Below are 69146 nucleotides of genomic sequence, written 5' to 3'. Positions count from 1 at the left end.
CTGTCTTGCTCTTCTAGATGGCATACTCCCCTTTCTTTTCAAGCAGTCACAGTCTCTTCTCCAATGCTCATTTTCAGCTCATGGCTTTGTTTCCTTTTTTCACCAAGAAACTTGTAGCAATCAGAAGAGCTCTTATTACTATCCATTTCCTTCTACTTCTCTTTGTGCCTATAATTTTCTAAATTATCTCCTGTTTCTGTGGAGGAATCACTTATCTAAACCCAACCTTTCTGTGTGTCCATTAGATCTGTTTCTCTCTTTCTTATTTTTGTTTTCTATTGACATGATTTGGATCTGTGTCCCCACCGAATCTCATGTTGAAATGTAATCCTCAATGTTGGAGGTGGGGCATGGTGAGAGGTGATTGGATCATAGGGGCAGATTTCTCTCTTGGTATTGTTGCCACAATAGTGAGTGAGTTCTCATGAGATCTGGTTGCTTAAAAGTGTGTGGCACCTCTCCCCAACCCCTCTTCCTCCTGCTCTGGCCATGTGAAACATCTTTCCTCCTTCGCCTTCTGCCATGATTGAAAGTTTCCTGAGGCCTCCACAGAAGTAGAAGTTACCATGTTTCCTGTACAGTCTACAGAACTGTGAGCCAATTAAACCTCTTGTCTTTATAAATTACCCAGTCTCAAGTATTTCTTTATAACAGTGTGAGAATGAACTAATTCATCTATCTTTGATGGCATGACTGTTTACTACTCTACTGAATCATTCCCATGAAGATACAAAGATGCAGTTAGTTCTCCCATCTTAAAACAAACAAAAATCTTGTTCCAAATTCCTTTCCCCATCCTGCTACCTCCCCATTTCTCACTTTTTCTTTATAGCAAAATTTCTGGATAGAGTTTCTTATAGTTGGTATCCCCAATTCCTCACCTTCTGTTGCCTCCTGAACCCATGCCAGTTAGGTTTGACCCTCTACCAATCCACAAAAAGTATTGTTATCAAGTCACCAGTAATCTCCATGTTCCTAAATTCAGCTCTCAGTCATCATTATCCTTGACCCATCCTAGCATATGGCACAGTGAGTATTTCTCTACCTGGAAATGCTTTCTTCCCTTGACTTCCAGGACATCGTACTCTCTCAGTATTCTACCTACCTCTCTGGCTGTTCCTTCTCCTGCTCCTTTGCCAACTCCTCTTCATTCCTCCAAACTTAGAATTTGGGAGTCCTTCTAAACTCAGTCATTGAACCATTTTCATTTCCATTTATTCATCCCCCATACTCATCTACTCACATAGCTTTGAATACCATCTTTATGGTGATTACTGTCAAATGTATATCTCCAAACTTGACCTGAAGTCCAGACCCATTTATCTGACTTCCTACTCTATCTTTCCACTAGGGTGTTTAATAAATACCTGAAGCTTCACATTTCCACAGTTGGGTTCTAATATTCCCCCCAAAGCTTCCCTTATCTGCAGTCTTCCTTCTCTCAACTAATTACAATGCAATACTTCTAGTTGTTCAGGTCAGTAACCTCGCAGTCATCCTTCTCTCAACTAATTACAATGCAATACTTCTAGTTGTTCAGGTCAGTAACCTCGCAGTCATCCTTAACTCCTCTCCCTCCACCTCATATGTAATAAGCAAATCCTGCTGGCTCCACAAGAAAAATAATTCCAGAGTTTACTATTTATAACAATTTCTGCTACTACCCTTGTGGTCCAGTACACATTCCACTTTACCTGGATTATTATAAAAGCCTCTTAAATCTCTCTGCTTCCACCCTTGCAGCCCTTTAATCTTTATTCAGCCTATAATTCAGCAGACAGTTATCCTTCCTATATATAAAACAAACCATGCCACTCCTCTGCTCAAAATCTACTAATTTCTTCCCATCTCATTTATATAAAATCCGAAGCCCTTGTTCTGACCTACTTGCCAGCATGAACTCATCCCACTTTCTTCCCTTCCTACTACTGTGTCTCCCCGCTTCACCCTCTTGAGTCATCTGGCCTCCTGGCTTTACTCAAACATGCCAGTGATGCTCCCACTTCAGGGCCTTTGCACTGTTTGTCTCTGCTTCTATTCCCCCAGATGGCTGAACAACTCATTCCCTCACTTCCTTCACCTATGTAGTAAAACATCACTTTTTCAATGAAGAGTTTCATGGACGCTTAACATTTCAGCCCCTTAACATTTATATTCACTATTTCTTGCTTTATCTTTTCCTGTTGCATTTCTACTATATATCCGTATAAATTTGGGATGGCGGAAAGATGAATAGGAACAAAGGGAAAATGAGAACAAGGAAGGAGGCAAGGGTCAAGGAATAAAGGGATTTGTATGCCTTGTGATATTATCTTGATTATATCCTGAAGCCAAGAAGGAACTATAAAGGATTTTAATCAAAGAAGTGGCCTGAGCTGTGTTTTAGAACAAAATCATGAGCAGCAATGTGGAAGATAGAATGGGAAAAGTGAGGAGCTAGTGGAATGGGGTCAAAACTGAGTGTAGGGAGTACATTAGACAGGAAATGAGTGCCTAAGGAGGATGTCAGTGTGAGCCAGAGACAAGAGGCCTGAGATGAGCTGTGTGCAGTATGCAGAATTGCACAAACACCCAATAAGATAAAATAAAAAAAACAAAATCACCCAGCGTAAGTTAAAAGCATCATAATAGTTAACTTTGGAGCAGTAGCTTATGAAACGTTTAGAAGATTAAAAATCTATTCAAAGAAAAAAATTAAGGCTTATATAAAAAATAAGAAGAATTCTGCTAAAGCATTACAATTACAATTGTAAGATATACCAGGAAATCTGAATTGTAATAATTTTTATAGTACTAAAAAGGGGAGGTAGCAAATCTTATATTTGCCTCTAAGTCATAGCTATAAATGTACAGAGAAAACTGAGAAACTAATTTGGAATCCTTACTGCTCATGCTCAAATGTTGATGTAAATGGATAGATCAGGAACTCTAGAGAACATGGGTAAAATTTCTCATGGAAAATCTTGTACAGCCAGGGGGTGGTATGAGATGAGGCACTTCTGAAAGAATAGAGATTTGAGAAGATTGAAACATGCTGAGAAAGGAATGCTTGATAGAGAATGCAAGGAGAGAGAGGAAAGATAAGCCCTGAGCCTTAAAACTGAAGTTTTCTATCAAGTCATGCCAATAAAAACTATGATGTTTTTGACCACCTACTCAGAAACAGATATTTCATATTTCATCCTCAAACAATGTCCTGAATTAAGTTAAACTGATCCTCTGTTATTCATGAGAACCAAAACTTGAGATCAGAGAGCTAATGAGTGGTAGAGCAGGGATTGAACCCCAGTAGTCAGAACTTCCTTCACCAAGCTGTGCCAGTGAGATTTCTGAATCAATTCAGATAATATACTCTAATGGAGATAGTGATGTCAAAGAGAAGCAAAGATTTCTAGCTGTCTTTCAGTTTTCTTATGTAAGCAGCAAATACCCACAAATATACATCTGTCCCTAAACTCTTCCTAAAGCTCCAAACTGGTATACCAACTACCGTCTTGAAATCATTACTTGCATGTTCCAAGGTTATCTCAGAATCAACACATGCAAAATGAACGTTTTATGTTCCCCCTTAAATCTGCTCCTGTTTCTGGCCTACAAGAGATTATCATTGAGGATATAAATAAGGCACGTTTGAGTTTATATACTGTCTCATGTCTTCCATCCTTCTCTCCAATCCTGTCCCCTGTTCAGTGTTCCCTCTTCAATGAATTCAAACTGTGCACGACAGAAACCTGGGAATCATTCTTGGATCTTGCCCAGCTCCTCACCATTCCTATATCCCATTCCCCATCAGTACAGCAGCCAGAATGATCTTTTCAGAATACAAGTGTATCAGATCACAAGCTCTTCAGTGATTTTCTAGTGCTTTCAGTATAAAGAGCCATATTCCTAAAGTGGTCCCATGCACTGGCTGTATCTGGTTCCTCAGCTCATTTCAAACCATGCTCCCACTTGTACTCTGCACTGTTCACACTGGCTTTCTCTCAAGACAAGTCAAGGTATCTTCCCATACAGAATATTTGCATACATGTGTATTAGTCAGCTTAGACTGCCATAACAAAATACCACAGACTGGGTGGCTTACACAGCAGAATATAATTTCCTAAAAAATCTGGAGGTTAAAAGTCCAAGATGAGGGTGCTAGCATGGTTGGTTTCTGGTGAAGACTCTCTGACTTATAAGTGACTGCATGTCACTGTATGTTCTCACTTAAATGATCTGTTCTTTGTGTGTGCACAGAGACAGAAAGAGAGAGACAGAAAGAGAGAGAGAACTGTAAGGTATCTTTCCTTATTTCTTATTAGGGCGCTGATCTCACCGTGACAGCTCCTCCTGACCTCATCTAAACTTAAGTATCTCCCAAAGGCTAATCTCCAAATACCATTACATTGGGGGTTAGGGCTTCAAAATATGATTTTTAGGGGGACACAATTCAATTCATAGCAGTGCCTTTGCCTTGAACACCCTCCAAACTCCTTCTCATTGCTGCCTTTTTTTTTTTTTGAGACGGAGTCTTGCTCTGTCACCCAGGCTGCAGTGCAGTGGCACGATCTCAGCTCACTGCAAGCTCCGCCTCCTGGGTTCATGCCATTCTCCTGCCTCAGCCTCCCGAGTAGCTGGGACCACAGGCACCCGCCACCACACCTGGCTAATTTTTTTGTATTTTTAGTAGAGACGGGGTTTCACCGTGTTAGCCAGGATGGTCTTGATCTCCTGACCTCGTGATCCACCCGCCTCGGCCCCCCAAAGTTCTGGGATTACAGGCGTGAGCCACCGCACCTGGCCTCATTGCTGCCTTTAAAGAGCCTCTTCCTGGACAGCCTTCTGTGATTTCTCTCTAGGAATGCCTCTAATCCTCCTAAAACACAATTATGTTCCTTTCTTCCTAACACATATTACAGAGGAAATTTTACATTTACTCATATGATGACCTGAATAATGCCCCCACCCCCATATTCTGTTGTAACCTCTGAAGGGACAATATCTTTTTCTACTCACCCTTGTATCTCCAATGTATAAAAATGTGCCTATCATATATTACGTTCTCAATAAATAGATGCCACATGAAATAATAAATGGGAAAATGGTTCCTAATTTCGTATTTTTACTTTCCATCTAAATGACCTCAGATGGATCACTTAACTTCTCTAAGCCTTAGTATTCCCATCTTTAACATAAGAACCACCTGTAGTGCACCTAAAACAATATAGGTGTAGTGTACCTTTAACAATTACCTTCTGTAGTGCACCTAAGACATAGTGTATTGTGTGGCAGTTAGTAAGTGTTCAAAAATACAAGTTATTTTCAGGGATGGGATGATGAAAGATTTTTATTATCCATCTCAATAACCTCATGAATGTTCAAAAATATTCAAAACAAAATAGGTTCATTGTTTGTATTATCTAGATTCATGTGAGACGTTTAAGTCACTGAGAGACAATAAGAATAGGCGATCTCTTTAAGAGAAGTATTGTAAAATCTAGCAAAAGTCCAGATGTAATGATTCTAGTAAGTTTGAAAGCCACAGATTAAAAAGCTATCCCTTTTATGTCTACACTTACAAATAAGTTACTGGGAGACAAAAGTATCATATTTGAAAATATAAAAGTAACCAGACTCTAATTCCCATAACCAAAGTGGCCTGTCTGAGCTGAACTTTGATGCCCTTCAGACTCTAGGGATACAGAATTCCAAAGGGTTTATCATGAGAGAAGTGCTGCCATTTCTCCACATGAGAGGGACTATTATCAGAAAATCATAATTGAAGAGATGGAAGTGATTGCATGCCACTTGAATCTGCACTAGTGGATGGCTGCAGAAGGTGGAGAAGAAACTGTAAGACAGGCCACCTCTCCTTTAAGGGCATAATAATTGTTTTAAAGTGGGAATAGGTAGCAAAAAGCCAAAAGAACAAGACATAAAACGCTTGCCTATTATCTCAGAAAAGAACAAGAAAATATAAAAAAAATTGTTTTTTAAGAAAGAAAAGTGCAGAGGCCTTTATTCTGTATAATATCTCAAAGAGCTAGGATCTTAGTCACTAAAATTTAAAAGTTAATTATATATCATGCACATTTCAGGTTAATTATATTCAAAGTCTGTTAATCAAGATTTTGGTAGTTACTTATTAGAAATATATAAACTAGATATAACTTCAATAATAGAAATAATTTTAGGCATGACTGTGCTTGGAAATACTATTTTTCCCCAAGGGAGCACTTTTCTTGAGTTTTCCCGTTGTATGTTTAGCATTCTCATACTTGTTTATAGTTTTTTAATATCTCCTTCTCCCTAACTAGACTGTGAATTCTTATCTTATTTTGGTAACCCCCAAAGCACCTGAATATGGCAGAAGCACAGCTTTTGTATACATTGACAGATGAGAAATCTTGACATTTTCAATAATATCAGTCACCATAAGTAACATTTGGAAAATTTATTAAATTTAACTTAACAAATGTTGATAGAGGGTTACCTATGTGCACATCTCTGAATTTGTTACTACAGAGGATTAAAAAAAAAATAAACAGATACAGAAAAAGGCATATCTTTTTTTTTTTTTTTTTTTTTTTTGAGACGGAGTCTCGCTCTGTCACCTAGGCTGGAGTGCAGTGGTGTGATCTAGGCTCACTGCAACCTCCTCCTCCCGGGTTCAAGCAATTCTCCTGCCTCAGCCTCCTGTGTAGCTGGGATTATAGACGTGCGCCACCACGCCTGGCTAATTTTTGTATTTTTAGTAGAGATGGGGTTTCACCATGTTGACCAAGATGCTCTTGATCTCTTGACTGATCTCTTGACATTGTGATACATCCGCCTCGGCCATCCAAGGTGCTGGGATTACAGGCATGAGCCACCGCGCCCAGCCAAGGCATGCCTTTTTCTTTCAGTCAACCCACAGTCTAATAGATGAGAACAAATATGACATACACAATTTTTTAAATAAGGTTAGTGCCATTAGAAAAATATCAACAAATTTGTGGATTCAAATTAGGAAACTCTTATAAAGTAGTCTGAATAATGGCCACCCAAAGATAGCAGGCACTAATCCCTGGAATCTGTAAATCGTGCCTTATAAGGGAAAAGGCCCTTTGCAGGTGTGATTAAATTAAATTGGGGAGTTTTTTTTTGGAATAAGTGAGTTCTCAATTCAATCACAAGTGTTATAAGAAAAAAGGTAGAAGGAGATTACACAGGTAGAAGAGAAGGTGATGTGAAGACTAGCAGAGAGAGATTTAAAGATTCTGGTCTTGAAGATGGGGGTAATGCTACCTGCCTGAGACATGGAATGCCAGGAGCCAACAGAAGTTGGAAAAAGCAAAGGAAATTTTTCCACTACAGCCCCCAGAAGACAGGCAGACCAGCCCATAATTTAACTTCTGGCCTCTAGAAACATGAAAGGATAAATTTCTTTTGTTTAAGCCACCAAATGTGTGTTAACTTATTATAGTAGCCACAGGAAACTAACATAACCTTTTAAGAAGCAAGTGAGGGAAATAGTGAACACTTTGCAGAGAGGCACCTTTGAAATGGTATTTGAAAGGGTGATACAGAATCTTCATATGGAAACGGAGGATGAGCGGGGAGAACTGGGAATAGAGGAGAGTGCTGAAGGGGAGTCAGTAATGAACACAACTGAGCCAGTGCTGTTGCATATACATTGTTACAATGAATTCTTGCAAAGTGGTGCTGACAGAGAAGCGGAAATCAAAGACAAATTCTGAACAGCTCTCAATGAAAGAAAGCCATGAGCTATAAGTCTCACATTTAGTGGAACATTTTCTATGTACTGATAGCGTTCAGGGCACTCTACCCTGAAAGATGGCACCGTGGCATACTGAATATTTTAAGCTAAAGGAATTTGAAAAAATGGCAGAAGCAAGAAGGTCTCTCTGACCTTTCCCTGCACTTCTCCCTTGAAGCAGGTCATGAAATTTAGGAAGGATTTTCTGACCTTTCCCTGAAGCAAGTCAGAAGACCCTCTCACATGAGGATGCAAGAGGTGCCCTTCTTATACTGGAAGGGAAAAAACATCCTTATCTCCAAAGATGAAGGGATGCAGAGAGGAATCTGAAGAAACCAGCCTTGCTAACTGACCCTCAGTTTGTTACATTTAGTTCATACCCACGTTGTCCTATCATATTTCTCCATGACTTTCCATTTTACATCAAACCTACGGTTTAAAAAAAGTCTGTTTTAACTGTTTCTTCAGGTCTTTATTTTCTTAGGAAACCTCCCTACAACATAAAATATACATTAAATATATTTATGTGCATTTCTCTTGTTAATCTTTTGTTATAGCAGCCTCAGCCATGAATTTAGAAGGGTAGAGAAGGTAAAAAAATATATTTTAGCAGTTCCCTACAGTGCCAAGCACTAGTCTAAACACATTGCAAGTACTAATTTATAGGAAAATCATAAGAGTCTTGGCTACTAACAGATAAGAAAACTGAGGCATAGAGATGTTAAAAGAAACTCAGCTGGGCGGGTGCGGTGGCTCACGTCTGTAATTCCAGCACTTTGGGAGGCTGAGGCGGGCAGATCACCTGAGGTCGGGAGTTTGATACCAGCCTGACCAACCAGGAGAAACCCCATCTGTACTAAAAATACAAAAAAAAATTAGCCGGGCTTGGTGGTGGATGCCTGTAATCCCAGCTACTCGGGAGGCTGAGGCAGGAGAATCGCTTGAACCCTGGAGGCAGAGGTTGCGGTGAGCCGAGATTGCCCTATTGCACTGCAGCCTGGACAACAAGAGTGAAACTCCATCTCAAAGAAAAAAAAAAAAAAGAAATTCAGTTAAGGTGATGCAGTTATTACATAAGGGAGCTTTTGGTCTCTTCACCACAATCTATCATTGCCTACCCCTGCCAAGAAGCTTAATTTGGTTTTAATTGTGTGGAGGGAAAATGAGGATTACGGTTAAAATTAGTCTGTTTAGAGATGATAATTCTAATTATTTATTGTACTTTCAATCTAACATGTTCTCTATCTATTAGGTCAATTGAAATAAAAATAGCCCAGGATGTGTAACTAAATTATTTTTCTTTACTGTTTTCTTTCCAATAACAGAGGTGGAGGGAGGAGTAGGTGCAAATCATTTATAATTTATTTATAATTGGAGAATGTAAAGTAAATCCATATCAAACATCCTTAACCTCATTTAAGAAAAATTCTCTTCGATGTCATCTTGAACTTTATTTTCTTTGGAGAGTTTATTTTTCCAGCAAATAAACTTGACAAGCAAGTGTGTAATATTTTCTATGGAATTTGCCAACTTCAGAAATTAAATGATCAGTTTTAAAGGGGGCTTTGTTCCTATAATAACATTTTTAGGTATGTTATCAGCAAAGAACTTCCCACAGTGTCGTGGGAAATTCCAGTTTGGAGAGCAGATGATTAAAATAATTGAATCTAAATAAGGCTTGTAAGTTTTGGTTCTTGCTTTTCTGACTCCAAGTATAATTCTACGTATTCTTTCTTTCTCACACATCTGTGATTTGATTTTTTGACTAACAACCATGAATGACGGTCTCAGGCTAATTTTCAGAATTATTTGTGCGATGTATTAAGATAAGAAGATAAGTTAAATGTGGCAGTTCGATGCAGGCCAACATTCACAGGTGTTTAGGCTTCATAATGATCATGGTGGTTCAGAAGCTGGCTCTTACCTTTTCAGGTATAAAAACATTGTCATGCAACATAGAGGTGATAAGTTAATGGAAAACTGACATACGTTACCCAAATGTATAAAACACTGTTGCATAAAGACAATCCCAAATTTTACTCATATAGCTGATTTATGTATTCTTCACCTAATAAGAAACATATATAGTGAAAATGAAGTTATCATCTAAAGATTGCTTTGCAAATCTGGAATCAGGGGATACAAAAGGGCAATTGCATCAAGCTGATAAAAATCAATGCATGAGTCTTTAGTGTGGCAGGCACAGGTGACTGCTAAGCAAACTAGAATACTTCTCATAGACAGGGCCGAAGACACAATAACGAATTCTTACCAAGAAATGCTTCTTTTATATAATCCTTGGAAGATGGCATGACATAGGGTCAAGAACACAGACTTTAGAGTCAAATTCTGCTACTACGGTACGATCTTGACTATAATCTCTAAATTTCAACTTCCTCACCTAAAATGGGTACAATAATACCTTCTTCACAGAGTTTTGAGAATATTAAATTCAACAACAAAACCAGAAATGCTTAGTCTAGTGCCAACATAACAAAGTGGTTTTCTTCCTTTTTTTGCAGAACATTGTTTGTGACAGTGGAATCTGATTGATTCCATTCAGAAGGTAGAGACCCTATTCCCTTATTTTTTCTATTTCCACATCTAAATCAGCCATAGAGTTAAAAATCAGAGTTCACTGTGGAATATTCCATTGATTAGCCTCATATAATAAGTATTATTTCTTAGTAGCTTTTCTTGTAGAAAGCAATTGTCTCTTGGAGATCTTAGAATTCCATACAATAACCTTCAACATAAGGTTATTGTTAAATTGATTAGATAATACTTACCTCTTACTGACTTTTGATTCCCATCTACAATTTCCTCATCTTTGTTCATGTACATAAAGGGCAAACATAAATGACATATATAAACTAAGTATTAAATAATCTATAAAACAATAGGAAAACAAAGAATATAGTTTTAAGCATGCTTACAATTACAGCTATTTTTCCTAAGGAACAGTTAATGGAATCATTTAGTACAGACAAGTGTTAACAAAGCTTTGCCATTTGATGCCATAAATTATGAAATTCAAATATACACCATTTGGAAGTGGAAATACATTTTCTTTGCTTAATTAACTACACTCACTCTTACAAGCTTTTTGAGAAAACGTTAAGAAGAGTAGTTGAGTGTGTGTTTGAAATCTGGACTTTAGGGTCATCTGTGGATCATCTACTTAATGGTATATGTCCTTGACAAGTTACAATACCTCAGAGTCTTAGCTTCTGCGTCAATAAAGTTGAACTATTGGGCTTATTTTGAGGGTGAAATTCTATCATATATAATTTACATAGCATAGCAACTGCCACAGAAATGCTCAATAACCACTCAGTTATTTTTATCAATTGTAGTAATTTGTTAATGTTACGATGTTAGCCCCAAAGCATACACACCTACCTACATATGTACAGATATATGTTCATAAATATACTTTTCAACACAAAAAATATTAAGCCACCACATCACAAATGTGAAAAGACTCTCACATAAATCACTAAGTAAGTACGTAATATTTAGTTTGGCACATAGCTAAAACTACAAAAAATATCCCACCCCACACTCTACCAATGAAGGGGAGGGGGTCAAGAGAATTCATGTCAACATAATTACCAATATGTGTCACCATCCATCAGGATCAACATACAACCCTGTGGCTATTGGCAAGAAAAGCAACACACAAAAGTCAGCTAGTGGCAAAGACATGTCACTTTCTATTATTACTAAGATAACAAAATAGAATATTTCTCTGAGAGTAAAGTACTTTCCCAGTTTAAACTTAGCACCATGTTTCTTATGATTATGAGGCTTTGCACTCTAACAATTTTAAATCAGATACAGTGATTTTGCATCATAAGCAGTAGGTTAACTAAGAAAGCCAAGAGGAAAATTTTCAAATATATGTGTGTATTCCCTCTGGTGCTTTGTCCCCTTCTAAGAGCAAAGTGGAGCCAAATAAAACCCATAAGATGTGAAAAGTGAAAATATGTTATCACCATTTCAAGTTCAAGAACTTAGGCTGTTTTCATAAGAAGACAAACCAGCACGTCAGGATGGAATTCACTGCTGTCTTCTGGAAGATCTGTTAAGCAGATAAACGTTAGTCTAGGACAGCTCTTAAAGACTGTAAAGAGAGTAGTAAAATACACTGGTAACACCATTATATCTTAAATCAAGTTTCACACACTGGAAGTCAATCATTAAGGCAGGCTTTTCTTTTTTGCCTCTTTGATACTGAATTTCCATACTATGTGCCAAAGCATTATTTCCACACTGCATATAACACAATCCAATGAGGCTTACAGGCCAAAATTATTAGCGACATTCACACATGACATTTTAGCAAAGATCTCGCTCATTATGACTTACATATTTTGCTACCTTATTCATTCATCTACAAAGCTCTGTGAGCCTCAACCCTGGATTGAAGCAGTCAGATGACTGTTCTGCCAATGGATCCCAACTATCCTGCCAAGGGTAGAAAAAAATCACACAGGAGAGGAGGTAGTTGCCCCTGCAAAGGCTTGGTATCCAACTCCACCTGGGTCCTTGGTGCAACCTAGCAATTCCCTTTAGGTCCTAGTCAGTGTGCTTTCCCACTACTCTCAGGGGATTTCTCCAAACTTTGTCCTTAAGGTCAAAATCCATTACTACGTTGCCTTCCCTCTCATAGCAAATGGTTTCATTTTCTATATAACAGAAAAGATAAACCATCAAAGGGGGGCTTGCTCCATAGTCTGCATAAACTTACAATTCTTTCTTTCTTCTCTCTCAGCAGAGGAAGAGGCAGCACTACCTGCCCAAGTTTAATCTATTCACCTTTCTTCTCCCATGAGTTTAGGGATTCACTCCATCATGTGTCATCTCTCCCCCCATATCTTTAAAATTTTCTCTTATTTTTATAGTATTATCATGATAATGGGTTCTCAATCGAAAGCCAAAAAAAAAGTCCATCATCTTTCTTGATGCAAAGTTCCTCTGTAGTTATTGCCCAATTATTAGCTGCTTAAAAGGGGTATCTGTACTTTTGGATTCCATTTCCACCCATTCATTGCTCAATACATTGCAATCAGGCTTTGTCACCAGCATTTCTTTCCAATTGCCCTTTATAAAGTCAACAATAACCTCCTTGATGTATTATCTAATGCATTATTCTTAGTCCTTATCTTAATTTCGCTGTGGAATTTTGGATCTTGAACTCTCTTCAGCTTTGGTGATCACTACCATGCTATTTTGCTCTCCTTCTAACCTCCTTGTTCACTTCTTCTCACTCTCTGATGTTATCTCTTTTTATTCTGTTTATCTTTAAATTTTTATTTCCCGTCACCAGTCTGAGGACCTGTACCATCTCATCATCTAGTTTTTATTGCTTTATACAGAAATGACAGTGCAAAATTGTCAACATCCCAGACCTCCTGCCTGAACTCCAAATAGAATGATCTTTTAGACATATCCTCCTTGGTTCCTCAGTGATTTACAGCCAAATCAAAGTCAACATGCTTAACATAGAACATTTTTACTGTTCCTCCTAACAATGCCTTTTCTCTAAATTGCCTACACTGTATCTAACCAATTACTGAAGCCAGAGGCTTGTAAGTCATTCTAGATTTCTCCTTATTCATCCACCACACCCAATCAATCACCAGATCTTACAGATTTACCTACTAAAGGTCTTGGGTTTGTGAATTTCCCACTTATCCCAATTGCCATTGCCTTTTTACTTGGCATATATATGCAACCTTACCTCGGAATTAAAAAGAAGTCCAGGAAAAAAATTAGGAAAGAAAGAAGGGAAGGAAGGAAGGAAGGAAGGAAGGAAGGAAGGAAGGAAGGAAGGAAGGAAGGAAGGAAGGAAAGAAAGAAAGAAAGGCAGGCTAGATATAACTCTCTAATCATCTTCCTTGGTCTGAGTCCTCACCATCTCAAATATGGATTATCTACAGTAGCCTCCTAAATGATTCCTTCCATCCTTATCCTTCCTGTCAAAGATATAGCTCCCAAATATAAATCGGATTATAATACAACCCAGATTACAATCCTTCAATTTATTCCCAATTTAGGATTGTTCAAACTGCTTTAACAATTAGACCCAGCTGTCATGACCCAAGCACTGGTAATGTCATCTTTTACATCTAGTGTTACACTGGCAGCAGTCAGGCTGATCGAGGCTCTGGCATCTTCAACACATGACAGCCAAGCTTATTCAGAATATCGCCATCCAAATGAGACAGAAGATGACCCCCATAGGAGAGGCACCTATCACTGCCACTTTTCATTCCTGGAACTCAGTCGTATGGCTACATCCTGTTCTGAGTGAGGCTGAAATACAGTCAAGCTATGACCCAAGAAGAAAAAAGATTCGGGTTGTGTACTATCAACTTCTGCCTTATTTCCCCATAGATGCAATATAAATTCAAATTTCTTTTGCTAACACACTACATCTGTCTACTCTCTGTCATCTAGCCTCAACTCCTCCACACTAGTCCATGCAACCTGTGTTTTAGATATAACTGGCTTGCTTTCCTTAGCCTTGTCATGTTCCATCGTACCTTCATGGCATCACCTGGGATGTTTCCCTCTGCTTGAGTCACGATTTTCTCTACTCCCCCTTTCTTTCTTTCTTTAGCTAAATCCTTCACTTTCATATTACTTCAGGCCACACTCTACAACACCCAGTTGGATATAGGTGGCCTTCACTTGTGTTCTCACAGCACCCTGCACTAGCACTGAACAAAATGATATAAAGACATAGACATATATGTCCATTTTCTCCATTAACTGTATATCAGTCAATTGTATTCCAATGAATACAATGGAATGTATTTATCAGGGTGATTATGTAAGATAATATTTCTATCAGTACATTCAAAATTATCCCCATGTTTATTCTAAAACTAATTAAATTAGGGCCGTTTTTATAGCAAAAAAAGAATTCAATATTAAAGACAAATTTTCCCTTACTAAACATTTTAGATATTTGTATTTATCAATTAGGTATTTTGGAAATTATGCGCTGACAGTCTCTGTGAAAATGCAGATTCTTGAACTTTACTTTTTACCAGTTTTATAGAAATTAATGACTGAGAGCTCATGTGCTATTGACTGATCAAGTGTATCATAGGCAGCACAAATATATACACATACATACATGCAAGTGTATAGACACTTGTGATCATGAGTATTTTATTTTTATGTCTGCATAAACAAATGAGACAAATCACAAGTTATTTTGGGGAAATGCAATTTGATAGTCCTCATGTATGTACAAAGAAAGCTTGGATTAGAATTTAAATAAAATTTGCTATGTAGACGTTCTTTAGTTTAATTAGATCCCATTTGTCAATTTTAGTTTTTGTTGCAATTACTTTTGGCATTTTTGTCATGAAGTCTTTACTCATGCCTATGTCCTGAATGGTATTACCTAGGTTTTCTTCTAGGGTTTTTATGGTTTTGGGTTTTACATTAAAATCTTTAGTCCATCTCGAGTTAATTTTTGTATAAGGTGTAAGGAGGGGTACAGTTTTAGTTTTCTGCATATGACTAGCTAGTTTTCCCAGCACCATTTACTGAATAGGAGATCCTTTCCCCATTGCTTGTTTTTGTCATGTTTCTCAAAGATCAGATGGTTGTACATGTGTGGTGTTATTTTGGAGGTCTCTGTTCTGCTCCATTGGTCTATATATCTGTTTTGGTACCAGTACCATGCTGCTTTGGTTACTGTAGCCTTGTAGTATAGTTTGAAGTCAGGTAGTGTAATGCTACAGCTTTGTTCTTTCTGCTTAGGATTGTCTTGGCTATACAGGGCCTTCTTTGATTCCATATGAAATTTAAAATCGTTTTTTCTATTTCTGTGAAGAATATCAATGGTAGTTTGATAGGAATAGTATTGAATCTATAAATTACTTTGGGCAGTATGGCCATTTTCACAATATTGATTCTTCTATCCATAAAGATGGGTCAATAGGTGCAGCAAACCACCATGGCACACATATACCTATGTAACAAGCCTGCACGTTCTGCACATGTATCCCATTTTTTTAGAGGAAATTTTTAAAAAAGAATTTAAATAAAATTAATTTAAACATAGTTTTTTTCGTGATTCAATATAAGTCAAAGAAATCTAGGTGAATTTTAAACACCTACCTTTATTAATTTAAGAGTTAATAAGATTTAAATAAAAAGAAATCATTTACTGAGTTTGGGAAAACAAAACACTTTGTTGAAATAATCATATTTTATTAGAAGCATAGTAAAGTATTAAATTCAGATGACCTGAATTCAATTTCCTTCCTTATCATTTACTAAATGTGTGACACTGGGAAAATTAGTTTGCATCCATGATCCTGCACGATTTCAAATACTAAATGGAGATTTAGCTCATGGTTAAGATATCAATGCTATAAACTTTCTTTAAAAAAAATCATTTTAAAAAAGTTAGCTTTTCAATGACATAACAAGCTTTTGTGGCAAGCTAGTGTTGAGTCCTGGACCAGGTTATACTTGAACTTTAGAGGGTCATTCTAGCATTTTACGTGTGAATAAGCTCCCTCTTAACAAAATGAGATCTCTACGTGGGTCATTATATGTGAGTGTGCCTGCAGATTTTCATTTATAGAAATATGCACGCACCCACACACACAAACACATACACACATCCCCTGGCGTGAGGAAGTCAGTGGAGGGAGGGGTTCAGTCTGGCCAGGAAGAGTATTTTATTACTGTTAATGTTTATGATTACCAGCACATAGTGGTAATAAAAGTCACCCTGGCTTTTATTTGTTTTATTATTGTTTTTAATTCTCTAATGACAGCATATCCTGAAATAGCCTGCATCCAGGGTGTACAGATCTCACTGCCCCGACCATTGATTACTCCACTGTAAATATGTGTATTTATTCACCAATAAGCAGCATTATCAAAACACATTTAGAACACTTTTTTCTTTATTTTCTCACACCAAAGCACCACTATAAAAAAAGGTCTCAGTGAGGCAAGGCAGCTATTTACATCAAGCTATCCAAAACTCGACAATATACATCTTATATACCTTCTTTTTTTTTTTTTTTTTTTTTTTTTTTTTTTTTTTTTTAAGACTAGAGTCTTGCTCTTTCACCTAGGCTGGAGTGCAGTGGCGTGATCTTGGCTCACTACAACCTCCGCCTCCCGGATTCAAGCGATTCTCCTGCCTCAGCCTCCCGAGTAACTGGGATTACAGGTGTGTGCCACCATACCCGGCTAATTTTTTGTATTTTTAGTAGAGACGGGGTTTCACTGTGTTAGCCAGGATGGTCTCGATCTCCTGACGTCGTGATCCGCCTGCCTTGTCTGACCAAAGTGCTGGGATTACAGGCGTGAGCCACCGTGCCCAGCCTTATGTACCTTCTAATACTTATCAAAGAAAGTTGTCTGCTGATTAAGGGCTCAGTTTAAAAAATTTAAAAAGAAAAATACACTTGGCAAATAGTACATTCCTGTTAGCTCCCTCCAGCAACACAGGTAGACCCCTGGTATTCTTAATATCATTCTCCCTCTCCATAAAAACTGTGGAAGGCTCTACATGAGAAATGTCTGTTTTTCATTTCTTTTCAGAATTTTGTTTAATGTTTGGATGACAACAAATACTAGTTCTGTTTTCATTGGTCAATTTTGTGTTCTGGCCCGGAAGTGTTGCATGCTTCTCATCATCATAGGCAGTATTTCCTGAGGACCTACTAAGTCTGCTTTCAATGGAAGCAATCAAGAGAGGGCTGAGCTTTCCTGTCTGTTTTGCACATATGCTTCTCTCTCTCTCCTGGGGAGAGGTTAAGGCCCTTGATCTCTATCCTTCCTCAGCAGGATCACCTTTTATCTACTCTGCTTCCCCAGGAGGACAGGGCACTAGAGTGGCTGCCTCCTCTGTTACTGATAAATTAATTAACAACCTGGGAGACTTCAATGATTTGGAAGGATCCTAAAATCCTCTCACTTGATGCTTTCACAAAATAGAATATGTTTATTCATTTTACAAGACCTATATTTTTAGATCAATGACCTTTGGATGTATGATTCATCCTGATTTCATTTTTTCCCAGCGGGTGGAGTTTCACATAAGCCTATTTAAAAACAATAAAGCAAGCAATGTTTTAAATGGAATATAATCTATTCTACACCTGTTTCCTCAGACTATTTTGATAGAAGTGAGTGGTTTCTATGATAAATTATACTTTTACTATGCAATATACGACTAAAATATTTATATATTTCCCATGATTTTTTAATGTCATTTTCAGGGAAATAGCCATACATAAAAAACAAGATATTTTTAGTTGAAATGACAGGATATTTTCTAAGCATAATTTAGCTGAGCAAGAATTTATTTTTTAGAGTTTTTCTCGGTTTTCTTGTCTTCTTATGTAATGAAAAATGCATCTGGATAGAAATAACTCCTCTGGATAAAAATTGTGTAACACAATCTGCTTACATGTTTTTGTCCATTTTGGTCACCAGAATCTTGATTGTAATGATCAAGAGTTTCCAATAGATCTTGATATCTCTATGTAACCATAGAAAATAATATTTACCTAGAGATAAGATCAAGATATAAAGACTGTCTCTTGAGGAGGACTGCATTTGCAATCTAGAAAGATAATTATAAAGTTTACTATAAATATTTTCTAATGATACACTATGACCATATTTCCCCCTTTGTTCTCATTCAGTGTCCTCTTACATTACTTTATGTATAAAAAGGAAACAATCCTTTCCTACCATCTCCACTTTGTAACTGGAATATTCGCTTGTTTCTCCCATCAGTGGATGAAATTTCCAATCAGGTACCATAAATTTCAGAATCGCTCTGGGATTGAGTGACCGTATAAATTATCATCCAAATCATCTCATTGTTGAAAGTGAAAGGATGGCTATTTATTATCTACACAAGGGCATCAGGTGAAATCAAAGATGGCCTATGCAAATCAGGGTATATAGTCACATTATTTTTAGATTATCTAAAAGTCCAATCTAGTTTTATCCACCACAATAACAAGCCTTCAGCTCTTGTCCAATTACTCTTCTCTCCAGCACCAATTCAAACCTGCTGCAAGACTGAAAGCCTACACAAAAAAAGGGGGCAAAGTGGGCTTTTTCTTCCTTGCCTTACCTCCTTCCCTACTTATGTGACAGTGCTTTGGTATATTCCCACATGGTATGTAGAAAATAAGAAAGATAAGAGAGAAACATGTCTCACCTGATGGATACAGTTGTCAAGTGGTATTGGCCATTAGACATGTTGTCCAAAGCAGACTCTCAGATTCCACACCGAGGACATAAGAATGCACTTCTAGTGTGGCAGGCCACGCCTCTCCTCTATAAGGGCATTTATGTTTCTCCATTCAACACTTGAACTTCTGGGGATTCTTTCCTCTGTGATATTTATCACATCTCCAGATAGTCCTCTCAGGTAGAGTCCCTGTCCAAACAACCCCAGGCTACCTCTCTTCCATAAAGCCCACAACTGGTCCATGGCAAAGACCCATGCCATGAATACAAGTGTGGCTTGCTCTCCGTACCACATCCCCTTGATCTTTCTGCTACAGACAGCCTCCTACCTTAGATTTCTCCTAGCAAGAATAGCCTCAGCCTGGAACTCCCCAGCCTTACGGAACACATGCTAAACCCTCTAAGGAATGTTCCTGAAGCCTCTCTTTTTCACTTGGTACAGGTGAGAGTGAAGCTCTCCACCATCTTCCTCTATGGGGAAGGGTGGTGGTGAGTCAGGGAATGTCAAAGGCACATCAGCACCTCACTCCGAAATGATCCCCACCAAAATCACTGGCCTTTTTAGCTCTCTCATGAAGGTTGGAGGTGAGTGATTGGCTAATGAAGATTTGCTTTTACTGTTTTGTAGTCTGTCTTGTATCAGTGAACCAGAACCTTGCTTTGTGCTGTGGAAGTGCTTGCCATTGATTGTTTACTTATTCTTGGCTTTTAGGGTCTCTGGAAAAACACCCAAGAATCAGGAACAAGCTTATTAAACATTGTGTTACCCATGAAAATGAAATGTGTAAATTAATGTACATATAGTGTCCAGTTCAATTACTGGCATATGGTAGGTGCCCAACAAATGATACCTTAAAACACAAAAATGGCCAGGCATGGTCACTCACACCTGTAATCCCAGCACTTTGGGAGGCTGAGGTGGGTGGATCACCTGAGGTCAGGAGTTCAAGACAAGCCTGCCCAACATGGTGAAACCCTGTTACTACTAAAAATACAAAAATTAGTCGGGCATGTTGGTGGATGCCTTTAATCCCAGCTACTCGGGAGGCTGAGGTGGGAGAATCACTTGACCCCAGGAGGAGGGGGTTGCAGTGAGCCGAGATCAAGCCATTGCACTCCAGCCAGGGCGACTGAGTGAAACTCTGTCTCAAAAAAGAAAAAAAAAACGACACCACAAAAATGAAGAGCCACTAAGGGACTCAGTGATCTGGCAACTTTAAATCTAATTTTCTAGGCTCCAAATTGCTCATCTCATGACCACTGCTCTAAGGTAACTACTTCCAGCTTCAGAACTCTTAGTATGGAGTTTAAGGAGTTGTTTATGTTTTGTGCAAAGGGCAGTCTCTAAGTAATTTCTCTTTATCCAGTGATTTATGTGGAAATTATATTCTGAAAATATCAGGTTAGGTAATATTGTACTACTCCTGATCCCTACTGAATCCTTTTTATATGTGTGTTCTCTGAAAGCAATGTTTTATCAATAGCAGTAGTTTTGAACTTTGAGACTCAGAGTGTTTTGTGAGAAGTTAATGAAAGTTATAAACCTTTTCAGTGGAAAATGCACATTCACACACACATATTTTGACTATAATTTCAAGAGGTCCTGTGTTTCTTGAAGCCCAATATTTGGAGAGCCTGGGTTGCAGGCTTCCCAGGTTCCCAAGAACAGAGTCTCTGCATTGAGATGGTGTGAGAGGAGAGGATGGAGGTGTTTATGATTATTCCACAGCCTTTTGGAGGGAAGATAATTTTTTTGCCTGGAATCCAAACCTAACAATAATTCCCCCTTGAGTAAGCATATGCTCTCTTTGAAACTGTTGCTTGTCTTGTTAAAACCATTGTCTGATCTTTCCTTCTTCCCTTCTTCCTGGCCACTACTACTGCCATTATTATCACCCTGCTTCATTTTATGCAAAGTCTAGAAGCATAAAGGGAGTCCTGGTGTTTATTCACTTCTTGCCTAATGATTTCACTTCAGCAAGACATCAACATATATGTACACATGATTGATTTCCCCTCAGTAACTTACCGTTTTCTTCAATATCATCAACGTCCATCCAAGCAGAGATATTGCAATGTCCATAGATATTTATCCTATTGGCTCATAAAGAGCTGTAAACACCAACATGTGGAGCTGCAAAGCAGCTCATTTTACCTAAATGATTGCATTAAGGAAGATTGATAGCCACAAAGAAGAGGTGGACATGGGCGGGGCTAGAGAGGGAAGAAACACATGCCATGGTTTTTTAGGCTAAATACTGCGAGTGGTATTCATATGTGTCTCTGCTGTAGCAATGGTGATACTTAAGTCGTTGTTCCCCCTCCTTTTGGGACCTGTTTGGGACTGCTATAATAGCTTTCAAACAGTGAATAAAAATATTACAGACCATCAAACTTTCCTTAGAGGACTTCTTTTTTATGTCAAAGACCTTCAGTGAATGTGTTGTCTTGCTTTTCTGAAGAAAATAGTTTTACAGATGGAATGATATCCTCTTACAATTGTGTCCTGAGTAGAGTACAGCTCTATACATGTATATGTATATATTTCTATCCTCTGGCTTTTAATATCTTCTGACCAACTTTAGGGCAAAGACAGTAGTGAGAATATTGGTAGGGCTAGACCTTGGTAAATTATAAAATAAATGCACTGAATTCAGTCTTGTTTACTTTTCCTGCTCCAAGATACCTCTTCTAACTAAGCCTTGATATAGCCAAAGTATTAAGATAATTCCCCAAAACACGAACTAAAAAGCTAACCAAGCAGTCTGACAAGCTTGATTCCTAGCCATGGGGGCCTCTGAATTTTATTAGACTGTCAGCTCCTTGAGAGCAGAGACCATGTCTTTAAAAAAAAATCTATATTTGATCTGTAGTGCCTATGACAGTAATTATCCCAAAGTAAGTAGACAATAAGTACTTGAATGAATGAAAAAGGATAAAAATTTTATAATTCATTTTAATGTTGTATTTATCTTCAAGTTTATTGACGTGTTTAAGAGTTCTGAAGACCCTAAACAATAATTCCACTGATTGAAATAGCATAGTCTTGGATACAACCACCCAATAGGCTGGATGCATCATTTTCTGGTCCTTGTAGAAATTACACACCTTCAGGCTGGGCGTGGTGGCTCACACCTGTAATTCCAGCACTTTGGGAGGCCGAGGCAGGTGGATTGCTTGAGCTCAGGAGTTCGAGCCCAGCCTGGGCAACATGGTGAAACCCCATCTCTACCAAAAATACAAAAAATTGGCCAGGCATGGTGCCATGTGCCTGTAGTCCCAGCTACTCAGGAGGCTGAGGTAGGAGGATCACTTGAGCCTGGGAGGTGGAGGTTGTAGTGAGCCAGGGTTGAGCCACTACTGCACTCCAGCCTGGGTGACAAAGTAAGACTTTTTCTCCAAAAAAAAGGGAAATGAAACTATACACCTTCATTAATATTAAATATAGACATACATAATTATTGATGAAGAAAGACAGAGAAGCATAAATAACTGGTACTCAAAGCATCTCTATAACTCTAACTTTAGTGAAAACTCTGAGGGAGACTGCCTTATAAAACGGTACATTTGTCATCTGGATAACTGATCCTTCTGCAATGGGGTCCAGATGCAATAGCCTTATACTGAACTCCACTAATGGGAAAAAGTGTTACTGCCCCATTTCAATGTATGAGAAACCCACCAGAGATATCTGAGCTCTGAAGAGAGAATTTCTGTAGAGAACAGAGTGAGCCTCTTGATCACTAAAAATAACCAAGGATATTTATCAAAAAAAAATTTTTGGCCATATAAGTAGTATAAATAATCTCAGAGAAAATGTGTTGGTCTTCATCCTAAGATAATATTGAGTTTCTATGGGTATTTATGTGTTGGCAAAGGAAGGTAGGAGGAGTGCCAGTTTTTTTTATATACTTGTGCCCACAATAGCACCAAGTGATTTATCAGATGCAGTATAATAATAAGATCACTTGACTACCTGAAGGTGCAGGGATGCTTTTTTTCAGCTATTCAAAATAACTGGTTTTTGAGAACATACGGTGAAACACTGGCAATTTTCCAGTATACACACTGCATACTCACACATGCACACACATGCCCACAAGACATTGGGATTTTTAATTTTCAAAGTAAACTTATCTTCTGAGTTAAATTATTTGATAGTCAATACCAATAAAACCAAAAGTTTGAATGTCAAATGTGCACATCATTTAGTGTTGCATCCTCAACATTTGCCTAATGGTTACACTCAGTCACATGTGTACAGAGCTTTTACTATGGTCATATAAACACTGGGAGATAAATTTCTGAGTTTGTTTCTAGTCATAGCATTAGATGCATTCTAATTTTTCTCACTTTTCGAATTTACTTTATGATCAATTACATGACTGTGAGAATTTGCTCCAGGTTAGAAATCCAATTTGTGACCATAAGACAACAAAATTGGTTTGTATAGAAAGAAATCTTTAGCTGAAGTGATTATCCCTATTTTAACTAAATGAGTTTATTTTCAACATACTATTCTCAATGATAAAAATTGCATAATTTTTCAAGAATAATGCATATGCTTTATGTGATATAGCTTCTGCAGAGGATTTGTATTTTAGTCTTTATTGTGTCATGGAAGAAAAATAAGAAAGGAAATGGAAAACTTAAGAGTCAAGGTATCCTAGCACTTTGGGAGGCCAAGGCGGGAAGCTCACAAGGTCAGGAGATCGAGACCATCCTGGCTGACATGGTGAAACCCCATCTCTACTAAAAATACAAAAAATTAGCCAGGTGTGGTGGCACGTATCTGTACTACCCCAGCTACTCGGGAGGCTGAAGCAGGAGAATCATTTGAACCCAGGAGGCGGAGGTTGCAGTGAGCCAAGATTGCACCACTGCATTCTGGCCTGGGTGACAGAGCGAGACTCTGTCTCAAAAAAAAAAAAAAAAAAGAGTCAAGGTAAAAGTTGTATAAGTTAATCAAACATGTGAACTCACAGTGACCCCCACAGCTTGCACAGTTTGCAGGCCTGAACATATATAGATACACATGAATATGTTGAGCAACTTTACCCTCTTCACAATCTGGGGTACCTCTTCTGTTTCTATATTTGATCAGCAAAGGTCATCCTGTACTTACTCATCATTTCAAGTTAACAGTAGCTCTGGAATTTATGCTGTACTGCAGTAATTGTGTGTAATTCTACCCACAAGGAATCATGTGAAAGAAGAAGTCATTTAATTGCAATGAGATTAAGGTCAACACCATTATAAAGTCAGAAAGCAATAATGAAATTTTAAAACTAAAGCTATTTCAAGACATATGGTACAAAAGGAAGAGGCAGTGGGTCAGTGAAACTGGGTTCCCATTGAGATGTGCCAACTTCGTCATGTGACTTTACAGGAAACACATAGCCTTTCTGGATTGCAGTTCCTATATTTACAAAACAAATGAGGTGGAGTGGGTATCTGCTGAGTCTCTTTCCGGTTCTAGCTTTTCTGTTCTCATTCTGGAAGCTACAAGAAGGACAGGCAAATCGGGTATTTATCACAGATCATTGGCCTTCCTGAGGTTTAGTTCAAGGCAAAAGGGCTTCCTCTCACAGTCATTTTATGCTTCAGCAGAAAATGCAGAAAAAATGCTTCAGATAAGTATGAAAATCTTCATTAATAAAATCTACTTCTCTCATATTCTTAGTCATAATGCTTGAGAGACCTACCAAATCCTCTGCTTTGGTTCAAAAAAAGGAAAGAAGGCCGTGAAATACAAGCGTTACCTGGGACAATAGACATACTAGATCAATGTTTCTTACAAGCTTTGATTAATTTTTGACAATTTTACACTCTTAAAAATTACTATGTATCTACACAAAAACCTGCACATGGATGTTTTTAGTAGCTTCATTTATAATTTTTGCGAAAACATCAGAGCAACCAAGATGTCTTTTAGTAGATAAACAGATAAACAATCTGGCCTTTTCATTAGCTCTTAGTAGGATTACACATGCAAGCATCCCCACCCCAGTGAAAATGCCCTCTGGATCACCGGCTCAAAAGGAGCAGGTATCAAACATGCATGAATGCAGCTCAAAACACTTTGCTCAACCATATCCCCAAGGGAAACAGCAGTGATAAATCCTTAGTAATAAATGAAAGTTTGACCAAGCCATACTAATATTTAGGGTTGGTTAATTTTGTGCCAGCCACTGCGGCCATAAGATTAACTCGAGCTAATAGAACTTGGCGTAAAGAGTGTTTAAGGTCTACCCTCAATAAAACTAAGCTCCATCTAAGCTGTAAAAAACTCCAGCTGACATAAAATATACTATGAAAGTGACTTTAATATCCTGAAGACACAATAGCTAAAATCCAAACTTGGATTAGATACACCACTATGCTTAGCCCTAAACTCTAATAGTTATATTAACAAAACCATTCACCAGAGTACCACAAGCAACAGCTTAAAACTCAAAGGACTTGGCGGTGCTTTATATCCCTCTAAAGGAGCTTGTTCTATAATCAATAAACCCTGGTGCTCCTCACCACCTCTTGCCCCCAGCCTATATACCGCCATCTTCAGCAAACCCTAAAAAGGTCACAAAGTAAGCACAAGTACACACATAAAAACATTAGGTCAAGGTGTAGCCCATGAGGTGGCACGAAATGGGCTACATTTTCTATGTCCAGAAAATCTCACAACATCCTTTAGGAAATCTAAGGGCTCAAGGAGGATTTAGCAGTAAACCAAGAGCAGAGTGCTTGGTTGAATAAGGCCATGAAGCATGCACACACCACCCGTGACCCTCCTCAAATATTACTCTAGAAATCACTATTACTAATAGTTTTCTATGCACATATAGAGGAGATAAGTTGCAACATGGTAAGCATACTGGGAAGTGCGCTTGGACAAACCAAAGTGTAGCTTAAACCAAAGCATCCAGCTTACACCTGGAAGATTTCATTGTGACCTGATCACTTTGAGCCAACTCTAGCCCCAAACCTCGCTAAAAATACTATTAAACTATCTTAATCAAACGATTTACCTTAGAAAAAAGTTTAGGCAACAGAAATTTTTACCCTGGCGCAATAGGCATAGTACCATAAGGGAAAGATGAAAGAACTATATCAAGCACTAAAAAGCAAAGACAAGCCCTTATACTTTCTGCATAATGTATTAACTAGAAATACTTTACACAGAGAACTATAGCCAAGTCCCCCAAAACCAGATGAGCTACCCAAGAATAGCTGAAAGAGCACACTCACCTACATGGCAAAATAGTGGGAAGATTCATGAGTAGCGGTGACAAGCCTACCAAGCCTGGTGATAGCTGGTTGTCCAAGATAGAATCTTAGTTCAACTTTAAACTTACCCACAGAATTACTTAATTTCCCAGTAAGTTTAACTGTCAGTCTAAAGAGGGACAGCTCTTTAGACCCTAGGAAACAACCTTCCTACAGAGAGTAAAAAATATTACCACCATAGTTGGCCCAAAAGCAACCACCAATTAAGAAAGCATTTAAGCTCAACATCTAACTATCTTAAATTCTAATCACTCTACTGAACTCCTAACATCACATTGGACTAATCTATTATTTAATAGAAGCAATAATGTCAATATAAGTAACATGAAGACATTCTCCATTGCATAAGCTTACATCAGGCCAGAATAACCCACTGACAGTTAACAGCCTAATATTAATAAACGATATAATAAGCACCCTATTATTTACACTGTTAACTCAACAAAGGCATGCTCTAAGGAAAGTTTACAAAAAGTAAAAGGAACTCAGCAAATCTTACCCTGCCTGTTTACCAAAAACATCACCTCTAGCATTACCAGTATTAGAGGCACTGCCTACCCAGTGACATATGTTCAACTGCCACGGTATCCTGACCGTGCAAAGGTAGCATAATCACTTGTTCCCTAAATAGGGACTTGTACGAATTGCTACACGAGGGTTCAGCTGTCTCTTACTTTTAATCAGTGAAATTGACCTATCTGTGAAGAGGTGGATATAAAAAAATAAGACGAGAAGACCCTATGGAGCTTTAATTCATTAATACAAATAAAAACTCAAACAAGCCAACAGGCCCTAGCCTACTATCCCTGCATTAAAAATGTTGTTTGGGGTGACCCCGGAGCATACTTCAACCTCCAAACAACGTAAACTAAGACCTCACTAGTCTAAGCGAGTTAACATACATTGATTCAATTAATTTGATGAACGGAATAAGTTATCCTAGGGATAACAGCACAATCCTATTCTAGAGTCCATATCAACAATAAGGTTTACGACCTCGATGTTGGATCAGGACATCCTAATGGTGTAGCTGCTATTAAGGGTTCGTTTGTTCAATGATTAAAGTCCTACCTGATCTGAGGTCAGACTGGAGTAATCCAGTTTGGTTTCTATCTATTTAACATTTCTCCTAGTACAAAAGGACAAAATAGGGCCCACTTCATAAAGCACCCTCGCCTCATAAATGATGCTATCTCAATCTAACAAACCATCACACACCCTACCCAGGAACAGGGTTTGTTAAGATGGCAGAGCCTGGTAATTGCATAAAACTTAAAATTTTATAATCAGAGGTTCAACTCCTCTTCTTAACAATATGGCTATAATTAACCTTCTCCTACTTATTATCCCCACTCTTATTGCTATAGCATTCCTTACACTCATCGAATGAAAAATCTTAGGCTATACACAACTATGCAAAGGACCCAAAATTGTAGGTCCCTATGGGCTGCTTCAGCCATTCGCTGATGGAATAAAACTTTTCACCAAAGAACCCTTATGGCCCTCAACATCCACTATTACCCTTTATGTTACTGCTTCAACACTAGCCCTTTCCATTGCTCTCCTTTTATGAACTCCCCTGCCTATACCAGATCGTCTAATTAATTTTAATATAGGCCTCCTATTTATACTAGCAACATCAAGCCAGGCTGTCTACTCTATGATCAGAATGAGCATCTAATTCAAAATATGCACTGATCAGTGCATTACCAGCTGTGGCCCAGACAATTTCATATAAGGTCACCCTAGCCATTATCCTGCTATCAGTTCTACTGATAAGCAGCTCATTTAACTTATACACACTCATCACAATGCAAGAATTCCTCTGACTGCTCCTACCGTCATGGCCCCTAGCCATAATATGATTCATCTCCACACTAGCAGAAACTAACCGAGCACCTTTTGATCTAGCAGAAGGAGAGTCAGAGTTAGTCTCAGCCTTCAACATCGAATACGCCACAGGTCATTTGCCCTCTTCTTTATAGCAGAATATATGAATATTATCATAATAAATGCCTTAACTACTACTATTTTCCTAGGAGCACTACACACTATATATTCACCAGAACTCTACACCACAAATTTCATTACCAAGACCCTTCTTTTAACCACTCTATTTTTATGAATTCGAATGGCATACCCTCGATTCCACTATGACCAACTCATACATCTTTTATGAAAAAACTTCCTACCACTTACGCTAGCATTTTGCATATGATATATCTCAATGCTTGTCCTAATTTCCAGCATCCCACCCCAAACATAGGAAATATGTCAGACAAAAGAATTACTTTGATAGAGTAAACAATAGAGGTTAAAATCCTCTAATTTCTAGTACTATAGGAATTTAACCTACCCCTGAGAATCCAAAATTCTCTGTGCTACCTATCACACCACGTCCTAGATTAAGGTCAGCTAAATAAGCTATTGGGCCCATACACCAAAAATGTTGGTTATATCCTTCCTATACTAATTAATCCCTTACCTCAACTTATTTTTGCCCTCACCATTTTCACAGGAACTTTTATCACAATGCTAGGCTCACACTGATTTCTCATCTGAACAGGGCTAGAAATAAACATACTAGCCCTTACCCCAATCTTAATTAAAAAAATAAATCCCCGCTCTACAGAAGCAGCCACCAAATATTTCCTTACACAAGCAACCACATCTATAATTCTCATAACAGATATCCTTCCCAATAACCTGTTCTCCGGACAATGAACAATAATACACTATCAATCAATTTTTATCCTTAATAATAATAGTGGCCCTAGTAATAAAACTAGGAATAGCCCCCTTTCACTTCTGAGTCTCAGAGGTAATTCAGGGAATCTCTTTGATGTCTGGTATACTTCTCCTCACATGACAAAAACTAGCTCCTATCTCAACTGTGTTTCAAACTTTTCATCAACAAACACGAACATCCTCCTGTCACAATCCTATCCATTATAGTGGGTGGTTGAGGGGGACTTAATCAAACAACTGTGTAAAATCCTAGCCTACTCCTCAGTCACTCACATAGGTTGAACAACAGCAGTACTAATTTATAATCCAAACATTACCACCCTAAACCTGATTATTTACTTTATCCTAACAACAACCGCATTTCTAGCACTCAGCCAGAGTATAAGCACCAGAACCCTATCACTATCTCACACCTGAAACAAATGAGCATGGTTGACACCTGTAATTCCACTAATTCTACTATCCTTAGGAGGTTTATCCCCATTAACAGGGTTCCTTTCTAAATGAATCATCATTCAAGAATTTACAAAAAACAATAGCCTTATTAACCCAATCATTATAGCTATCATAACCTACTCAACCTGTACTTTTATATATGCCTAGTCTATTCCTTATCAGTAACACTATTCCCCACATCTAGCAATATGAAAATAAAATGACAATTTGAAAACACAAAACCCACACTACTCTTCCCCCCACTTGTCATCTCTTCTACCCTCCTCTTACCCATCTCTCCATTAATACTAACTATAACTTAGAAATTTAGGTTAAATAAGACCAAGAACCTTCAAAGCCCTTAGTAAGTAAGTTACTCTTAATTTCTGTAACAGATCTAAACACTGCAAGACTCTATACTGCATCAATTGAACGCAAATCAACCGCTGTAATTAAGCTAAGCCCTTATGAGATTGGTGGAATTCAAACCACGAATAAAATTTAGTTAACAGCTAAACACCCTAATCAACTGGCTTCAATCTACTCCCGCCGCCATTGGGGGAGAAAGGCAGAGAAGCCCCAGCAGGATTGAAGCTGCTCCTTTGAATTTTCAGTTCAACATGAGAAATCACCTCAGGGCTGCTAAAAAGAGGCCTTGACCTCTGTCTTTAGATTTACAGTCTAATGCTTATTCAGCCACTTTACCTTTCCCCCACTTATGTTCATCAATCGTTGATTGTTTTCAACTAACCACAAAGATATCGGAACACTATACCTGCTATGGCGCCTGAACCGGGATAGTAGGCACGGCCTTAAGCCTTCTAATTCGAGCAGAACTAGGTCAACCAGGAACTCTGTTAGGAGATGATCAGATCTACAATGTTATTGTTACCGCCCACGCATTTCGTTATAATTTTCTTTATGGTAACACCGATCATGATAGGGGTTTTTGGCAACTGGCTAGTCCCTCCGACTATTGGTTGACTCGACATGGCATTCCCCTGAATAAATAATATCAGCTTCTGGCTTTTCCCCCTAACTTTTCTACTCCTACTTGAGTCTTCAATAGTAGAAGCCAGTGCTGGAACCACCTGGACAGTTTGTCCCCCTTTAGCAGGAAACCTAGCACATGCAGAAGCCTCTGTGGCTCTGACCATCTTCTCGTTCCACTTAGCAGGTGTTTTTTTCTATTTTAGGGGCCATTAATTTTATTATTAATTATTAACATAAAACCCCCAACCATATCCCAGTATCAAACACCGCTTTTCGTCTGATCAGTCCTCATTATGGCAGTCCTTCTACTCCTTTCCCTCCCAGTCCTAGCCGCCGGCATTGCTATGCTATTAACTGACCATAACCTCAACACTACTTCTTTTGACCCTGCTTGTGGGGTGACCCCATCTTGTTCCAACATTTATTCTGATTCTTTGGTCGCCCTGAAGTCTGCATCCTTATCCTACCAGGCTTCAGGATAATCTCCCACATCGCAACATATTATTCTGGAAAAAAGGAACCATTTGTGTACATGGGCATAGTATGAGCCATGATATCAATTGGCATCTTTGGATTTATCGTATGGGCTCACCATATATTTACAGTAGGAACAGACATAGACACACTAGCATACTTCACCTCCGCTGCCATAATAATTGCCATCCCTACTGGCATCAAGGTCTTTAGCTGATTAGCTACCCTGCACTGTGGTAACATCAGATGATCTCCCGCAATATTCTGAGCCCTAGGATTCATTTTCCTTTTCAGAGTGGGAGGTTTAACCGATATTGTACTAGCTAATTCATCACTAGATATTGTCTTACACAACACATACTATGTTGTAGCCCATTTCCACTACCTTCTATCAATAGGAGCAATATTTGCCATTACAGGAGGCTTTGCCACTGATTCCCCCTATTTTCAGGTTATACATTTAATCAGACCTATGCTAAAATCCACTTCACCATTATATTCATAGGTGTTAACTTAACCTTTTTTCCACAGCACTTCCTCAGCCTATCGGGTATGCCTCGACGTTACTCCAATTACTCTGATGTGTACGCCACATGAAATATTATCTCATCCGTAGGCTCATTTATCTCACTAACAGCTGTTATACTAATAATCATTATGATCTGAGAGGCCTTTGCTTCAAAATGAAAAGTACAATTGTGCAATCACCTACTAATTTAGAGTGACTTTACAGCTGTCCACCACCTTACCACACATTTGAAGAGCCAACCTGTGTGAAAACCTAAATGAGAAAGGAAGGAATCAAAACTCCAGAAACTGGTTTCAAGCCAGTCAGATAACCCCACGACTCTCTCGATAAGATATTAGTAAAATTATTCCATAACTTTGTCAAAGTTAGTTTATAGGTTAAATCCTATATGTCTTAATGGCTCATGCAGTTCAATTAGGACTTCAAGACACTACATTCCTTATTATGGAAGAACTACTCACTTTCCATGACCACACTCTTATAATTATTTTCCTAATTAGTCCCCTAGTCCTATACATTATTTCCCTAATATTCACAACAAAATTAACTCATACTAGCACCATAGATGCCCAAGAAATCCAGACTGTGTGAACTATTTTACTTGCCATTATCTTAATTTTAATTGCCCTCCCATCCCTACGTATTCTGTAAATAACAGATGAAATTAACAACCCTGCTCTTACAGTCAAAGCAATTGGCCACCATTGGCCACCAATAATATTGAAACTATGAATGTACAGACTATGAAGAATTAGGCTTCGATTCTTATATAATTCCAACAGCAGACTTAAAGCCAGGAGAACTTCAACTCCTCAGAGTTGATAACCAAACTATTCTCCCAATAGATATCCCCATCCATATATTAATCTCATCTGAAGACATCCTGCACTCATGAACTATCCCCTCATTGGGGCTGAAAACAGATGCAATCCCTGGATGCCTAAATCAAACCACCCTAACTGCTACATGACCAGGCCTTTACTATGGACAGTGCTCAGAAATCTGTGGGTCCAACCACAGTGTTATACCTATTGTCCTAGGATTAACCCCCTTAAAATGCTTCGAAACCTGATCCATGTCCACACTATAATATCACTGTAAAACTATCTAGCATTAAACTTTTAAGTTAAAGACTGAGCGGATCTACACCTCTCTGCAGTGAATGCCTCAACTAGATACTTCCACATAATCCGTTGTCATTCTGTCAATAACCATAACTTTATTCTCCATTATTCAGTTAAAATTATTAAATTTCATTATACATCCCCTATACCAAAAATAATCAAAATGCAAAAACATAAAGCTCCCTGAGAATTAAAATGAAAGAAAATCTATTTACCCCTTTTACTACCCCGACAATTCTAGGCCTACCCGCAGTAGTATTAATCATTTTATTTCCCACCAAACTACTTCCAACCTCCAGTCATCTAATTAGTAACCAACTGATTTCCATTCAACGGTGACTAATTCAACTTGTACTAAAACAAATAATATTACCCATAACATTAAAGGACAAACCTGATCCCTTATACTGATCTTCCTAATTCTCTTCATTGCCTCAACCAATCTCCTTGGGCCTCTACCCCATTAATTTACACCAACTACCCAATTATCAATAAATCTAGGTATAGCAATCCCCTTATGAGCAGGTGCAGTAATTATAGGCTTCTGCTTTAAGACTAAAACCTCTTTAGCTCACTTTTTACCACAAGGCACACCTATACCATTTATCTCTATGCTAGTGATCATTGAAACTATTAGCCTATTCATTCAACCAATGGCATTAGCTGTGCGATTAACAGCCAGCCTTACAGCCAGACACCTACTAATGCATTTATATCAGAGGAGCCACACTAGTACTATCGACTATCAGTCTTCCCACAGCTTCAATGGCCTTCTTTATTCTAATCCTACTGAGCATCCTTGAATTCGCCGTAGCCCTTATTCAGGCCTATGTCTTTGCACTACTTGTAAGCCTTTACCTATACGACAACACGTAATGTCCCACCAAACACGTGCCTACCATATAGTCAAACCCAGCCCCTGACCACTAACAGGAGCTCTCTCAGCTCTCCTAATAACATCTGGCCTGGCCATGTGATTTCACTTTAACTCTATCACCCTTTTAACCCTAGGCCTACTAACCAACACACTATATATACCAGTGATGACGTGACATTATCCAAGAAAGTACATTTCAAGGCCCCCACACATCAATCATCCAAAAAGGCCTCCGATATAGCGTAATTCTATTCGTTATCTCAGAAGTATTCTTTTTTGCTGGTTTCTTCTGGGCATTCTACCACTCTAGCCTAGCCCCAACTCCAGAGCTAGGGGGACATTGACACCCAACAGGCATTTTTCCCCTCAACCCCTTAGAAGTCCCTCTCCTGAATACACCTGTATTACTTGCATCAGGAGTTTCAACTACCTGGGCTCACCACAGCCTGATAGAAAGTAGTAGAAAGCAGATACTTCAAGCACTATCCATCACAATTACCTTAGGAATTTGTTTGACCCTTCTACTAGTCTTAGAATATTTCGAGGCCCCGTTTACTATCTTTGATGGAATCTACAGCTCAACATCCTTCATAGCCACAGGCTTTCACGGACTTCATGTTATTATTGGATCAACATTTCTCACTATCTGCCTCCTCCGCTAATTAAAATTCCACTTTACATCCAACCACCACTTTGGCTTTGAAGCTGCCGCCTGATATGGACACTTCATAGATGTAGTATGACTATTCTTATACGTCTCTATCTACTGATGAGGATCCTACTCTTTTAGTATAAGCAGTACCATTGACTTCTAATCAATTAGTTTTGATATTATCCGAAAGAGAGTAATCAACTTGACATTAGCCCTAGTAACCAACACCTTACTGGCCCTATTACTACTAATAAAAGCAGTTTGGCTCCCACAACTTAATATTTATACAGAAAAATCCAACTCCTATGAATGTGGATTTCACCCAATAACCTCTGCCCACCTCCCCTTTTCCATAATATTCTTCTTAGGAGCCATCACATTCCTCCTCTTCGACTTAGAGATTGCTGTACTACTACCCCTGCCATGAGCCCTTCAAACAACCAACCTGACACTAATAATCAGCACAGCCCTTGTATTAGTTACCATTTCAATCCTAGGCTTGACTTATGAACGAGCCCCAAAAGTGTTAGACTGAGTTGAATTGGTAAATAGTTTAAGTCAAAATAAATGATTTTGACTCATTAGATTATGATAGACCACATTTACCAAATGACCTCTATTAATATTATTATTATATTAGCATACACCATATCACTGCTAGGAGTATTACTCTATCAATCCCACCTAATATCATCCCTATTATGCCTAGAAGGCATCAATCAATATATATCATAAATACTCTTATAACTTTAAATATACATTTCACCCTAGCATCCATAATACCCATTATCCTCTTAGTATTTGCTGCCTGAGAAGCCGCAGTGGGCCTTGCCTTACTAGTTTCAATCTCCAGTACATATGGCCTAGATTACATACAAAATCTAAGTTTACTTCAATGCTAAAAATTATTACTCCAACAATTATACTGTTACCAATGATATGATTCTCTAAAAATTATATAATCTGAATCAACATGGTTATCCACAGCCTGCTCATCAGCCTTATCAGCCTACTATTTTTTAACCAATTGAACGATAACTCATCCAACTTCTCATTAATCTTTTCTGACCTGCTGACATCACCCCTTCTAATCTTAACAGTCTGACTACTGCCTCTTATAATTCTAGCAAGCCAATACCACCTGTCCAATGAATCACCCCCATGAAAAAATTCTATATTTCGATATTGATTTCTCTACAGACTTTTTTAATCATAGCATTCACTGCCACAGACTAATCATATTTTATATCCTCTTTGAAGCCACACTAGTTCCCACCCTAATTATCACCACCCACTGAGGCAACCAACCAGAACGCCTCAATGCAAGATCACACTTCTTATTTTACACACTAGTAGGATCCCTTCCTTTATTTGTAACATTTGTTTATACTCCAAATACCTCAGGTTCACTAAATATGCTAGTAATAATATTTACTATCCAAGAGCTATTAACCTCCTGATCCAATAATCTTGTATCACTAGCATGTATCATGGCCTTCATAGTAAAAATACCTCTATATGGACTTCACCTATGACTCCCCAGAGCCCATGTAGAATCCCCTATTGCCAACTCAATAGTACTTGCAGCAGTACTCCTAAAGCTAGGCGGTTACCGTATAATATGGCTTACTCTTAACCTCAACCCCCAACAGAACATATAGCCTACCCTTTCCTCATGTTGTCCCTATGAGGAATAGTTATGACAAACTCTATTTGTCTACGACAAACAGATCTAAAATCACTTATTGCCTACTTCTCCATAAGCCACATAACACTTGTTATTATGGCTATCCTCATTCAGACCCCTTGAAGCTTTATAGATGCGATCATCCTTATAATTGCTCATGGACTCACTTCATCCTTACTCTTCTGCCTAGCAAATTCAAACTACGAGCAAGTCCATAGCCAAACCATATTTCTTACCTGAGGCCTTCAAACACTGCTCCCGCTAATAGCCTCTTGATGACTTCTAGCAAATCTTACTAGCCTTGCCTTACCCCCTACCATTAATCTAGTAGAAGAACTCTTTGTGACTATGGCCTTATTCTCCTGATCAAATATCACTATTATGCTTATACGACTTAATATACTAATTACAGCCCTTTACTCCCTGTATATGCTAATCACAACACGAGGGACACTTGCATATTATATTAACAGTATTAAACCTTCCTTTACATGAGAAAACACATTAATACTTATACATCTTGCACCTATCTTCCTATTATCCTTAAACCCTAAAATTATTATGTGGTTTGCATGCTGTAGCTATAGTTTAACCAAAACATTAGATCGTGGATCTAACAATAAAAGCCTGCAACTTCTTACCTACCAAGAAAGTATGCAAGAACTGCTAACTCATGCCCCCATGTTTAACAACATGGCTTTCTCAACTTTTAAAGGATTGGAGTTATCCATTGGTCTTAGGAACCAAAAACATTGATGTAACTCCAAATAAAAGTAACAAACATGTATCTTCCATGGCTATAACAGCCCTAATCCCCTTAATTCCTACCGATTACTATTACCTTAGTCAACTCCTGCAAAATAGGCTCATACCCAAATTATGTAAAAACATCTATCGCATATGCCTTCATCGTTAGCCTCATCCCAACAACGTTTATATGCACAGACCAAGAAGCCATTATCTCAAACTGACATTGAATGATGATCCAGACTCTCAAACTCTTACTAAGCTTCAAACTAGACTACTTCTCCACAAAATTTATCCCAGTAGTGCTATTCATTACCTGATCTATTGTAGAATTCTCAATATGATATATAAATTCAGACCCTAACATTAATCAGTTTTTCAAGTGCTTATTTTCTTCATCACGATATTAATTCTGGTTACTGCCAACAACCTCTTTCAGCTCTTTATCGGATGGGAAGGTGTAGGAATCATGTCTTTCTTACTAATCAGCTGATGGTATGGCAGAGCAGATGCTAATACAGCAGGCCTCTAAACAGTCCTGTACAACTGCATCAGTGATATTGGCTTTATTTTAGCTATAGCATTGTTCCTGTCCTCCAACACATGAGAATTTTAACAAACATTTATTCTAGACCAGATCCCCATCTCCTTCCATTAATTAGCCTTCTCTTAGCAGCAGCAGAAAAGTCAGCTCAATTTGGCCTCCATCTCTGACTTCCATCTGCAATAGGAGGCCCAGCCCCAGTCTCAGCCCTACTCCACTCCAGCACTACAGTTGCAGCAGGAGTTTTCTTGCTTATCCGCTTCTACCCTTTAATAGAAAATAACCTATCAATCCAAACCTTTATATTATGTCTGGGGGCTATTACTACCTTATTCACAGTTATCTGTGCTCTAACACAAAATGATATCCAAAAAATCATAGCATTCTTCACCTCAAGCCAGCTAGGCCTTATAATAGTCACAATTGGCATTAATCAGTCACACCTAGCATTCCTTCACATCTGCACCCATGCCTTTGTTAAAGCTATATTATTTATATGTTCAGGGTTCATCATCCATAGCCTCAATGATGAACAAGACATCTGAAAAATAGGAGGGCTATTCAAGACTTTGCCCCTCACTTCCTCATCCTTTATTATTGGCAGTCTTGCACTTACAGGCATGCCTTTCCTTACAAGCTTTTACTCTAAGGCCTCATCATTGAAACTGCAAACACGTTCATACACCAACGCCTGAGCCCTTTCTATTACTCTTATTGCCACTTCCTTGACAGCTGTCCGTGATACCCATATTATTTTCTTCGCTCTTATAGGACAACCTTGCTTCATGACTCTGGCTGCTATTAATGAAAATAACCCCTTCCTAATTAACTCAATTAAGCGCCTAACAGTTGGCAGCATATTCGCCGGATTCCTCATCACCAACCGTATTATTCCTGCTTCATCCCCAAAAACAACCATACCACTCCACCTGAAGCTCACAGCCCTAGGTGTGACCATCTTAGGCTTCTCACTAGCAATGGAGCTTAATCTTGAAACTAATAACCTTAAACCAAAATACCCATTACAGACATTCAACTTCTCCAACATACTAGGATTTTATTCATCCACAATTCACCATACAAACCCCCACTCAGGCCTATACACAAGCCAAAATCTGGCTTCACTTCTACTAGACCTAATATGACTAGAAAAGTCTATACCAAAGACCATTACACAACCCAAATTTCAGCCTCCATTACCATATCTACTCAGAACGGCCTAATTAAACTCTACTTTCTTTTTTTATCCCATCCCTTCTAACTCTGCTCCTAATTATCTAATCTATTATCCTGATAATTTCAATCAGAACATAAATACCAACAAATAATCATCAACCAGCAACTACCACTAATCAGCATTCATAACTGTACAAGGCAGCCACATACACAGAATCTTCACGCAACAACCCTGCCCCCTCACCCTCAAAAATCGTCCAGCTCTTTATGCTATTAAAATTAACCATGATCCTCACTGCATCATGCTCAACTATTCACAGAACCAGCATCAACTCCATTATTAGTCCTAATAATAAGGCTCCTCAGATATCAATACTTGACCCTCATGTTTCAGGATACTCCTCAGTAGCCATCGCTGTGGTATAGCCATAAACAATCATCATACCACACAAATGGGGAATTAAAAAAACATCAACCCCACGAAAGCACCACCAAAATTCAACAAATTCAACCCACAGCACCACTAATAATTAGCCCTAGACCTCCGTAAATAGGATAAGGTTTCGAAGAGAAACCTACAAATCCTATAACCAAAGTGACACTTAATAAAAATATAGTATATGCCATTATTCCCACATGGACTATAATCATGACTAACGACATGAAAAATCATTGTAGTATTTCAACTATAAGAAGGCTAATGGCCAATATATGCAAAACACACCTGCTAATAAAAACTATTAATTATTCATTGATCTTCCCACATCATCTAACCTTTCTATATCATGAAACTTTGGCTCACTTTTTGGTGCCTGCCTAACCCTCCAAATCATTACAGGACAGGACTGCTTTTGGCCATGCACTACACATCAGACACCTCAACTGCCTTCTCTTCAGTCACTCATATCAGCCGACATGTAAACTTCGGCTGAATTGTTCGCTATTTTCATGCTAATGGCAGTTCAATATTTTTTATCTGCGTCTTCTTACACATTGGCTGAGGTTTATACTATAGATCATTTACATTCCTAGAAACCTGAAATATTGGCATCATCCTCCTACTCAAAACAATGGCAACAGCATTCATAGGCTACATGCTCCCATGAGGCCAGATATCATTCTGAGGCGCTACAGTAATTACAAATCTACTATCAGCCATCCGATATATTGGAACTGACCTTGTGCAATAAATCTGAGGTGGGTTCTCAGTCGACAAAGCCACCCTTACATGATTCTTCACTTTCCATTTCATCTTACCTTCATCATTACAGCCCTAGCAGCTGTTCACCTTTAATTCCTACATGAAACAGGATCTAATAACCCTTCAGGGTTTTCATCAGACCCTGACAACATTACCTTCCACCCCTACCATACTACCAAAGACATTTTAGGTTTAATTTTTCTCCTCCTCCTCCTAATAATTCTAGTACTATTTTCGCCTGACCTCCTGGGCGACCCAGATAACTATGCATTAGCCAACCCCCTCAACACCCCATCCCACATTAAGCCAGAGTGGTACATTTTGTTTGCCTATGCAAGCAAAAGTGTTTATCCAGACAACAGAATATTACTCAGAGCTAAAAGAAATAAGCTACAAAAGGCTATTAAAAGACATGGAGGAATCTAAAATGCATACTACTAAGCGAAAGAAACCAATCTGAAAAGGCTACCTACTGTATGATTTCAACTATATGACATTCTGGAAAAGACAAAATTATGGTGACAGTAAAAAGATCAGAGGTTGCCAGGGATTAGGGAGGAGAGAGGGATGACGAGACAGAGCACAAAGGATTTTTAGGACAATGAAACTGTTCTGGATGATACTGTAATGGTGAATAGATGTAATTATAAACCCATAGAATGTACAACACCAACGGTGAACCCCAATGTAAACTGACTTTGGGTGATAATGATGTGTCCATGTAGGTTCATCAGTTGAACAAATGTATCACTCTGATGGCAGATGTTGGTAATGGGGAGGCTATGCATGTCTGAGGACAGGGAATATATGGAATATTTCTGTATCTTCCACTCAATTTTGCTGTGAACCTAAAATTGCACTAAAAAAGTATATTTAAAAATATTATTGTGGACCTCAAAGACTTCTGTTTATGTAGGATATATCCATAATGTCAAATATAAAACTACATGAAGTTAGAAAAATGGTAAAAGTTTATTGTGCATACAAAGGAACAATTCACAAACCAGGAGAACTCAGCCCAAGGTGGTAAGAATCCCCACTCAGAGCAGTTACAACATAGTTTTTACACATAAAGGAGGAAGTATGTGACCTTTTCTGTGACTGCCTGTTACACATCATCATTTTGTTAAGGCAGCTGGAGCTGTTTAAGCTAATTTCTATAGCTGATTGTCTAATTTCACTGATGCATGTTGACAAGGATATAAAGCTTATGTTTATGATTTTGTGTTTTGTTGACGCTTACAGCTAGTGTTGGTGGGGAATCAAAATGACCGATGTTTTGGCCATGTGGTAACAGGTGGTTGGCTTTGGGCTATATCTACACTGTGACCTCCATTTTTATTTTTTATTAATGACATATAGAGTGTTAGAAATTAAAACTGAGAATTTTTGAATATTTATTAGTTTGTTTTAAAACAATAATAACAAACCTATTTGATTAATATAAATACTATATTTTAGGAAAAGTAACTACATGTTTCCAAGCAAATAATATCTGAGAAGAGTAGCACTGTTTTGTATTTCATAACTGTCCTGCTTAATAGATAATGGCTGGATTCTCATATCTACTTCTGCATTCAATCTGTTTTGATGTATTATTTTTGTTGAAGTACATAATGAAAATTTGGCCTCTCATGAATATAGTTGAAAAGGGGAGGAGTATTTTAATGGTTCTTTCAGACAACTGCGGATATTATTTTTGATACTACACCAAAAATCAATAAATTATATTTCATTAAAAGTTAACTACTATATGGAATGTGAAACCTTATCTATAACTTTTTGTATTCTGATACATGAAAATTCATTGTCATATCTTGAACTTTCAAAAAATCTTTTCCCATGCTTTGTTTTGTAATACCACACACTGATTATTTGAAAAATATTGGCTTGCTAAATTATAAAGATCTTCCAAATTCAATACACAATATCAGAAAATCACAGTCACTAATAACATCATTAATCAGAAAAATTAGCTATGGATTTCCCATAACCTTCAGCAGCCTTCTCCTCACATCTGAGTAATCAGAATTGAGGAACAAGGTCACTCCTTACTGCACAAAAGTAAGGTGAAGATGGGCAAGGGATGATGGAACTGGATCTACCACAATATGTTATATATATTCATACAATGCTGTTGTTGTGTCATTCATATACATATGAATGGCCATAGTATATTTAAGAAACAAAGCAAAGATATTTGCATTTGGAAAGTGACTGGAGAAGGAAGCATGCCAAAGTTCAGTGCTGTTTTTCTTAAGTTATTAGCGCTATGGATAATTTCTTTCATTTCATTTTTGTTTTTTTCTATATTCTCGATTTGATCTTCTTGAGGACCCCTTTGAATAGCAAAGCTGAAAAGGTGCATGTCCTACATCTGATGATAAACGTTCCACTTGATGCTATCAAGTAAAATTGAAAGCTGTATGAACTCTATGTACACACGAGTCATTGTTCTTATGTGTAGTTTTGGTAAATTAAACATATGTTTAGCCTGTTTTTATCAAAGTATCATATGACATTTTGCACACTTTTGTGTCCACTACATGTATTATGTAATGATCTAATAGATGTTGCTAATAAAGGCAAGGAGAAAACCAACTGGCTCTGTTTTTCAAGTATAAATTATATGTGTAAATTATTTAAATATAATATAAATTATATTTGAAATACATTGTGCATCTGAAATATCAGAAGTCTCCCTGACATATTTCCTCATCTCTTCCTTTAATTCATACATTATTAGGCCAACATTAACAATCTTGGAATACATATTCTAACATTAGATCAAGACTATCATGTTAAAAGAAAATCTGTTTTTCAGTTTGTGGCATGAATATAAGTATATCCTGTTGGTTAAAAATATGTTTATGGTAAAATCATCCTAATAATCCATTTTCTATTTCTGTTCCTGCCACTAGAAATGCTAGGGACTAGATCTAAATATGATGTTTGTGTTGTAATCACTGTTCCCATTTCACTGGTCTTTGAGCACTACATAGCAGGAAATCTCATCGTGGGGGAGGATTGAGCTCTTTTTGGTAAAAGACAGTGATACCTTGGGATGTGGCAGCTCTACAAATCTACATTGCTAACACCAGTCAACTGTTCTTATGAAATACTATGATTAATGAAATAAGTATTTAAATACTTATAATGAGCTTATTTTCCTAAGATGGAAGGGACTAATGGCTGATAATTTAATTTTGGTCTCCTATTTGGTCCTCCTCCAGGTTCTAACTTCTAATCAATACCTATAATGATACTTTTTGAAAAATAGAAAAAACACCCAATTAGCTCCATTTTTAATTAAAATTTTAATTTTTAGATAATTGTAGATTCACATGCAGTTGGAAGAAATAATACAGATATATCTCATGGGCTATTCACCCAATATCCACCAATGGAAAAACTATAACAACGCCAAAAAAATCAAACACCACAAAATCACAAGTAACATGCTGACATTGATATAAGCAAGATACCGAATAGTTTCACTACCACAAGGATCCCTCATGTTGCACTTTTATAGCTGCACACATTTTTCTCTTATCTTCACCTTCTCCTTAACACCTGGCAGCCACTAATTTGTTCTACATTTCTGCAGTTTTGTCATTTCAGGAAAAATACATAAATGGAATTACAAGATACAACCTTTTGGGATTGCTTTTTTCACTCAGCACAAATCTCTGAATAGTCATCTAGGTTGTTGCATTAACAATTTTTTTTAAATTACTGAGTAATTTCCCAAGAAATGGAAGTACCACAGTTTGCTTAACCATTCACTTTTTGAAGGACATCTGGATTGTTTCCAGTTACTGACTACTATAATTAAAACTACTACACATATTTTTGGGTAACCTTTTGGGTGGGTATAAGTTCCGTTTCTGTGGGATAAATGCCCAGGTCTCCAGGTTCCTTATTTGGCCTCTGTTGACTCTCAAGTTGTAGCAGGGAGTCTGTCTCCAACTGCTAGGGTTGGGACTTCCAACTCCACACGAGGTGTCTGCTGGTAACTCACTGACTGCGATGGATATGAGTGCCTTGTCATGGCTCCCTAAATGGCCTCTACTAATAATACCACCACAACTACCAACACTACTAAAGTCATGTGGACTCTGCTAACAGTAAGGTGGACTCCTTACCACCCAGTGAGAATGAAACTACCAATTCCTTACTCAGCTTTCCCAGACGTTACCCTGGAAGGAAGGGTGAGTGCCTTGTCACAGTCAGGCATGAGTGGAAAGCTTGGCTTCCCCACTTGGCTTTTGCCATGGGTGGGGTAGAGCCACAGTTTTTTTGTTATTGTTGTTGTGGCTGGCTGGAGTAGAGCTGTTATTGTCTAAAAGTTTTCTGTCTTACTAGTCTTCTCAAGACTGTCTTGGATTTTTGGCTAGAGAGAACAGGCTTTTGTTGGAGATTTGTTTATTGTTTTGTCAGTGTCCATTGGTACTTCCAGGTTGACAGCTGCTTTAGCTCCAAGTCTGGGGGATATATGAGGAGACAAAAACAAAAAAACAATGGAACTCATTACCATGCTGTTCCTTGGGTCTTCAGTTCCCTAGCTTGTCTGCCTCCTTCTCTCCACCTTTTAAGGTCTTATGTTTGACCTATATATAAATGTTTCAGGTTTTCAGTTTTACTTAATGGGCGGAATCAGGAAAAATATGTCTACTCCATTTTTCTGGAAGCAGAAGTCCAACTCCACATTTCTTTAAGGAGTAAAGCTTACCCTGCTCTGTCTGGCATTCAAGTGTGTCCCAATTTACATATTATATCTTCTCATTGGTATACAGAAGAGGAGTCTTTTACTTATCTTAAAAATAATTAATAATTCTGACATTTAGATCTTTTTTTCTTTTTTTGAGCATTGCACATGAAATGGTTTTGCTGCTCCTCTTCTCTGTACTGAAACAAGCTATATTGGTGTGTCAAAGCCAATACAAACACTTGCTCCAAGCAGCCTCCCCCAGCTAAAGAAGCCCACATTGATTTCTGACTATTCTTATAGCACTTGCTCTCTGAACTACTCATTTTGTCCTTTATTACATACACTGCTATCTAGAGACTTTGTGTTATTTGGTGACATTTGTTATTTAATGAATTTCCCATTACTTCCTTGACCTCTAAGATGGTCTTTATACAAAACATAAAGAATTTTATTTCATAATATTTTGTGTCACTCATTTTTGTACCAAAAATATTTGCTTCAATCCCTGTTCATATTCATATAAAAAGTTGCAGTAGTTTCTGAACTACATTCCAAATAGACTTTTAAATATATAGAAGCTTCCTAAAAAATAATCTGGAATTATCAGGATAGTGTTAGTCTAGTTCACAAAATGTCCTAGCATCTGAAGCCTTAAAAAATTGCTAGTTAATATTTGCATTTTATAGATGAGAATTTGAAGCTTTAGATAAAGTCAGTTTGAAAGCAAAAGGGTCAGGTATTGACACTCAGCTGTAAGCTACACTAACCATGTAATATTACCTTAACCAGATCAATAGCTAGTGTTTGAAACATATGATCAAAATTTCTTTTTATAGCATTGTGTTAGCTTCTGTATAAATATAATTATTAGTAACAGTTTTGAAATTAATAAGATGCTTCTTAGAACACATTTACTGCTTTGGGTATCTGATTATTTATTATTTAAAATATCATATTCTTGCCCATCTTTTATAATTTTGAGCATTCTTCCAGGTTGTGGTAATAAAAACACTTCAAGATTACTTACTTTTATCTAGTAGAAAATGCATACAAGTTAAAATGGAAACCAGGTCAATGTACAAAGCAGAATCTGTTAATGAGAGTTTTTAAAAAGGAAAGAATAATCATCTTGAGGTAAAAAATGTGTGTGTGTTTTTTTTTACTTCAACTGTGAATATGGCTCTCAAGCTTAATTTATGCTATTCTTAAACATCAGCTACTTTCCTGGAAAGTGAGGTATAAAGCAAACACACATCAAATCATATTTACTATTAAAAATTAAAAATTTCAGAGGTTTATCTCAGAAAAAAGTTCCCAAGTTATAAAAAGTGTTTGCAAATAAATACATTTTTGGACATCTATAATATACTGTTTAGGTTTGCAGGAGATCAAAAAGAAAAATTTAGAATATACTTAAAATGGCAATAAGGATTATTTATATTTCTATAGTACTTTACAATTAACAAAGTTCATCTATGTACATTTGAATTAATTTGATTCTCAAAGAGTCTGCAAATTAAGCTTTACAGTTTTCATTTTAAGAATTTTAGCATTCACTTTGAAAATCACTTTCTTTGCTACTCAGTAAATTTTCTGTGCATTCTAATTCCCCATGTAATTTGAGATGACTTCATCATCATATGTTCCATCAAGCCTTATGATATTTGCACATTCATTTTAAGCAAACATATTAAAAGATATTACACAATTAATTTCCATTTCACAGAGTGTTCTTCCTTGGTTCAATAGTACGTAGATGATTAAGTATCCACAGTGCTGCTATTGTTCCAGGTATTCACCTGACCTCAATTACTGAAAGAGGGTAAAATGCCCTGAATCTTCCTGTTTTGTGGTGCTACACTGTGAATAATCTCTTTAGATTCTAAAGTCTAGAATGCATAATTTCTGTTTAGTCAATTATTAGTCCACATTGTTTATGCGAGTTCATTGAATTCATTTATGCTAGATAAACACAGTGGTAGATTAAGATTTTAAATCTTATTCTATATATATTTTTCAGAAGTTTTTTTCATGCTTTAGCAAATTATTTATATTCCCAAAACAGGCACATCTGTACAAACTATATGCCTTGACCACAAAAATCTTTAACTGAATTTAGTTGTTGCAGAGCCTATGCAGAGTCTCACCCCAAATCCATCTTCACCTCTCCTTCCTGAGCACCCTGCTAGGTAACATTTCCCTTCTTCACTTGCATTTGGTTACAGCCATATGACTGACTCGGTGGAATGTGAACGAAGTCAAGTGCATCTGTCCTCAGCTGGCCCATAAAATCCTCCCCTGCATGCGTTTCTTCTTCTGATTGCCCAGAATGCTGATGACCCACACTTACCTTGGAAGCCTTATTAAGAATGACAGAATGTTCATTATCCTGAGTCTTGAATGACTGTGTGAAGGGCTGCCCCACCAGCCCGTTCACTGATACTACTGCATTACGTGAGCAAGAAAACATTTTCATTATGTTTACACTCTCCCATATTTTTGCATTTACTTGTTGCAGTCAGAGAAGAACCCAGATTTTGTCAATCTTAAGCTTATAGAGTTTGGGAGATCCTCTTTACGAAAAATAATATAAATTACAAACACAAAATTCACAAAAGTGAATTTACTTTAGAATAAGATTTTTAAAATCTCAATAAATTATAGAAACCTTAGGAATTTAAGTTCTTTTCTTCTGATATCTCTATTGGCAATTAGCATGATTTCTTAGGCAAAAATGCTTGTTGGTTGCTTGACTTACTCTTCCCACCTAAAACTCCTTAAAACTTCCAGCATCTCCCAGCTCTCAAAGAGGCCTTGGCAAGGAAAGGACCCTGGAGCTTAACCATCAATAGCTTCACAGTGAATCTGTTTTTGGTTGCATCAATTAGTTTATCCTAATATGAAAATACAAGTCAGGTCTCATAGGTAGGCAGAATGAGAATGGTACGAGCAATGAGGAGAGAGCACAAAACTTAATGGTTGCACAACTAGCAATACCCTCTTAAGGTAAAGGGAGAAAATAGTTGTATTTATTTAAGCTTTACCTTCCATTGACAAAGCAATTTTGCAAATCTTTCTCAAGTTTTTAGTAATTGGTGTTGCTCATATATGTGGCTTACTCAGAGGGCAATGCCTCTACTCCATAATCTATAGGACTTGCCCTTTCAATACTTTTAACTTCAAGGCAGTCAAATTTTAAACCTTTTCCTCGAAATGGAGGAAATTAAGTTGATCTGTTTTCAAGCTTATACTAGAACACATTGTAGGGTCTCTGAAAATGATACTCCAAAATGATGGCCTTAGAAGCAGCTCTCTCTGACCTTCTGCTACCCTCATGGCTCTGGCCTCTCCATTCTCCCCCAGGCCCACCATAAAACCTAGATTCCTTCTTTCCAAGGTGGGTCATAGAAACCAGAGCTCCTTTTCCCCTGGAGCCAGCCATTAAAACCTGAAAATATTATTCTAACCATCACCCACCATTCTGTATAAAAATGGGCCATAAAGAAATTAACTGACCTACCTTTTTTAATTGTAGGTCATAACACCCTCTTTCCATAGAGGGTCCTGCCACACACCAAGGAGGAACGAATGCTGCGCAGTGAGGCCAAGAGGAGTCTAGACAGACAGGCCTTGCTGGGTTTCCCAACTCTATTGGCAGTAGATCATTCTCTTTTTGCCCAATCGTATTTGTACATGGCTGTCCATATTTTGTCGACCCTAAGCATTAAAATGTACAATTCCTCTGTATCTTTGGATCTTCATTCTGAAGGCTCCTGTGTTATGTAAAACTATGATCAATTAAATTTGTATGCCTTTTCTGTTATTAATTTGACTCTTGTCAGTGACTTTTAACACATCTTCAGAAGTTGAAGGTAAAGCTTTCCTTCGGCTCCTACAACAACATAGAAGGCACTTAAAAATATGCATATAGGGTAAAAATGTCCATAGCCTGCAAGCCCTTTCACATTTCCTAGTCTTACATATTTTTAAAAAATATTAGTAAATGCCAACCTAACCTTTAGTGAGATTAACTGATGGTATAAAAATCTTTGTATTATAAGGAGTCATTTTCCTCTTCAATTTTTCATGTGCTATATCTATACATTTTTAAAAGCAATTTTAGGAGTCTAAAATAACACAGCATCAACCCAAATTATGTGATCTAAAATATCCATATTATGATAATAGTCCAATAATACCCCATATTGTTTGAATATCCATGGGGTATATCACAAGGAGTTAGATCTTTCTGTGCTGGGCGAGCCTCGTCTACCGCAGTTCACGATCCTGGTCTCCTCTGGCTGGGCTCCTTTTCGTCAGGGTCTGCAAATGCCCTAACAGCAAATACTCATACACTTAAGAACCTTTAAGAGCTCTGAAAAGCTCTACACTCACTCTAAAATCTAAGAGGAGAAAGCCAACCATCCTCTCAACAAATGTCAGGAATCCATATCTTTCTTCTTCTTGCCTCCCCAGTGAGACCTGACAACAAGGACACAAATCTCCCAATTAAGGCATTTCCTCTGAATCCAGTACTCTCTGCTTTCAGTCCTAAACGCTATGTCCTCAGGGCCGTCTTTCTATTTACCATATGCCAGAAAAAGAGCACAAAGAGGGAATGATAAAATGACAAACTGTGTTTTCCTTTAGAGACCTTTTCCCTAGAAATGGTTCATTAACCAAACAGAGAAACCAATCCACAAAAACCATCCTGAGGTTTTGAATGTTTAACATCCTAGGAGCAGCACTGGGCCACACTGCCCCCTGGAGGTGGTTTGTGGGCATTGTGCAGACTCTGTGTCACTGAAATAAAAGGCACAATGTGTTTCGGATACGCGGAAACTTTTCCTGAGTCATTTGGAAGATTTGTTTTCTTGTTCTCAAGACTTTTTTTTTTTTTTTGGAGTGACAGAAGGAGAAAACATAGGAATTCCTGATATTAATTGAGGGAATGAGAGGCTTTCCCCTAGAACTCAGAGTAAGCATAGAGGGAATAGAACGGGAACACTGTTAAAACTGGAACGTAGATATGTTTTGATTAGGGGTCACTTGTTGTAATAAGGTGTCTGAAAGGTTTTTCATAATGCTGGCACATAAATGCCTAGAATATATTAAAAGGAGGAAGGGAGAGAGGGAAGGAGGGAGGAAGAGAAAATCACAGTACAAAGGGCCAGTCTGAGATGCAAGGTATGGATATTGTGGGCGTTATTTGTTTCAGATTTAAAGTTAGACAACACCTACCCATCCTAACCAACACCCTATCCAGCCTGCTGCCTCACTTTTATTGATACGTGTCCCACCTCAGCATCTTTTACCCCGGTTTCCCAGATCTGGATGGTACGGGAAGGAGATAAATGATAAAGGAAATAACTGTGTCCAACAGCTCCAAGGTGGAAAAAGAATCTGAGAGCTGGTGGGAGAAAAGCAGAAAAAGTTATTCTGTAAGAGAGAAAATTCCTGGAGGGACTCAATCTAAAGAAGGCAGCAAATGGGTGGGGAGCAAATAGGTGGTGAGGATCAGCCCTGTAGAGGTGTCAGCCCAGAACCATGGCAAAAGCCATGGCTGCCAGGGCAGAGGAAGGGCAAAGCTGCCGACAGTGTCTCACATGTACAGATTATGTGTTAGGTAGCCCTTTTCCAAGGGACAACAGAAAGAATTAGCACTGAGCTCAGGAGAGGATCCCAGAAAGAGGAGGACTAATTTTTCTGCATACCACATACTGGCTCAGACTATCTAGATATGGGGTTCTACTGTAAATAGAATCTGTTTACTCTCAATAGCAAGTGACAAAAGAGAAATTTAAGTTTACAAATAATGCTTTTGTAAAAGTTATTTTCCTTCCTTCTTCCTTTCTTTTTCTTGCTTTCTTTCTCTTTCCTTGCTTCTTTCTTTTCTTTCTCCTTTCTTTTCTTTCTCCTTTCTTTTTTCTTTTTCTTGCTCTTTCTTTCTCCTTTTCTTTCTTTCCTTCTCTTTTTTGAGGCAGGGTCTCACCCTGTCACACAGGCTGAAGTACAGTGGCATGATCACGGCATACTGCAGGCTTGACCTCCCTGGCTCAATTGATCCTCCCACCTCAGCCTCTCAAGTAGCTAGGACTACAAGGACGCACCACCACATCTGGCTAATTTTTTTAATTTTTGTAGAGATGGGGGTCTCACCATGTTGCCCAAGCTGGATAAATTATTTTCTTTCAAATTGTTGGCAAAACATTTTAGTATAACAAAAACACTCTTGCTCTTCTTTAATGTTATTTAAAATTTAAGAAAAATCTAAACACAGAGCAACGATAATTATAAAAGAAAACATTATTTTAATATTTAAAAATATTTCATTTTCACTCCAATCAGGAAACAGTTGAGGGGACGGGTGCAGTGGCTCACGCCTATAATCACAGCACTTTGGGAGGCTGAAGCAGGCAGATCACCTGAGGCCAGGAGTTTGAGACCAGCCTGTCTAACATGGTGAAACCTTGTCTCTACTAAAAATACAAAAATTAGCTGGACGTGGTGGCACGGGCCTTATTCCTGGCTACCTGGGAGGCTGAGGCAGGAGAATTACTTGGACCCGGGAGGCAGAGGTTGCAGTGAGCCAAGATCCCGCCACTGCACTCCAGCCTCATTGACAGAGCAAGACTCTGTCTCAAAAAAAAAGGAAACAATTGAGGAATAAATGTGAGTTAGTTGCTTATTGTAATATTAATATAATCAATCTAGGTATATTTGAAGACATAGCACACTTTTGCCATTAAACTTATTACACTGTTATATTTTCATAGCCCAAAGTGTGCCCAGAATTGGTTCCTTCTGGTGGGCTTGCGCTGAGTGTTACAGTTCTTAAAGATTGTGTGTCGGGAGTTTGTTCCTTCGGATGTTCAGATGTATCTGGAGTTTATTCCCTCCGGTGGGTTCGTGGTCCCACTGACTTCAGGAGTGAAGCTGCAGACCTTCGTAGTGAGTGTTACAGCTCTTGAAAGTCGTATGTCCAGAGTTGTTTGTTCCTCCTGGTGGGTTCATGGTCTCACTGACTTCAGGAGTGAAGCCAGAGACCTTCGCAGTGAGTGTTACAGTTCATAAAGGTAGGGCAGACCCTAAGAGTGAGCAGCAGCAAGATTTATTATGCAGCGCAAAAGAAGAAAGCTCCCACAGCGCGGAACAGGACCCCAGCGGGTTGCCGCTGCTGGCTCCTGTGGCCAGCTTTTATTCCCTTATTTGTCCCTGCCCACATCCTGCTGATTGGTCCATTTTACAGAGTGCTGACTGGTCTGTTTTTACAGAGTGCTGACTGGTCTGTTTTTACAGAGTGCTGATTGGTGCACTTACAAACCTTTAGCTAGATGCAGAGCACTGACCGGTGCATTTTTACAGAGTGCTGATTGGTGCATTTATAAACCTTTAGCTAGACAGAAAGTGCTGATTGGTGTGTTTACAATCCTTTAGGAGACAGAAAATTTCTCCAAGTCCCCACCCCACCCAGAAGCCCAGCCGGCTCCACCTCTCAAAAGCACAGAGGGACAAGCCTTACAACTGAATATTGATAAAAATGGAAGAATTTGGGTAAAATATAAATATATTCACATATTTGGGAATAAACTGAGATAGGTTTTACCTTTAATTTTTCCAAACTGATTTTCTAAAAATTACTTTGGTTACCAAAATTTGTATTAAATTAGGAAAACTCCTCTTAGAGTAATTTTCACCAAAACAAAACAAGCAACAGGTTTTTTTAAAAAAGAGGTTCACAAGCTGAGGGTTCCAGATTAAACATTTCAAGATATCCAAACACACACACGTAAAACAAATAATTAACCTTGGAGAAAGTCTAGCCTTAAAAAATTATCTATCTATCTATCTATCTCTCTCTCTATCTATATAGATAGAGAGATAGATAGATATATGCTTCTTTTTAACTAAAATACTATTCAGATATGAGGGATACATTATGGTGTTGCTCAGCAGTTTTGACGTGAATCACACCGGTTAAACTGAATGTCATCCTTGGCAATACGTATAAGCCTGGACTTATCATAAGCCTCATAAAATATTCAGAGGATTTGTTTTTTGATTTGTTTTGTTTCAACTGCTATATTCAGATATCCAAAGAAAAGTTTTAAAAAATAAAGTGAAAGGAAAAAAGAAAAGGGATAGAGTGAGACAATCTGAATGCTGAATGATAGAATTGCAGTGTCCATTTCAAAGCATCCCTTAATACCAGCTGTCTCCCCATTTACTCATTTCATTCATTCATCAATTGTCAAGTGTCTGTCATGGACCAGGACCTATTCTAAGCTCTGGTGATATATTCAACAAAACAATGACCCTGTTCTTACTATTTTTGTTGAAAGACACAGAAAATTTTAAACAAAACAAATAAACTACTAAATATATAATATCCTACTGTAATAAGTGCTTAAAGAAAAATGATGTAGGGTAATGGAATAGAGAGGGGTGGGAAGGGTTGGGATAGAGTCTGGCAACATGGGCATCTCTGATGTGGTGACTTCAGAGGCGAGATCTGAATGCAGTTCTTAGCATCTACCTATGGGGATTCCAGGAGAAGAACATATTAGGTGGGGGGCTGCAGATATAAAGGCAACAAGCTAGAACAGAGTCAAAAATGGGAAGAGTAGTAGTAGAAGTAGCCCAAGACCAGAGTGTGTAGGGCATTGTAAACACTTATGAGGATTTGGGATTATATTCTGACAGATGCTTGTGACACACAATTGAGCTAGCTATAAAAATGATGCTTTAAATGCCCACAAAGAAAATGGTAAGTAATAAACATGGGCTATCAATCTTATTAACTACATAGCTGGTACCAAATGATTTACATTCTGCATATTTCCACTACCTCAACTGTAATCAAGCTAGTTTTTCTTTTTTACAGCTCATACTATTAAAAAACATTTTTTTTCACTTAACATGTAAGACTATAATGTTGTCCGGGCACGGTGGCTCACGCCTGTAATCACAGCACTTTGGGAGGCCGAGGTGGGTGGATCACAAGGTCAGGAATCCGAGACCAGCCTGGCCAACATAATGAAACCTTGTCTCTACTAAAAATACAAAAATTAGCCTGACGTGGTGCCACGTGCCTGCAGTCACATTTACTTGGCAGGCTGAGGCAGGAGAATCGCTTGAACCCGGGAGGCAGAGGGTACAGTGAGCTGAGACTGCACCACTGCACTCCAGCCTGGGCGACAGAGCAAGACTCCGTCTCAAAAAAAAAAAACAAAGACTATTATGTTGAATATAATTTTTTTTTTTTTAGACAATTTCACTGAAGCAATGTGTTTCATTTCTCATTGACGACTTCCACAATTCTGATTAGAACCCATGGTATGCCTCCTGGGAGATAATCCCTACTGTAGTGATTAAACATAATAGGTACCAACAGTAGAAATTGTAAAATAATATATCACATGTTAAATTATAAAAAACATATGACTCTATTGATCTAAATATAATATAAGATAATTGTTTCTCACCCTCCCCACTTGTAATTCTTGGTCAGTCTAGTAAACTATATACTAAAAATCCATTATCAATCAGGTATAATTTATGATACATCCACATTATTCAAGTGCTTATACAATAATGCTGCTATTTAGAAATCTTTGCCAAAATCAGGAAAAATGCTCTTCTCTTTTTACGAGTCCCTAATTAACTGAATCTTTTCATGAGTGGTCAAATAAATATTTAGAGTTCCAGAAGATAGAAATCAGTGGAAATGTGATTATTCCTATATTTCTACTCAAATTCATAAAACATATCATGCAATAATTACATATTACTTTTACACATTTCTCAGTCTTTTTCTACTAGACCTCAGTTTAATTTAAAAATTCTGACCAGCTAAATTACTCTTATTTTTAGGGAGGTGAAAAAAAAAAGAGAGAGATTTGTTCAAGGAAAAAGAATACCATTGGTAACACTTGGTAACACTCTCAAAGTGAGATGGAAACTCGACTTCCTGAGCCTTTTTAATAACCTAGATAAGATGACGTCAGCTATAACTTATCTTACTTTCTTGGGGCATTTTGTGGCAATCGTCTTTTATTTAAAAAAAGTAATAAGTAATTATTATGAATAATTATTTTTATAAAGAGGAAAAAAGTAATTCCCAGATTATTTTGAGCTTCCATTTTCTTACTTTGTAAATTGCATATATTTTCTCAGTGGAACATAACCTTCAATGCCTTGCACACCATGCCTAAGAAGCAACAGTAAGAGTTTGCCAAATCCATCTTTCCCAGATGAAGCAAAGATTATCACATGGCAAACATTCAAGACTTTTGGTCTACACGGAAGGTTTATTCAAAGATGTTCTGGATCAGTGGGCTAAATCTCTCCCAGATCCACCCACAATCATACTTTTAATATTTCACAATTTCTACCAAATGGTTATTCTCTCCTTCTTTCAAACTTATGCTTATTTGGAAAACCTTAAAGAATGGTTTTGCTTCCCACATAGAAACATTCCGGGCTGAGCACGGTGGCTCATGCTTGTAATCCCAGCACTTTGGGAGGCCGAGGCAGGCGGATCATCTGAGGTCAAGAGTTCGAGACCAGCCTGGTCAACGTGGTGAAACCCCATCTCTATTAAAAACACAAAAATTAGCTGGGAGTGGTTGTGCATGCCTGTAATCCTAGCTACTCTGGAGGCTGAGGCAGGAGAATTGCTTGAACCCGGGAGGTGGAAGTTGAGATCATGCCACTGCACTCTGGCCTGGGAGAGAGTGAGACTCTGACAAAAATAAAAAATAAAAAAAAAAGATGAAAGAAATATTCCTATGTCTAATATACACTTGATTTTCAAATAATTTTATTATTTATTTATTTTGTATTTATTATTTGTTTTTGCAAACAAGATCTCACTCTGTCACTCAGGCAGGAGTGCTATGGTGCAATCACAGTTCACTGCAGCCTCGAGCTCCTGGACTCAAGCCATCCACCTGCCTCAGCCTCCCAAGTTCTTGGGACTGCAGGCACACACCACCACCCAGCTAATTGGTTTTTTTTTTGAGGGGGGCAGGGGGGTTGTTTTGTTTTTGTTTTATAGAGACAGGGTCTCACTTTGTTGTCCAGACTCCAATCATTTTTATATGCAGCAAAAGAAAAATGAGATTCAATAGAACTATAATTCACATAAAATAGAATCTTGATAAATAAGGAAAACTTTCCTCTCTTTATAACGTGATTCTTCCTGAATTCATCATACATTCAATTAGTCAAAACTACATTCTGCTCTTTCTTTTGCCTGCTTTAAGGCTTGGTCATTAGTTATTAATTAATATTCACTGGCTGTAATGTTCAGAACATATTAGATTTGCAAACTTCATCAGACCACCAAGGGCAATGTTGTATCTGAGTGGAAGGAACAGGTTTGATTATAACCCATACATAGGATCACATTAACCATGTGAAAAGAGGGTGTTGAAGGAGGAATCCCAAAATTGAGAGAGTGATAACAAATCTGAATGTGATCACTACATTAGCAACCAGTTATCAGTACCCTTGTAGAACTTTTAAAACTTTAGCACATAATTTACTCCCAAGATAGAACTAAGCAATGTAATCTCTCAACCACAATGAGATAATAAAAAAGGAACCAGCTTACATGTCGAAAAACTAAAATCACCTCTTCATATCTTTTTCAATAAAGAAGATATCCATTTTTCTTCCATACATTCTGTACACAATTTCTCAGCTTTTATGGTATCCCTGGTAGTGGTCTCTGCCTTTGTGATATATTTAGGAAAAAAATAAGAGAAAGATAGCATTTTTGCTGGGGGAGACAGATGATTAACAATAAATCTAATAAATAAATTACGTAGCATGTAAGAAGATGAAACTTCTATAAAAAAACTAAAGACTATCATAAGAAGAATGAAAGTGGCTATGGGGAGGGGCCTATTGCAATTTGCAATAAGTGAATCAGGGTAGACGTTATTCAGAAAATGTCATTAACTAACGAGACATAAAAGAAATGAAGAAGCAGCTCATGTAGCTATGTGAAGGAAGGGTATTTCCAAGAGGAAAAAGGGAGTGTAAAGAGCCTAAGGAAGCAACATACTTGGCCTAATCAGGGAATGCAAGGAGGCCAGCATGGCTGGACCAGGGTGAAAGAGAAAAATCAGCTAGGAAGGTGATGCAATAATCAGGCCAGGGATGACTGTGACTGGGACTAGAGTGGAGGCAGTGAAAAAAAAAGATGAAAAATGGTCAGATTTGAATAGTACGTTGAAAGCAGAACCAATAGAATTTTTCACAAAAACAAATTCAACATTTGTCATCCACATGTCAATATTCATTATCCATAGGTCATCATTAAGAGAAGAAAAGAAACAGAGAATTACTATTTATTGAATTGAACTCTGATCCAGACAACAGTAGCAAGTTGATGGTAAAGGGATGGAAAAACCAACACAGGTCTCTGTGGATTAATAATGAGTTTCCAAATCTCTTGAAGATTCTGCTAGCTTAAATTTTTTAAAATAACTAAAATGTAAAGAACTTTAAATGTACGAATGACAAAGAGTCAAAGTAGACTTATTTTGTTGTCATGTTTTTCAACAGGCTTCTGAAAACACAGCTGTTAGAGAGAACTGAGTGAAATATTCTATACAATAAGAGCCCCTTGTCTGAAAAAAACATTCCCAAAAGATACTCAGAGTGGACAAGAGCCCAGGAAGGAAACTTCTGGGAAAGTGAAGATTCAAACAAAATGCTTATTTGTAACAATAGAGAGAAAGTAAGGAAATGTCTTTTATAATTGCCAGAGTTATGCAGAAAGCCCTCCAATCCCTATTCACATAACCCCCATTAACCCAGACCTTGAGTCCTTTTTGTGTCCTCTACTGAACTCAGAAACTTGGATGTCCTAGAATATTTAGTATCACTTTCCTCAAGGGTAGAAAAGTTTTTTAAAACAAATATTACATTGATAATAGATAACACGTGTGTGCTACGTGCCAGGCACAGATTATCCTGTATGACAACACCCCTATGTAGTAATTATCTCATTATCCCCATTTTATAATGATGAGTCTTAAGTCAAAGAAGTTAGGTGTGTCCAATGTTGCATAGCTAGTAAGTGGTGAAATCTAGTTTCTAATACAGAACAATGAAAGAGGGTTTTGGTCACCTGTATGAAAAATCACAGTTTCTGAGTAATAGGAAGGTCATTGTCTGCAAAGCAAACTGAATAAACAGAGTTGTGAAATAAAATCATATTTTGAGCAAAAAATCCATCCTTTAATGTTTTTCCTCATTTGTGGTAAGGTCCACAGTTTAGTTCCATACCTTGCCTGTGCAGCTTAATTCAGACCTAGGACACCATTTCCTCACTTCTATGCCTATTTAAAACTCACCACTCAATGCCTTACAACCTCCTTTATGCCTTTCCTACTCATTCTGACTCATCTTTCCCTTTCCCTAAAGGGCTTATTTCTCCACTGATGATTCTGGGGCTTAATCATACTATTTGCCTTGTTGTTGAAGTGTTCCTTGTAAGTGTATCTAGGGTGATAACTACATGTGAAAATTGATGTCTACAGATGCACTGGATAGGTCATTTTCTATCACTGAACTTTGCACTATTTATGGTTTTCCATTTTCAGTCAGCAGCAAACAGAACAAACAAACTGATATGGTTTGGCTTTGTGTCCCCACTCAAATCTTATCCTGAACTGTAATCTCCAGGTGTTGAGGAAGGAACGAGTGGGAGGTGACTGGATCATGGGAATGGTTTCCCCCATGCTGTTCTTGTGATAGTGAGGGAGTTCTCACGAGTCTGATTGCTTCGTAAGCATCTAACATTTCCCCTGCTTGCACTTCTCTCTCCTGCCACCATGTGAAGAAGGTCCTTGCTTAACCTTCACGTTCCACCATGACTATAAGTTTCCTAAGGACTCCCAAGCCATGTGGAACTGTGAGTCAATTAAACCTCTTTCCTTTATAAATTACCCAGTCTCAGGTATTTCTTTATGGCAGTGTGAAAACGGACTAATATACAAACACACATCATTTAACTTTGCAAATTCAGAAAAAATCAATTCCAGATTAAAAATCAGTCTTTCCTGTAACTTCTCAGTAATCAATGCAGTATTTCTTCCCCAACGTTCTCTTTTGTGGGAAGGGCTTCTATAGAGCACCATAGCAATCAAGATGGGGAAGGGATGAAGAGAAGTGGGACATCTTTGGTCTGTGACCCTCCTCTGTTCTCACAGGCTTCCACAGTGATGTGATGGGTCAGCCAGTTCTTGCAACTGGCCTTTGTCACCATGACGTGGGTTACCTGATGTTCACAGTCCTACACGCCCTCCTTTGTTTTCAGTTGGCATATTCAACAACAGAAACTTTCAATTCTGTGGCTCACTCCCTCTTACTTCTGGGCACTTTTGGGAGCCCTAGAGACTTTGGAAAACTCTCCCACACTATTCTGGGCTTTGGGAGAGCAGGAGGCCACCTCAGACTCCTTTTTGCCTTGCCTTGCCATCCTTGCTAATCCCTACTCTGGTTCCATTCTGGGCTTCTCTAAGAGGGTTGCAGTGCTCTTAGACCATGTCCTGGAAAATGAGATACAAATACTCTATACTCTAGGATTCCTCCCCTAGAAAGTGTACGCCGTTCGATCTTCTTCCTCCAGAACATAGGATGTGGCCTCAGTAGAGGGCAGTAGGAAGCATCCCACAGTAATCTCTAAACTATTTTTCATCTTTCTCTTCCTCACAGCTCCACTCCTACCTCCCAACATTATTATAAAAAGGTCTTTTCTGAGCCAGGCGAGGTGGCTCACGCCTGTAATCCCAGCACTTTGGGAGGCCGAGGTGGGCAGATTACCTGAGGTCAGGAGTTCAAGACCAGCCTGGCCAACATGGTGAGACCCCGTCTCTATTGACAATACAAAAATTAGCCGGGAGTGGTGGCACATGCCTGTAATTGCAGCCACGCTGGAGGCTGAGGCAGGAGAATTGCTTGAGCCCGGGAGACGGAGGTGGCAGTGAGCTGACATTGTGCCACTGCATTCCAGCCTGGCCAACAGGGCAAGACTCCATCTCAAAAAAAAAAGAGAAAAGAAAACAAAAAGTATACTTCTTACTTCCTCCTGTGTTCTTCTCTGCTTTGTGGTTTGCTGATTAAAATCTATCCTGCAAATCCTTTAGACTTTGCTTTTAATGTGCAATGCTAAAGTTTTCAAGTTCGAAGTTGAGCATTAACTCTCCTTTTTTGTTCTGTATGTATGTAGTAAGAAACCTACTTGAAAAGCTGTACATATAAATAGTCATTGATGAGGCCTGAGTCATAGGGGAATGGATAGTAGTGAAAGACCTTGAAAATTATACAATTTAAAATAAAAATTTTGTTCTACTGGTATGTCTTCTTATCAATAACTAAATACAACCTTTCTATAGCTTCTGTCTTATATATTGCCAGAGCTAGGCACCTAGTTGTATTCTTGACACATTAAGTGAGTAAATAAAGTAAAGACAAGAAAAAATAGTTATTGAGAAATGTTTCAAAATGTCTTAAAGTGCATGGGAAAAATGCAACATTAGTAATAATAACTGTAATTATACTAACTGCTAGTGCCATGAACCAGATGCTGTTCTAGTACTTTGTGTATATTTACTCATTTAATCCCCACAAGTACCCTCTGAGTTAGGTACTATAATGAAGTGCACAAAAGTAAAGCAATTTGCCCAGGGTCAAACACGAGAAATCTGGGAAGCTGAATTCCAACCAAGGCTGTTTAGCTCCATTCTTTGAGTTCATACCAACTCTGCCAGTGGTACCTCTCAGTAGAATTTCTTTATGGATATGCCAATTATTAAAAATACATGCAAACTTATGCCAGACCTTTCAATGCATGTTACACAACCTCATCTCTGCCTTCAACCACTTTCAACTTGAAATTATTTTCTGATGTTTTCCCTGAAACCTTTGGCCTGAAAATATTAGATGTTGAGATTGTACTGCCTCCTGTTTTTGCATTTGGTTTCCTTCTTTCTGTAATTACAGTTGGACATTCAGTGAATTTTTTAAACGAATGTGTCTTTTATTATCATTTCTCAGATGCTGGCTTAGGGTATTTGTCTCTCTAACTCATATCTGCATGACAATTATCACTGTCTGTGCTTTTTCATCCTGTTTTCTGTTCTTCCTTCAGGGCATTTTGGAGGTTAATTTTCCAGGCTGTCCTGTCAAATGTAGCAAAGCCTCATTTTACTTTACTAATCATATGTAAACATGTGTTGTTTGAGCTAAGTTAATGTCCTTGCTACCTGCTGCCTAGACTTTTTTATGGCTCCAAAATGTCATCCAAAGTATCCTTCCCACATCTGAAATAGCACAAAATATTTATTCTGCTAAAATCCTACCTTCTCATATGTCAAAGGCATTGAACATTACTGTGATAGGCAAGACCATAGCAAATCATAACCAACAAGCTTTAGCAATATCTGTCCCCTACGATATGCTGCATACTTATCCTGCTCCTGTGTAATACATTTCTTTAATATAGGTCAAAAGCTATCCAATGACAGGAACCAGGATTTCTTGAACTGAAGCCAATGGTATATATTACGGAAATGCTCGGTAAACAATGATTAAAGACAATGACAATGATGGCACATTTATTCTAACTGGCCTTAAGTTAATGTTATAAAGGGGAGGGTTTCCTCCCTGTGGTTAGACTGAATCAAGAAGATCATAGTTGTAAACCACATAAATATATATTATGTTTTCCACAATGCAAAATTTTGACCTGCAACCTAATTTTTATTAATGCTCTCCATTTTTAAATTTCTTATGCTTTTGTGATCACTTAGAAAAAAAAATCTCAATTGAATATTCATAGTCATCAATATCACTCACTAATATTTTGGTTTATCAGAAAAGCTTATAACTGTTTTAATTTGAATATTAACACCTTGATGTGTCCAGATTTTAGTCATGAACTTATATTACCATGTCAATTTTGAGATCAAATTCTTCAACAGAAAGTAGTAAGAAAATAATCTCACCTCACTTTTTTTGTCTCTTCCAGCTAAAAAATCAGAAAACAATGACACAAATTTTATATGCCTCTAAATTAAAAATTAAATAAATTTAATTTTTGGCAGCTTTAAATAAAATTTAATTGTAAGCTTACATAGTTATAGCATTTATTCCTCCTATGAAAATAATGATCAATGCACATCAATTTGAATTAAATAAATAAATATTTAAAAAATAATGATAAATTTTGACTGTTACTGTAAATGTCTCCATGACAAATACTTACCACACATACACAACACACACACACACACACACAGACCGGTAGTGTCCTCCCAGATAAATGATTGGAGCATTTTACAATGCATCAGTTGGGAGTTTCCCAAATAGGATATCTGGCAAACTGTCTAAAATATTATAGATAAACTCTGTCAATCACAACCCTCCCAACACTCCCAAGCTCAAAGAGTTTTCAATCAGAAGTATTTTACTTCTGAGCAGAGCCAATCACCAGTTCTAAACATTTGAAGAATAATTCCAACTTTCAAGAAATAAAACAACATCCAAAAACCTATAGAAAACAGCAATAGAACCAGAAACAAAAGAGAAACATGTAAAATGCTAATTAGTGATCTCATACAGATATAAAAAAGACTTAGCAGTTAATTAATAAGAGTAGCAGAAGTAAGCAAAAATAAGCAGAAGGGTTGGCTGGCAGAAAGAGATTTTAGGTGTCTTAGGGAAATAAAACAAAAAAGCAAGTAACTGGAGAATATATAAGTGGGGGAAAAAGAGCTAAAAGATTGATCCATGATGTTCAACTTCTAAATAAAGAAGATTCTACAAAGAAATAAGGAAACATGAAATAGGAAATTATCAAAAATATAACTGAAGAAAATTTTTCAGTACTGGAGGACTTAATCTCTCATTGAAAGGAGACCAGATGTTTACAGCAAATAATGAAATTATAGCCACTCCAATGCATCTACTTATAAATTTCAGAGAAGCACGAATATCAGCCCTAGAATTTTCCAGAAAAAAACACAACAAAAACAAAACTTACATTTCTTGATAGCAAAATGAGATAACAGAAGACATAAATGTAATTCCTTCAAACACCCAAAGAATATTGTTTGTTATTTAAAAATAAAAATGTAGGTTATTTAATTGATTTGTAAGACTTACTTTTACATACAAAGAAAATTTACACCATGTCTCCCTCTTAAGAAGCTCTTAAAAGTTATGCTTCAAGAGAAATAGAAGAATGCACAAAAGAAGGGAAAGACATAGAAAGAATATAGAAAAGCGTGAACAAATCCAAGAGATGGAAGAAGATAAAGCCAAGTTTTATATTCATAAGAGAAAAACTTACCTCATGAAGCAGGAGGGTATGATTTAGGTTTACAATTGTCAATGCTGAAAATTAATACAATGATTGACACACTAGAGAAGCTCAGCAATACATTTTGAGAAGTAGAAGACATGCACCCCCAAATCTAGACCTGTCCCAGAAAAAGTGGCAGCAGTAAAATGTAGCTACATTGGTAAGAAACAATATACAGAAAATATGTGCACTCTGGAGTCAGAATGTCACTTGCAAGTCATATGATTTTAATGTATTTTCTGAAGATGGACATAAAAATACCTTATCTTCTAGAATCTTATCCTTGAATTTCAGCAGGCTTGTGACCTGCTTGTAACCAGCACAAAGCAAAAGAAGTAATATTGCATGACTCCCAATGCTAGTTCATAAAAGGCAATTCAGCTTCCTCCTTATTAACTGGGTCAATTTCCCCCACCCCTCTTTGTAGTCCAGAGATAACATGGAGAAATCTGACAGCTCTGGGCTACTGTGCTGTGAGGAAATCCAGATCACACACAGAGGGCACCTGTAGGTGTTCTAGTTGACAGCCCCAACTGAGATTACAACCAAAAGCAACCATCAACTGCCAGATTTGTGAGTGGAAAAACCTGCAGATGATTCCTTGCAGATAACCACCCCCAACTCTGGTTAGTCCCATCATAAATTCCAGATAGCTTAGAAGAAAGACAAGCTATAGCTGCTGGACACTGTTCAAACTTCTGACTCATATAATACATGAGCATAATCAATAGTTCTTAAGTATTGGGGTGTTTTATTTTGCAGCAGTAGTAACCAGAACAGATAAATAACGTAATTTCACTGTGCTTCTGATTCCTTATCTGTTAAATGGGCATAGTAACACCTTAAAGACAGTGGTAAGGATTTTAAAATGTGTAACAGGAATTTGTAACAATGCCTAACACTAAACACTCAGTGTCTGTTGTTGTACTACAACAACAGTTGTTATTATTGTTATTATAAATATTATTCATCAACCTCAAAAATCTGGAGATAGGAAGTGAAACAGAGGTGTCTGGAGTACTGCCTATAACAATTAGCTGCTAAAGATTGCAGTATTATAAATCTTAGCAGAAATCATCTAAATCTTACTGGAGGCCTTGTTATTACACTTGGGTAAACAAACTATTTTTATGTCTTCCCTTTTGGCTTAAGACAATATAACATCTATGTTTCCACAAAGAGAAAGAGAGTGGGAAACAGAGAGAGGGGAAAGAGACTGAGAGAGATGTTGATTTTCTTTTCTTTTTTTTTTTTTTAATTTAAGGAAACCAGTTGAAGAATCCAAAAATGATGTAATTATATCAAAAAAGGGAAACTGGTGGCAGGAAATGAGCAGGCTCAATCATATCTGTCATAACAGAAAGTAAAAAAAGATTTTAAAATTATATTTTAAAATATGGTAGCTGAATTATATTAAAGATGATTTTTACAAAAAGTCATTACAACTAAACCCTCAATTGCTGGGGTCTGTCCTGCAGACTCTGACCCAACGATGGATGAATAACGTATACTGACACGGATATTTTGCCTGTCAGTCCCGCTGAGGGTCTGGGCCACTTACAGACACCAAGGAGGGTGCGTAAAGAGTTGCAGCCCCTGCGCCTCTCAGCCAGCAAAGCTCGCATTTATTTAGTAGAGATTAAATGACAAAGGTCTTGAGTAAACACCACTAGAGGGTAATTGACATAGCTGACCTCCCGCATAGAGAGCGATTATGCACCCGGGGTAATCAAAGGTTGGTCTTAGGAGTAAACAAGCTATTTAGATAAGCTCCCTTACATTCCTGTGTACCTCCTCTAAGTTATTTACTCAAGGTAAGGATTAGGCTGCCTTCAGCCAGATTTATTACTGGAGCTTATGCAAACCCCCGGCCTTCCAAGAAGGTTTGTGCCTATTTTTTGTAACTATCTTTAAAATGTTTCCCACTAGCCTGACTGAACTCCCACACTCAATTAAACGTTATTTATTGCCTTTAGAAAGACTGGGTGCCAAAAGTGTTGGATTGAGAGACCAAGGGAATCATTGCCAGTTATTGTAAGTTCTTTAGTTGTATTTGATTTTTATATTGTGTACTAGTCATTTTAATTAAAAGGTTGAAGATTTTCAATAAAGTGAAAGCCATGGTTATTTGAAAAGATATAGACCAAAAGCTACAAAGAGTCTCAAGGCACACTGTAATCTGATCTAAACTTTCTTTTGGTCAAGTAATGCTTCAAAGAACAGAAAGAAGCCTGTTGTTCTCAGGCTGAAGGCTGCTAGTATTTTTACAGAGAACAGGAAGCATCGAAGAAGTTCTCATCAAGTAAAGTAAAATGACATTTCCTGACAATATAAAGGCTGCCTGCAGAAGAATATGAAAGGAAATCCAGGAATCATCTTAATGTTTAAACAAAAGGAAAAATGTATCAAAAATCTCTTGGATTAAAAGTACCTTCAATGTCCATACAACAGATACAGACACAATCCCATGTTAAAAGAATAGACACTGTAATAATTGCCCCTATAAGCAAGAATCTTTGTTGCCCCTACAAGCAAGAATCTTTGCAATAGATGCAAAATCTTTAGAGATGCTTGAATTTTCAGAACCTCTGCCATCCTCCTGAAGTGAAAGTGGGTTTAAAATAAAAGATAATAAAATCTTCTGAATTAGGCAAATTTCCTGGGAAGTACAGCTATGAAGCATCCAAAAATAAGTATATCATCCTTAATCATTTTAAGAAAGCCAGAAAAAGCAATGGAAAGAAAATTAAATTGAATGTGTGGGATTCAAATACGGGAATGCAAATTGGACATACTTGAATGACTCTTAGTATAACAAGCTAATTTGGTGTTCCTTATGTAAATAAGTTCAAACAAATTGCAGAGCTTGAAAAGAAAATCAAGCCTCATGCCTGCAAAATCTCACATCAAAACCAAAAATGTTTTAAGTGGAATCATCTAGTATTATGCAAAAAGATAAAACCTTTCATGCTTACGTATTCATAAGCTGTACATTATACGGATCTACGTGCCTTATTGATGTTACTATATGCATTAATGAATGAAATGGCATTACTACAAATTTTGCTACTTCTAAATTCCTTTAATATTTTCTCTTTTGGCACAGTAAGACAATGAGGTTTTTCAAAACATTTGTCCTGTGCCACTACTTTTTACTTTGCCTTTTAGCTGATTTCTATTGTATTAATTTTACAGAAAATGTTTCTCGGGTAACACAGCATAAGACTTCTGAATTTGCAAGAAATTAAGCATTTAATAAAATAAAGTCCTTTGTTTGTTTTAATTTTTTAAAATAAAAGCTATTTTAAGACAAATAGCATGTGCTAAATAGGCTACAAGCCTTTTAATGCCTGTGTGCCCATATCCTGCAGCTCCCTTCTAAGGGATTGTTATGCTGACAGCCAAGCTAGAGACCACTTATTCTCACCCTTCTTGGCCACAGCTAATTGCAGCAAGCCTGATTATCTAACCCAAGAATTGACAATCTACAGGCTGATGGGCTACCTTTGAATTTGGTGCCTAAATTTTGCCCAAGAGGATCATGCTACTAACTGGACCAGTCAGGTCATCATTGTCTCTATGGAAGTAAGAAATTAAACCTTGAAGATACATGTTGTAGGTAGCAAGAATAGGAGCCAAAATATCACAAAATGCTAGCTGAAACTTAATAAAATAGGGCGTTAGAATACGGATCAGAAAACAGTAGTTAAGTGAATATCTTAGGTCAGTTTCCCCAGAAGCAGACTCTGAAACAACTTTGTGTGCAAATCATTTATTAAGGAATCAGTCCTAATAGACACTAATAAGGGGTAAGGAAAGCAGGACAGTGGAGAGGAAGATAATAATATGAACTCAGCCCCGTCCGGGAGGTTGGGGGCAGCCCCCGCCCGGCCGCCGCCCTGTCTGGGAGGTGAGGAGCCCCTCTGCCTGGCCACCACCCTGTCTGGGAGGTGTACCCAACAGCTCATTGAGAACGGGCCATGATGATGATGGTGGTTTTGTCGAATAGAAAAGGGGGAAATGTGGGGAAAAGAAAGAGAGATCGGATTGTTACCGTGTCTGTGTAGAAAGAAGTAGACATAGGAGACTCCATTTTGTTCTGTACTAAGAAAAATTCTTCTGCCTTGGGATGCTGTTAATCTGTAACCTTACCCCCAACCCCGTGCTCTCTGAAACATGTGCTGTGTCCACTAAGGGTTAAATGGATTAAGAGTGGTGCAAGATGTGCTTTGTTAAACAGATGCTTGAAGGCAGCATACTCGTTAAGAGTCATCACCACTCCCTAATCTCAAGTACCCAGGGACACAAACACTGCGGAAGGTGGCAGGGCCCTCTGCATAGGAAAACCAGAGACCTTTGTTCACATGTTTATCTGCTGACCTTCCCTCCACTATTGTCCTATGACCCTGCCAAATCCCCCTCTCCAAGAAACACCCAAGAATGATCAATAAATACTAAAAAAATTAAAAAAAAATAATATGAACTCAGGCAAAGCATCAAGTAGGTTTGCATGGGTCTGAAGGGGTTCCAGGACATGAGAATTTCAGTGCTAAAAGTGGAAACGTTGGGGGCATACTGGGATGAGTTGGTCACCCAGCTTCAGACTGCTCTGGCAGGGAATTCAGGAATGTAAATCGGGTCTCAGAGTTATCTGATGGGAGGCAAGAGAGTTAAGGTTCTTCTAACCTCAGGCCAGTTGGTCATTTTTTAAAGGACTGTCTTGAAGGAACATAATTTTCTAGGGATTTAGGGATTCCAGAACACGAGCAAAGAAAAGATCCAGTAGTCCAAAGCCTACTGAAAAATGTTTGCAAATTCTGGCTATTAGATGTGGAAAATGTCAAAGGAGGTGACAAACAAATTAAAAAACAAGCAAATAATACAACCCCTAAGGGATATGGGTGGAGCACTATTAATACGTAATCTGTCTCCAGAGCTATTTGGATCTCTATTTGGAGCTTTCCAGTTGTAAAAATAGATTCTAATCAAGGCTTCACTGTTCCTGGATCCCCAGTTGTACTCCAGAGATGTTTGCCTTCCCTATTTTTATATGTACTTTTTTCCAATAAACCTCCTAAATATAACCTGAAAGAATCTCTGTTTGTTGAAAGGTGAAGGATCTAATTAGCATGCAATATTTATTTGTGAGTATAAATCAACAAGGCAGAGACAGGAAGCCCAGCAGATATATGAACAAGGCGTATGATCATGCAATTCACAGAAGGGAAGCCCAATTGGCCCATACAGTTTTTGAAAATATGGTCTGAAAAAAATACTCAAATTTACTATTATTTGGAAATATGCAAATTAAAATTCAAAAGAATGTTAAAAAATGACTAATTTGGATAACAGCAAGTGTTGCCAAGATCGTGGAATTTAGACGTTCTGATACTCTGCTGGTGCAAATACTAACAGGTAGAGTCATTTTGGAAAACAATCTGATAGTATTTAATTACATACTCATATATCCAGTGACTTATGATGTATGTAATTACGTTAAACACACTTCGGCACAGAAAGTATTAATTCATGTATATGTCAGTTTGATTTGTAACCTTGATGGGATTGTTGCAATAGGTAGTTAGAGGGACATGAGCAGGGGAAGAGAGGCTCCCCACCCCCAAGGAATGTCAGGACCATCAGGTGACGGTCAGGAGGTTGTTAAACTGTCTCTCTAAAATAGTAATTGGTTGCGACCGGCACCAGAGAAAGGTAGTCTCCCAGTAGAGAGAAAACACCTGAAGCTGGTGATCAGCAGCTTCTCTATAAGATCTCAGGAGCTAGGTGAGCAGGCTCAAGCATGCACATTAAGAGGCAAAATGGCAGAGTTTAACCAGTATATGACCTTCCTCTAGGAATGCTCAACTGGTAAGGGAAAAACACCTCAAGCGAGCATCCACACAACTTCAATAAACACACTGCATGCGGCCCCTCCCAAGTGCTGGCTGGCCTCCATGCATGAGGACAGTCCAACCCAAGGGAAAAATCAAGGGAGGAGAAATGGAAACCTCCAACTATGCCAATGTATAAAACCCCAAGTCAAGGGCCAAACAGCGCACTTGGATCTCTCAAGTCACCCACTTGGCTCTCTTCCAAGTGTATTTTACTTCCTTTCATTACTGCTCTAAAACTTTTTTTTTTGAGAGGGAGTCTCCCTCTGTCGCCCAGGCTGGAGTGCAGTGGCGCGATCTCGGCTCACTGCAGGCTCTGCCTCCCGGGTTCACGGCATTCTCCTGCCTTAGCCTCCCGAGTACCTGGGACTACAGGCTCCTGCCAGCACGCCCGGCTAATTTTTTTGTATTTTTAGTAGAGACGGGGTTTCACCGTGTTAGCCAGGATGGTCTCGATTTCCTGACCTCGTGATCCGCCCGCCTTGGCTTCCCAAAGGCTGGCGCCTGTAATAGGCGTGAGCCACGGCGCCCGGCCTCTAAAATTTTCTAATAAACTTTCCCTCTTGCTCTAAAACTTGCCTTGGGCTCTCACTCTGCCTTATGTACCCCTGCCGAATTCTTTCCTCTGAGGAGGCAAGAATCAAGTTTGCTGCAGACCTGTCGGACTTGCTGCTGTTAACAGGATCGA

The 69146-nt window shown here is 38.0% G+C and overlaps 1 long non-coding RNA gene and 13 pseudogenes across 2 annotated transcripts; 10 read left to right on the top strand and 4 right to left on the bottom strand.

Moving 5' to 3' along the window:
• MTND1P22 (MT-ND1 pseudogene 22) lies at positions 27603-28553 on the top strand (annotated as a pseudogene).
• On the bottom strand, positions 28619-28690 carry NMTRQ-TTG15-1 (nuclear-encoded mitochondrial tRNA-Gln (TTG) 15-1; annotated as a pseudogene).
• MTND2P33 (MT-ND2 pseudogene 33) lies at positions 28760-29787 on the top strand (annotated as a pseudogene).
• MTCO1P9 (MT-CO1 pseudogene 9) lies at positions 30189-31722 on the top strand (annotated as a pseudogene).
• Positions 31863-32556, top strand: MTCO2P9 (MT-CO2 pseudogene 9; annotated as a pseudogene).
• On the top strand, positions 32786-33465 carry MTATP6P9 (MT-ATP6 pseudogene 9; annotated as a pseudogene).
• MTCO3P9 (MT-CO3 pseudogene 9) lies at positions 33466-34246 on the top strand (annotated as a pseudogene).
• Positions 34319-34654, top strand: MTND3P3 (MT-ND3 pseudogene 3; annotated as a pseudogene).
• Positions 34738-35017, bottom strand: MTND4LP29 (MT-ND4L pseudogene 29; annotated as a pseudogene).
• MTND4P8 (MT-ND4 pseudogene 8) lies at positions 35015-36379 on the top strand (annotated as a pseudogene).
• Positions 36612-38372, top strand: MTND5P9 (MT-ND5 pseudogene 9; annotated as a pseudogene).
• On the bottom strand, positions 38382-38900 carry MTND6P17 (MT-ND6 pseudogene 17; annotated as a pseudogene).
• MTCYBP17 (MT-CYB pseudogene 17) lies at positions 39021-39809 on the top strand (annotated as a pseudogene).
• LOC105377503 (uncharacterized) lies at positions 42773-62912 on the bottom strand. Of its 2 annotated transcripts, none has more exons than XR_939374.2 (3): positions 62829-62912; positions 47706-48077; positions 42773-43958 (listed from the first exon to the last, which is right to left on the bottom strand). It is a non-coding gene; the product is annotated as an uncharacterized LOC105377503 (long non-coding RNA). The 2 variants fall into 2 exon arrangements; XR_939375.3 differs by lacking the exon at positions 62829-62912 and adding an exon at positions 48581-48792.
• Positions 62913-69146: the final 6234 nt, after the last annotated feature.

The sequence above is a fragment of the Homo sapiens genome, chromosome 4, assembly GCF_000001405.40.
Source record: "Homo sapiens chromosome 4, GRCh38.p14 Primary Assembly".
Lineage (NCBI taxonomy): Eukaryota > Metazoa > Chordata > Mammalia > Primates > Hominidae > Homo > Homo sapiens.
This window is presented reverse-complemented; position numbering and strand designations above follow the sequence as displayed.